Source organism: Pan paniscus, chromosome 19, assembly GCF_029289425.2.
Source record: "Pan paniscus chromosome 19, NHGRI_mPanPan1-v2.0_pri, whole genome shotgun sequence".
Lineage (NCBI taxonomy): Eukaryota > Metazoa > Chordata > Mammalia > Primates > Hominidae > Pan > Pan paniscus.
This window is the reverse complement of record NC_073268.2, coordinates 49811791-49883879: the sequence shown is the minus strand read 5'-3', so window position 1 is coordinate 49883879 and position 72089 is coordinate 49811791. Positions and strand designations below refer to the sequence as shown.

General features: G+C 44.0%; 1 protein-coding gene, 1 long non-coding RNA gene and 1 pseudogene across 2 annotated transcripts; 1 reads left to right on the top strand and 2 right to left on the bottom strand.

Annotated features, from left to right (window-relative positions):
• The window catches only part of LOC129394480 (large ribosomal subunit protein eL21-like), a 4515-nt pseudogene extending 3234 nt beyond the window's left edge, over positions 1-1281 (top strand).
• Positions 1282-20366: 19085 nt separating this feature from the next.
• On the bottom strand, positions 20367-47600 carry LOC117976523 (putative uncharacterized protein LINC02693). The gene is made up of 4 exons (XM_055102023.2): positions 46706-47600; positions 31158-31268; positions 24790-24878; positions 20367-20758 (listed from the first exon to the last, which is right to left on the bottom strand). Exons 1-3 carry the CDS (start codon positions 47598-47600, stop codon positions 24805-24807), a joined length of 1080 nt encoding a protein of 359 aa, XP_054957998.2. The 3' UTR covers positions 20367-20758; positions 24790-24804.
• Positions 47601-49046: 1446 nt separating this feature from the next.
• Positions 49047-70232, bottom strand: LOC117976525 (uncharacterized). Its single transcript, XR_004667217.3, has 3 exons — positions 69941-70232; positions 68911-69420; positions 49047-64383 (listed from the first exon to the last, which is right to left on the bottom strand). It is a non-coding gene; the product is annotated as an uncharacterized LOC117976525 (long non-coding RNA).
• Positions 70233-72089: the final 1857 nt, after the last annotated feature.

Below are 72089 nucleotides of genomic sequence, written 5' to 3'. Positions count from 1 at the left end.
TGCACTCCGAGTGGAGGCTGTTGGCTTGGGGAAGCTGGGGTGGCTGACCAGAAACGGGGCCTCCTGTGTGGTCAGTTAGGGCAGCAGATTTTCTGGTTGGTTCTAAGTTGGAAGCTGGGACAAAAATTAGGGAAGCTGTTATTAGTCAAGTTCTGGCTGTTTTGGGCTGGTTGTTACAGGGCGGTGTTAGGCTCCCTGGATTGACTGGAGATAGCGGGCTGGCTTCCTGCAGGTCTGACTTCTAGTGGGCTGGCTTCCTGGGCTGTTGCTGCAGATCCCAGGCTGGCTTTGGGGCTGGTTGCTGCAGATTATGGCTCAGAGTTTGATTTTTGTATGTAGTCTTGCCACTGTCATTGTATATTCAGTCTCTCACAGGTCAGCTTATCAGCACCTGCTGGGCCACTCCAGGGCTTGCTACTTCAACCAAGGGATGGGTCTTGCAGATCTACCTTGCTAGCCCCCATTTCAGATGTGACGCTCGAGTCCTAACAAATGAAGGGCACATGTGTGGAGGCAGCTAATAGCACAGAGCCAACTTCTAGGAGAATAGGACGAGAGAACATAAAGATGTATTGAAAACCATAACTCTTGAAAACCGTAAAATCTCAATCCTCAGGCAGTGTCTGAAATAATCACAACAAAAAATTCTTTATAAGTACAGAAAACCCACCTTTTGGCCGGAACCGCCATCTTCCAGTAATTCGCCAAAATGACGAACACAAAGGGAAAGAGGAGAGGCACCCGATATATGTTCTCTAGGCCTTTTAGAAAACATGGAGTTGTTCCTTTGGCCACGTATATGCGAATCTATAAGAAAGGTGATATTGTAGACATCAAGGGAATGGGTACTGTTCAAAAAGGAATGCTCCGCAAGTGTTACCATGGCAAAACTGGAAGAGTCTACAGTGTTACCTAGCATGCTGTTGGCATTGTTGTAAACAAACAAGTTAAGGGCAAGATTCTTGCCAAGAGAATTAAGGTGCGTATTGAGCACATTACACACTCTAAGAGCCGAGACAGCTTCCTGAAACACGTGAAGGAAAATGATCAGAAAAAGAAAGAAGCCAAAGAGAAAGGTACCTGGGTTCAACTGAAGCGCCAGCCTGCTCCACCCAGAGAAGCAATGGGAGAACCAATGGCAGAACCAATGTAGAACCAATGGGAAGGAACCTGAGCTGCTGGAACCTCTTCCCTATGAATTCACGGCTATTATGCCGTGTTAAAAAAAAAAAAAAAAAGGCCTCTGGGCTGTAAAAAAAAAAAAAAAAAAAGTAGAGAAAACCCAAAAGGAAATAATCTGTAAAGAGGCAAAACCAGCAAAATCAAGGGAGACTGAGAAATTTGAACCACAGCAACGGGACCCCACGGGATCCTAGCGTTGAGACCTTAAAGGGACCCTCGAGGACCTATCTCTAACCACAGCCTCCAGGCTGAACCTTTCTCACTGCCTTGGGGCCCTGACTGCACCAGGACCCGTGCACGGCTTAGCCCCTGCAGGAAGCCCAGGGCGTCCTGCTGGCCTTTGGTGCAGAGTCCTTGGATGGAGCAGTGGCTGTGGCTGACTGCAGACGGCATGGCCTCATGCACTTTCTGTGTTAAATGCATAGGCGGTGGAGTGGAGAAGAAAGTGACTGGCAGAGAATGACAGATGCCCTCTCCCTGGTCTGCTGCTTCTCAGAGGAAGGTCTGCTGGGGTGACTAGGGGAGGAGGAGGCATGGCCCTGAGGCCTCCCTGCCGGCCACTCCAGGTGCTCCCAGCCCCCTAGCCTCCGGGCCCCACAGGTCCCTGAGCACCTTGCTGGGAGATCCCTGTGTCCTGGCAGTGGTGACAAAGCTCCTAAAGCCTACCTGTCAAAACTCCCAGCTCTGTGTTCAAGTATGTTTTTCAAAAAACATTGGAATGAAACTGGTAGGGTTTGCATGATCCTCGCAGTGGAGAAAAACGTTAATGACGTTGCTGGTTGGAGCCTGTGAGTGCAGCACCCCCTGCTCAGGACACACAGGCATTGGTGCTGCTGTTGCCAGTCCTGTCCCAGCCTAGCTGCCTTAGAGAGGTGCTGGAGGGTCAAACTCTGCAAAACTGCAGTTTGCCGCTGGTGGGTGGCTCAGGACTCAAGGCTAGCCCCCAGCCCCAGTCCTACAAACCTTCCCCGTGGACCTGGCCTGATGCCACCCGTCACACCCCCACCCCCTGGGAGCGCTGAGGCCCAGTCCTGGCTGCCACACTCGCCATCTCCTTGCTCCCCCTAGCCAGAGGGAGGCCCAGCACCTCGTGGTCACTTTGGGGGTTGGGGGTCCCAAGTGCCTGGGGGACGTGAGTTCAAGCAGAAATGGTGCACCCGAGGCCCCAGCCGGTCAGCCGGTCCCAGCAGCGCCCCCATTTCTCACGAAGGCTGGCAGCTACAATTCGGGCGAAGTCAACCGGCCCATTTGCACCTGAGCAGCGATACTGGCCCAACAGACTCCAAATGCCTGGATTTGCGGTGCTAAACCTGAAGGCCTTACCCTGCAGATGCAGAGGCCGCCGCGGTAGATCACAGCAGGCAGAACTCCAGGTCAGCGCTCTTCCCTGGCACCACACCAGATGGGGCTGCCGACCACCTGGGTTTCTGCTGTGCCACACTGAAGAACATTTCTCCAGGGGACACAAACACTTAGCATTCTCTACTGAAGTTTTCTCTTTTACGTTTAACATTGAGGTGTGCGATTCATCCGGAGTGCATACTTCTGTGCACCGTGAGCTGGTGCCCGCGGTTTGCTGGCCGGGGGCCAGGTAGGCAGGCATGGACAAGGAGTCCAGCACTTGTGGAGGAAGCTTTGGCAGCTCACTGACCAGGCAGCGGGTGCCCGACCTGGGTCCCTCTCCCTGTGCGCCCCTCCCCCATTTCCCCTCCCACGGTCCTCACTGGTCTGCCACACCGTCTTAGGGCAATTTCCCTTTCCTCCTGCTGCTCACCCCTTGCCTTCACAGAGCATGTTGCATGTGCAAACCTGGGTCTCTGACTGCAGCCCACCCTGGGACCCAGCAGGAGTAGGTGGTCATTCTCCAGGAGCATGTGCGGAGGTCTGTACCCTACCCTTTCATCCTCCGAGGTTAACAATAATAATAGTTATTGTTGCTGTTGTTCAACATTATTGTAATGATTACCATTATTATTTGTTATTGTTATAAAAACACTGAATGAGATTTTTCCATCCAAAAAGGGTGTCTGGTTGACTGAAGGTAAGGAAGGAGGAGTTTCAGGCTAGGAAATATTCTAATTCCTGCTGTAGCCCAGGGTCAGAGGTCAGGGGGAGTCCTCGGCCCCAGAGGTGCTGAATCAACCCTTCACTCACAGCAAGTTCCCGTGTCTCTGGGGCGAATGCCCAGGGGTTTGGTTGCTGGGTTACATGGTCCTTAGGCAGGGGAAGCAAAACTTTACCTCTACTTTACCTCTCCGGCTGGGCCTAAACTTTACCTCTCTGGCTGGGCCTAAGAGGTAAGTGGACATAAAACACATTAACAGGAGAAAAGCACACAGATTTGCACATGTAAGTGGAACCCTGTAGGAAAAAGAGATCTGAAGAAGTAGTTAGGCCTGAACGCTTATATACTAGGTTGGACAAAGAGTAAGCTGTGAAAACGTGCAAGACAATGGGGTCTGGGATAGGGCAGTTCACTGTGGAGAAGTGACGAGGCAGATGAGGGTTAGTTTAACGAGATTTGTTCATACAGATTCCCCTCGGCCCCAACTCCCTGCCTCTGGTGGTAAGAATGGCTTCCTTCCTCCTGGTACAGGGAGGGCGCCTTTCCCATGGGAGATTCACCTCCTACTTTCAGGAAGAAAAAGGGGAGGTCAGGGCATCTTCCTTGTGTCTGCTGTTTTTCAAGTGCCTTCAGCTCAAAATAACCCTTATGCTAAAGTGGCATATTTTGGGGTGGCATATTCTGCCACGCTTCACTTGCACGTTTTTGTTGTTGCTGTTTTCTTTTTTGAAACTGCCACACTGTTTTCCAGAGTGGCAGTACAATATTACCTTACCACCAGCAATGTGTGAGAAAGCCCGTTCCTCCACAGCCTCGCCCGCATTTGATGCTGTTCCTATATTTTGTTGAAGGCATTTGATGGATGTGTCATGACGTCTCACCGTCATTTTAATTTACACTCCCACAAAAGGCTAACGTCTTCTCATGTGCCGACTTGCCATCTGTACATCCTGCTCAGTGAAATGCTAGTTCATGTCTGTGAGCTAAGTTTTCTGAAAAGGAATGTGGAAAGTGACTCTATTTCAGTGAACAGTTTGTAAATGGGGAAGTTGCAGCCTTCAGTGTAAAAGGAAAGTAAGTTCCAGAAAACTAAGAAAGGGTTTGGGTTCTATGGTAAAAGTTTCTGTCCAGGTTTCCAACTACTTTCATTTATGTAAATGAAGGACTGAAACTCATGCTGTCCTGATCGGTGGATGTAGCTGAATCCTGATTAGTCAATACAGGTGAACCCTGATTGATGCAGTTGAGTCCTGATTGGCCAGGGCAGGGGAGTTCTGACTTGTTGTTCTTTAAGCCTTAAGCAGAAGACTGTCAGAAATTTCTTATAAATGGCTGTCAGGGGTCCAGGGAAGTGGTGCTCAGGATACAGTTATCTTGGCATTGACAACAGGAACTGGTTTGGTTGTGGAAGGGAGGTCTTGTGATACTTTTACAACATCTTTCTGAGAACACAGAGTACATGAAGGCTCTGTCACCCAGCTACGGCTCCCTGGTTCCATTTTAACTTTGAGCACCTCAGTTAGTCTCCTGGGAGTCATTTTGTCTTTCTGCAGGGGGCATACTTTAACATGTCTTTCGTCAATTTTGTAATTGGATTTTGAAGAAAAATACCGTTGCATTTTGAGGTTTTTTTTTTACACATTCCTGTAGAATATATGGTTTGTAAATATATTCTTCTGATCTTTAATTTGTTTTCCTCCTCTTAAAAGGACCTTTCAGCTGGGTGTGGTGGCTCACGCCTGTAATCCCAGCACTTTGGGAGGCCAACGCAGGCAGATCACGAGGTCAGGAGTTCAAGACCAGCCTGACCAATATGGTGAAACCCCGTCTATACCAAAAATACAAAAATTAGCTGGGAGTGGTGGTGCGCACCTGTAGTCCCAACTACTTGGGAGGCTGAGGCAGGAGAATCGCTTGAACCCAGGAGGAGGAGGTTGCACTGAGCCGAGATTTCATCACTGCACTCCAGCCTGGGCGACAGAGCCAGACTCCATCTCAAGAAAAAAAAAAAAAAAAGAGGACCTTTCACAGAACCTGGGGTTTTAATTTTGATGCCTTCCAATTTATCCATCTCTCTTTATGAATCATGCTTTTGATGTCAAGTATAAAATCTCCTTTTTTAGCCTAGATCCCAATTTTCTCTAAGAATTTTTTTTCCTAAAATTTTATAGTTTTACATTTTACATTGAAATGTGTGATCCATTTGGAGTTAATGTTTGTATGAGGTGTGAGGGTAGAACCCCCACAATTTATCCATTAAGAAAGGTGAGGAGACTTTATTTCCCATAAGGATTACAGCCTTCAAGGTGGCCATCCCAGCCAAGGGACCAGAAACAGGCACTTCGAAGGAGGAGGGGTTAGGGTAGCAGCTTTATGCTGGGCATATAGGCTAAACATACATATTCAACAGGTTATAGGAGGTGCTATGAATATTCATGAAGGTGGTTCTGACACATGCATATTGAACAGACATGCATGTAGCATATGACCCATGTTCACTTTGGGGTGGAGACTTAACATTTAAATGTATTACAGTTAGGTCCTATATGTCAACAGGTCTTTTCAGGGCATGAAGGCACACAAGTGTGCAGCCTCTGTAAACCAGCCAAACACAATCCATGGTTGGTGATCTTATCAGGAAGTTATGGCTGGTAGAGCAGGGGTTTAGTAAGTCAGTGGGTGGTGGAGCTGGAAATTGTTTTAATCTTGTCTATCTTGAGGCCAGTGGTTGTTTAGCTGCTAGAGAAAAAGAAAAGCCTTGTGGTCCTTAGAACACAGTTTATTCTTTAAGCATAGGGTTAGTGACTTAACCCTTGCCTGGCATGGCCTTAGGTCCTGTTTATAATTTGGTATTTTATTGCCACAGAGTCTGTTCTGTCAGTCTTCTGATCTCTGTGTTAACATTAATGCTGGTCTAAACCCCAAAAGGCAGGGGGTATAATGAGGCATGTTTGACCTCCCACCCCATCATGACTAGAACTAAACTTTTAAGATTTTCCTGAGGTCTCCTTGGCCAAGAGGGGGTCCATTCATTTGGTGGGGGCTTGGGATTCTAAAGTTGACAGTGTCTAGGTCTAGGGTTTTGGTTTGCCTGCTTGTTTGCTGTGCCTGTGATGTGCAATTGCCCTACTCCCATTTGATGGAAAGGCTACCTTTCCTCCCACGAGGTGCTTTTGCATGCTTGTCAAAAACCAGCTGGGTGCATTTGTTTTGGTCTCTTTTCTGTTCTGTAGATCATCTCCCTCTGTCCATACCACACTGTCTTTACTAGCTATTTAATGTGTTGAAATAGGGGTAACTTTATACTTGTTTTAAATTCTTCATTTAACATTTCATCATCAATATTTATCTCATCTAAAACAAAACAAATTCACACAGTGTACGGTGTGGATGTACTGGAGTTTATTTAACCTGACCCCTCTTAATCAATGGCTATTATCCCCCACCCCAGTTTTTTTTGTTATTATAGTAAATAATGCTGAAATATTTTTAAAAGATTTTTTAAAGTTTAACAAATCATAATTGTATATATTCATGGGATACAATGTGATGTTTTGATATATGTATACATTGGTGGAACAATTACTTTAAGCTAATTAAGATATCCATCACCAACACATCTATTTTTTTGTGGTGAGATTATTTAAAATCTACTATTTAAGGAATTTTGACATATAAAATGCATTAACTACAGTCACCGTGCCATGTGGATCACTAAAACATATTCCTCTTGTCTAACTGAATCCTTGTACCCTTTGACTAACATCTTCCCCCTCCTGCCCTTCCCCCGGCCTCAAGTAGCCACCGTTCTACTCTCCGTTTCTATGAGTTCAACTATTTTCAGATTCCACATACAGGAGAGACCAGGTGGTATTTGTTTCTGTGCCTGGCTTACTTTTCTTAGTACAATGACCTCCACGTTCATCCATGTTGTCGCCAATGGCAGGATTTCCTTTTATTCAAAGCCGGGACAGTACCCCGTGGTGTACATACACCACATTTTCTTTATCCGTTCAGCCACTGGTAGACGCTTCCATATCTTGGCTAGGTTGCTTCCGTATCTTGGCTACTGTGAATGAAATCAATATTCTTATCTTATGCATAAGCGATCCCCACATTCATTTGTTATCTTTTGACTTTGCTTGTGTATTTTGTTCAAACTGTATGTTGTCAAGCCGATCAATCATTTCCTTGATGGCTTCTGGGTTTATTTAATGCTTTAGAAAGGCTTCCCCATTCCGAAAAGACAGAATAAAAGCGATTCACCCATGTTCTCCCTTTCACGGTTTCAACTTCACTGTCTCTCCCGCCGCCAGAGCCCAGCAAAACTTTCTAATCCGCGAGGAGCCCGGGACCCCGCTGCGCTGGGAAGCCGAGGCAGGGCGCCGGCCTGCGGGGGTCTCCGGAAACGTTCCCGGTTCCCGCGGAAGATCGCCCGGCCCGGAGCCGCGTGGGCTGTCTGTCCTCGCAGGTAGCAGTCCCTCGGAGCAGAACGGTAGTTAGGAAAAATTTTCAAGTCTCCTTCGGCTGCGGGGTCGCGCCATTCCAGGCGGTGCCAACTGGGAGCTCCTCCAACAGCCCCAGGCCGAGAAACGCGATCCCAGTTGGTCAGGGACTAGGAGAGGCCTCGCCCGCCGGAGATGCGGATCTGATCCGCGGCCACTGGCGCCGGCTGTCGGGCGCCACCTGGCTGCACTGTTAAGGTTTTCTCTCCGGCGCTCTGGCGAAGCCGGCAAGAAAGGGGATTTGGCCACAGGGCGCGGTGCAGAGTTCCAGGGGACTGGCAGCGCTGGCAGGGTGAGCCCGGCTTTGCTGGGTGTACTCTTCGTCCTTTCGTCGGAGATTAAACCTGAGGGTCAGCGTTGGAGGCGCGCTCTTGAGCTCGGAGTGCTGTGGCCTGAAAGGGTCAATTAGTACACGCGGGAATCGCTGGGCCTCCGAGAGTGTGAACGGGGGATGGGGTACCCCGCCCGGACGCTGACTGGCGTGGGGCCCGGTCCTCAGGCCTTCCATTACACCCATTATCTCCAAGCCCCGACCCGGAGGTGAGGACCGGCCCGGCTGTTCCAGGAGGACTGCGAAGGGTAGCATGGGCCCGTCCGTGGCCACGCGTGGGTCATGGTCATCCGACTTGAGCTTCACACCTTTTTCTGAGTCTTGTTTTGGAGGTGGAGACTGGCTTGGGCAGTACGAGAAAAACGGGGAAGGCGCAGTGGATTTAGCCGTGGCCCGCATAATGGGATCTTGTGGTTGGACTTTGGGGCCCCCCCTCCCCACCGGGGAAGAGCGTACAGCCTCTGGCTCCGAGATAGAGGGGCGACCAGATGTCCCATGGATGATCTTTGTTAGAGTTGCTGGGTCGATCAGCCTCATTTCTGCAGTTTTGATGTGGCCTCAGAAAATTGATCAGATCGACCAGCAGCCCAACCCAGCAGATGGGCAACTAGAATTTGGGAGAGGAGAAGGGGGCAAGGCGAGGGGAGAAGGGCGTCGGGGGAGGCCTGTGGGGAGGTGAGGAGGGGAGGGTAAGGGTAGGGGGATGGGGGAACCTGAGATTTATATAGCAATAGTAATTGTTATAAGCAAGTATTATAAACAAATAATAATTTATTTACATTTAAAAACTATGTCAATATAAATAATATACATTTATAGAATTATAAGTATAAATTATACTTTATAAATAATCTACATAAATAGTGATTAGACATAAACAGTTATACTTCTGAAGAGGACGCAGGAGGGGCTTTCGGTCTGCAGAAACTTCTAAATGCCCCTGGGGAGGCTGAGGTAGGTCGACCCCGGTGAATTTTGAAGTCCACTCTGGGTGGGGAGCTGGCCCGGGAGGCGCTGGGGAGTCTGTCCCCTGCCCGGCAGCTGTCCCTGGCCTAGGGCGCTCCTCCCCAAATTTTCCAAGGCTTCTTTTGGCTGCCAGGGATCTCACGGTTCCACTCACGCCTGCCAGGGAGCCCCGAGGTGGGAACGCGACCCGAGGTGGACCCTGACGAGGCCTGGCGTCCTACCCGCCCGCCCGCGATCCGGATCCGTCCGGCTGGCTTTCACGCTGGTTGTCTAGCGACACCTGGCGGCCACCTTTATATATAGCAAGCTCTACCAGCGGGGGCGACGTGGGATTGGGTGGCCGGATGGTTAAAGGGGATATTAGGTTATGGTGGGGGGTGGGGGGGCGTCCTGAGGTTTATAGTAGTAGTAGTAATAATATTCTTTTTATTATGTAATTTATAAAGATAAATTGTCATAAATACACAAATAATATATACTTATGTAGATACTATAAATGTCATAGTATAAATATGTGTAATATATAGATTATATATTTTAGTAAATATTTATGTATAAACATTAAATCAGTAATTATAATTATTTGGTCCTTGCTGGGATTCATCATTATTGTAATTATTACCATTATTATAAATAGTAATTGTAGTAGTAGTAGTAATAGTAGCAGCTTTTTTTTTTTTTTTATAAATAGCAACACTGAATAAACTGTCTCTGTCAAAGAAAGGTGTCCAAGTGACTGGAGATAATAAAGAAGGGTTTCAGTCCGTGGGATTTAAAAAATCCACCCAAGAGCCTGGTGACGCTCTGACCCACAGTCTGTGAAGCAGCCAGCTGGAAACTGCATACAGCAACCCTAATGGTCAGGACTGCACTGACGGCTTCCCTCCTTTTTGCCCTTGCTTCCAACTTAGGACCAACAGGGAGAACCAAATAGGCACCCTCTTACCAGTCAGGTAGGATCCCCTGACTGGATACAGGAGATGGAAATAAATTGTTTAGGCAGATAGGGCAAAAGAGTCCTTGGCAGAACTCTAACAAAAAACATCCCAAGAAATCATTTCTTTCTAACAAAGAGCAGCCTGAAAGATGGAGCTGCAAACATAGATGAGGAAGCTGGAAGCTTGCCGGTGGGGAGGCCTGCAGCTGCACTGATAAAAGGGACTACCTGGGGCCAGGCATGTCCACCATGGGGGGTTCACCTTCCCTAATTATTTTTTGTTGTTGTTAACACATGCACAGTAAGAAAGAAATAAGCAACATGGAGTAGCTACCCATGTGCGTAATAAAAGATTGGTGTGGGGGCATCCAGAGATTCGTGCCCTATGCAGATGGCACACCTGGTCCTAACTTTTTTCGCACCCGATGTAGATCAGACACTGCTCCCCACTAGCTCATCTATAAAAATCTTTGCATTTCACTGTGCATCAGCAACCTATTTTTCCGGGACCCCTCTCTGTAGCAGAGAGCTATTCTCTTTCTTTCACCTATTAAATTTCCACTCTTAACCTCACCCTTTGTGTGTCCTCGCCCTTGATCTCTGTGGCTGTGAGACAATGAACCTTGGGTGTTCACCCCAGACAATGAGGCCACTTCACTAGCAGCCGCCTCTGGCTTCCTCAAGCAGCTGGCAATCCCATCAGGGCTCCTCTTCCCCTTTTCCACCACACAGATTTCCCATTCCTCTCCCTGCCTTTGAGTCTCTGCCAAACACTATTGAGCTGCATGAAAGAACCTTAAATGCATATTACTGACTAAAAGAAACTGATCTGAAAAGGCTGCATACTGTAAGATTCCCACTCTGTCACATTCTGGAAAAGGCACAACCATGGAGACAGTAAAAAGAACAGTGGTTGGCAGTGGTTGGGGGAGAGAGGGATGAACAGGCAGAGCACAGGGGATTTGCAGGACTGTGAAACTACTCTATATGATATGATAGTGGTGGACATGGCATTAGACATCTGTTCAAACCCACAGAATGTACTGAGGACTAAACTGACATTTTTTCCTCTCTTGCCCAAATTCCTATCTAAGGGGCCTGGGGAGTCAGACCCTAGAAACTAACATCTCAACAGATGGGCTTTATTTAACCTTATATATAACACACCTTTCTTTCCCACCTGACTCTCGTATAACATCATATGACAGATAAAGAAGGAAATAAAAATATTTTACCCCAAAATAGGATTTTTTTTGCGTATTTTGAAATGGCCCTGCAAAGCCGTCTCTTGTGGGGAAAATTTGCATCCGTAAAGAATCTCTATTACCATAACTAGCTCTTTTCCCTTCCAGGCCCTCCCAATCCTCTAGAGATTAGCTGAAAGTCTAGCACCGTTTAAAAGTCTGAATAGGAAATATTGGCCATCTATTGTCTCTAAGGGCGACCTCCATGAGACTTCATCTACATGGTAAGAACCTTGGTCTCCACAACCCCTTATCTTGACCCAGATACTCCTTTGTATTGATTGCAGGTTTTTAGATAATAACTGTTTCAATCAATTGCCAATCAGAAAATCTTTGAATCCACCTATGACCTGGAAGCCTTCCTCCCACCGACCCCCTTCGAGCTGTCCCACCTTTCTGGACTGAAGCAATGTACATCTCACATGTACTGATTAATGTCTCATGTCTCCTTAAAATGTATAAAACCAAACTGTAAAACAACTGCTTTGGGCACATGTTCTCAGGGCCTCTTGAGACTAACTGTACCTTGGGTCACTCACATTTGGCTCAGAATAAATCTCTTCAAATATTTTACAGAGTTTGGCTCTTTTCACTGACAATACAACACCAAGAGTGACCCTAATGTGAACCACAGACTTTGGGTGATAATGATGTGTTGGTGTGGGTTTAGCAGTAGTAACAAATGCGCCCTGCTGATGCGGGACACGGACAGTAGGGCAGGCTATGCATGTGTGTATGTGTGTGTGTGTGTGCGCGCACGCGTGAGCACGTGCGGGCCGGTGAGGGGTGCATATGAGAGTTCTCTGCACGCTCAGCTCAATTTTGCTGTGTAAGTATAGAAAAAATCTTTCCTCCACCCATCTAAGGTTTATTGCCTTGGCCCCACAAATTTAGACCAATGAAAGCCAGGTTAACAAGAGAAAACAACGCATTTATTAATTCATGCATCGCAAATACACATGGGAGAGCTCAGTGATAAGTAATAACTCAAAAAGGTGGTTAGAACTTGGGCTTATTAGCACCTTAATGAGAGAGCAATGTATTTGTAGAGAAGTGGAAAGACAAAGGAAGGGGACCTTGAGCTTCTTTGGATAACAAGTTGTGGGAAGGTAGATCTATGGGGGAAGCTGACAGATAAGGTTGATTTGGTGTGCTTGTGATGTTGATTTTTCTGGTGCCACCTCTGGGCTGGTAAGAGCCATCCTGCCCTTCTGGTAGATGGGGACAGGGCAGAGAGTTTGTCCTGTGTCTACTTGGTCTCAGTTGTCTTCAGCTCAAAATAATCTTTGTATCAGAGTGGCATATTTTGGGATGGCATACTCTAAGCCCCTTCAGCTGTGAATTCAAAACAACTCTAAAAAGTCAATTAAAAATTGTATTCCTATAACATGGCCCTTGCTGGTGGGGCTCAGGACACACCACCCCAAAATATGACGGTACAAAACCAGATATGTGAACACAAAATATACTTCTTAGGCAAATTTTGATCTTGTTATTCTAAGAAATTGCAGACACAGGAGTAGCTCTGAAAAACTGCCCTTTTGTAAAAGAAATTTATAACTATAAAAGAAATCTACATTAGTGAAGTATCTGTATCAGGAAGAGGGCTGGTTGCAGACAACTTCTATCACCCCAGAGACTTTTCTCTGCAGAACAAGACACCTTTTATTCACCAGACATTGCCTCCCCTCACCCTCCCAGAACTTGTGCCCATTCCCAACAAGGCCCAAGCCCCTGTTCCTTTCTGTAACTCAGGACACTATCTAAGCTTCATTCATCTGGCCCTTCTCCTAGTCTATAGTTTGGGGGACTCCTGTGCATATAGATGTAATTAAAGTGGTGTTTCTCCTATTAGCCTTTCTTATGTCAATTTAATTCCTAGCCCAGCCAAAGAACCTAGAAGGGGAAGGGGAAGGGGAAGCCATTTTTCCCTCCACTACCTGCTTTTCAAGATCCCAGTTTGTTGGAACCACTTCAGAGTTAACCCTCTGTAAATACTTGTCAGTCCTCATCTTTTCAATGTTTTCACCTGACTTTCACTCTTTATTTCACTCTTAGGTCTCCCAGCAGGTTGCTCAAGAAACTCTCCCTTGCTGTGGACACTGCTGACTTCTGTAAAATACATTTACAGGAGGCCATTGGTTTGGACTGAGCTTCTGCACTAGGCCCAACAGACTGAGATGGAGCAGGGACCCCTATTAGAGGCCTGCTAGGCCTTCTCCAGCATGGAGACAAGGGAAAATCTTGATTTCCTTCAAGGGAAATTCCAGGTACCTAGCTGGCCTTGAGAAGTAAATGAGCCACCTGATAAGCAAGAAGGGAATAATAGCTTCAAGTAACAGCCACTCAAGTAAGTCAGAGCCACAAGGTGTTTGGTCCCCTATTGAAACTAAAGATTACATCTTAGCATATGTCCATGAACGGTTTTTCAGAAACCCGGACCCTCCTCAGATGGAAAACACTGACCATCATCACAGAGACCTCAGATGTCGGGGAGCTGAGGGCTGCACTCTGACGGCTGCTCTTTGTTGTAAATTTCTTTCTCAGGGGCCTGGAGAGAGTCATGCCCACAGGCCAGACCTTAACATTCCTTTCTGCTGACCCCAAGTTTTAGACAAAGCCTGGCTTCCTTAACCAATTGCAATCAAAGAATCCTGAAGCCGCCTATGACCTGTAAGCCCCTTGCTTCAAGAGCTTCCGCCTTTTTGGGCCAAACCAATGTATACCCTCTGCATTGATTTATGGTTTCCCTGTAACTTCTGCTTTCCTGAATTGTTCCCCTGCCTTTAAAATCCCTTGCTTGTAAGCCATCCAGGAGGTTGGGTCTGAAGCGTAAGCTGCCCCATTCTCCTTGCTTGGTGTCCTGCAAGTTAACACCCTCCTTTCTCCTGCTGCAAACCTCGGTGTGGGTGTTTGGTTTTACCACACGGGGCAAGCAGACCCAGGTTCAGTTCAGTAACAAGACCAGACTGGAATGGAGTTCCTTGCGCTAAAGTTCCACTTTTCCAAACCAAAACTAAGTTGTTTATCTGACCTTCTGAGAAGTCAGGACACAGAGAGATAAAAGGCAAATCTCCAACAGGCCAGGTTTAGCCAGAGTGATAAGCAGTCCCTCCCCTCTGCTTTAATGTTTACAAGGAAAGTAACTTTGCAACCAATCTATGCTTTGTTCTTTGCTTCCATTTCAGCCTTTTCTATCCATAAAGCCCATCTCCCCCACTCTGCTTGGAGGAATGCTCAGTCTGTTTTATGGAATGAAGTGTTGCCTGATTCTAGAATAGCAAATAAAGCCAATTAGGATCTTTAAACTAAATCTGTTGTACTTTTGTCTTTTGACAGTTCCATGATGGAAAATCTAATGGCCACTTTCCATTTACCACATCCAAGGAGCAGTCCAGGTAAGTGGCTCCTTTTGTTTCTGGGGTCCATCTCGCTCCTGGCTCTTGACGCCGATGCTTCTCCTTCTCCTCCTGCATTTCTTGTGCTCCTCCCCAAGGTTTGCCAGCGCGCTCACAACCCCTGCTTGGGATTTAAAATCTGAAGTGCGTCATAACTCACCCCTGGACTCTGTTATTCCTTTATTGGTATGCCAGACAAAAAGAACCCCAAGCTCTCTGGGTGACCAAATTGATATTTAAAGCATTAATTATTAACTCTATTCTTACAACCTCCAGATTTTATCTCCACTCAGAATTATATGTACAGCTGCCTAGCTGATTTCCAGACTGAAATGCCTCTTTGACATTACAGATTAAAACTGATCCCACTCTATTGTCCAGGTCATCTTCCTTGACTTGGCTGTGACCCAGACTTACTGTCTAAATAAATGGTGTGACGGCTCACCTAGGGACCCCAATCCAGACTCTAGGAGAGTTTCTTCAGCCTGTATCCCCCCATGTCATGAACAATCCATTACCGAGTCCTGTTCGTTCTTCCTATACATCTCTCCAAAGGCTTCCCTCCATTTCCACAATGACCCCAACTGTTTCACCACTCGCTCCTCAAAGAACCTCTGGATTTGTTTCTAGCTTTTGGCTATGAGGAATAAGCCTGCTGAGAACATTCAGCTCCAGGATTTTGTGTGAATGTAAGTGCTTTAGTGGTGGGGCGGGACCCTGCAAGCCATCCCTGGGTTGGATGATTCTCTAGAGGGACCCAGAGAACTCCACCAAGCTGACCTAAGGATTCATGATGGGTCCTCCAAGATCAACTAAATATAAAACAAGCTCCCAGGTAACGGAACCATTTCAGCTGTTAAATAAAATCATCTGTATTAACCTAGTTTAATTATGAGGGACTTCTCTCCCAACATTATATATATATATATAAAATAAATATATACATATATAATATATAATAAATAAATATATGTAATAAATATATATTTTATATATATATATTTTTTTTGAGACAGGGTCTCACTCTGTCACCCAGGCTGGAGTGCAGTGGTGCCATCACAGCTCACTGCAGCCTCAACCTCCTGGGCTCAAGCAATCCTCCCACCTCAGCTTCCTGAGTAGCTGGGACTGTAGATGAATGCCATTATGCCCGGCTAATTTTTTAAAAACTTTTTGTAGAGGCAGGGTTTCGCCATGTTTCCCAGGCTGGTCTCCAACACTAGGGCTCAAGCAATTTGCCTGCCTTGGCCTCCCAAAGTATTGAAATTACAGCATGAGCCACTGTGCCTCCAACATACTCATAATTTTTTTAAAAGAATAGTTGGTATTTGGGGGCTGGGTACGGTGGCTCACACCTGTAATCCCAGCACTTTGGGAGGCAGAGGCAGGTGGATCACTTCAGGTCAGGGTAGTTCGAGACCAGCCTGGGCAACATGGTGAAACCCATCTCTACTAAAAGTACAAAAATTAGCCAGGCGTGGCACACACCTGTAGTCCCAGCTACTTGGGAGGCTGAGGCGAGTGGATTGCTTGAACCCGGGAGTCAGAAGTTGCAGTGAGTGGAGATCGTGCCACTGCACTCCAGCCTGGGTGACAGAGCAAGACTCCATAAAAAATAAATAGTTGGTATTTGAGCCTTTCTTTCTGAAAATGATTGATAATGGCCCCATTCATCTGTTGAGGTTTTATATGAAAACAAAACCTTATACCGTTGTGTGGAGAAAGGTGCTGACTGTCCTCTTTGTGGTGGGGTGAATATGGCTTCAGCACACCCAGCAGCTGTTTTGGGTTCTCAAGAAGGGAGGCCCAAAGTAGTCCAATCGTAATAGGGTCTCTCAGAAACCCAGCCCAGCTACTCCCCTCCCTCAAGGGAGTTTGTGACCTTGCTACTCACAGCGTGGTCCATGCATCAGCAGCACTGGGGTCACCTGAAGCTTGTGTGAAATGCGGCATCCCAGGCCTGCTGCACCACGTGCATCAAAAGCACACACGTTCTTCCTATTGCTGAGAGGAAGGAGGGACGGCAGCACAGGAGCAAAGCCATCACTGTGATTGCCGTTAGGGACAGTGCCAGAGCACCCAGCCCCGAGCCCCACCACCACCACCCCTTGTCCTTAATTACAGAATTCACTTGAAATTAAAAATCCCCGCTCCCTAAATACCCACCCTCTCCTCTGGCTTTCTTTTTAGCTGAGGCAGCTGCTCTCGCCTCTTCTTTCACTCGCTCCTGGCAGCACAGCAATCCCTGCAAGTTACTCAGACCCTCAGGACTCCTTGTTCAAGTGCAATGGAGGACCATGCAGATGGCAGGGAAAACCAAAGAAAGCTCAGGTGGCCCATCATGGCTGTCATCGGTGGAAGAATGTCTCTGTTTAACACTGAACCTTAGTAATGACATGCTCTCCCCTTGTCCTGGACCTTCATTTTGAAATAGAGCATTCGGGTGGGAGGGGAACCACGGGGGCATTTCAATCCTGAACCTGCTCTGGGCGGTGGCTCTAGCCTTTGGGATTTTGTGCTCATTTACAGTTTTTTGAGATGGAATCTTGCTCTGTCTCCCAGGCTGGAGTGCAGTGGTATAATCTTGGCTCACTGCAACCTCCATCTCCTGGGTTCAAGCAATTCTCCTGCCTCAGCTTCCTGAGTAGCTGGGATTACAGGTTCATGCCACCATGTCCAGCTAATTTTTGTATTTTTAGTAGAGATGGGGTTTCGCCATGTTGGCCGGGCTGGTCTCAAACTCTTGACCTCAAGTGATCCACCTGTCTCGGCCTCCCGAAGTGTTGGGATTACAGGCGTGAGCCACCATGCCTGGCCTGTCCTCATTTACTTAAAGAGCCATTACTCACCCCCAATTCCCCATAGATAGTGGCCAACTTCTTTGAAATCCGGAGATATTTTCAAATGCTCAACCCTTTTTTCACCAATTCTATCTGTTTCTAAAATAAGTGTCAATCAGGATGGATATGCTTTTAGAGAAACACTGTGACAAAGACTCTTTGCTCCAGAGGAAGGACCTGCAGTGGACCCAGGCTGTGGCTCCAGCATCACTTGAGACAGTGTGAACATTTGGACACAATTAAAATGAGGACACTTAATCAAAGAACACACTTACAAAGGAAAGGGGCAGGAAAGCTGGGAGGCAGGAGGTGTGGGACCCCACGTGGGACAGGCAGCTGTGTGTCGTTGGTACCGCCTTCCTGCCATGGCTTTCCTACACCAGCAGAGAGAAAGCCCATTTCTGCTCTCTGCTGCAAGACTCTCTGGATGGAAGGCCCAGTTCCACAGGAAGGAAATCCTGGTGGCTGAGGCGTGCCTGTGCATAGCCTGGATGGCTCAGCCTGTGGCCGGCAGGCACCCAGGGCCCCTGGTGTGGGTCTCACCCGCTTGGGATGGCCTCAGCTCCCAGGCTGCAGCCACCACTGCCATTTCAAAGGTGAGAAGGAACTGTCTGTGTGGGCCTCTCATCCCGCACAGTGAGGGAGGCGGGAGCTGGGTGGTGCAGGGAATTAGGAAAGGCAAACCTGGGATGTGCTGTGCCCTGCAGTGCAGTTTCCAGAGGGGAGCACCCGGGGTGGCAGACGTTTGCATTTGGATGTTAGAAATGCTCTTCCTGGCTGGGCATGGTGGCTCATGCCTGTAATCCCAGCACTTTGGGAGGCCGAGGCAGGCAGATCATGAGGTCAGGAGAGCGAGACAATCCTGGCTAACATGGTGAAACCCCATCTCTACTAAAAACAAAAAAAATTAGCCAGGCGTGGTGGCGGGTGCCTGTAGTCCCAGCTACTCGGGAGGCTGAGGCAGGAGAATGGCGTGAACCCGGGAGGCGGAGCTTGCAGTGAGCTGAGATTGCGCCACTGCACTCCAGCCTGGGTGACAGAGCGAGACTCCGTCTCAAAAAAAAAAAAAAAAAAAAAAGAGAAATGCTCTTCCTGACTTTTCAGAGCTGACTGAAGCCCCCGGTTCTTGGCCTGTGTCTTTTCCTTGCCTTGGGGTCCACATTAACCAACTATATTCAATCAACAAGCTTAACATTGAGAATCAAGAGAAGCCCAGGATCTGGGGAGCCCGGGACCCACTTCATCATCCACTGTGCTTGGGATGGGGCTCCTCTTGTTCTCCTGCCCCAAAGGAGCTGGCACACCAAGCGATGCTTCCAACTGTCCACTGCCTTTATGGGAAGGGACAGCGGTCTCTCCTTGGTGCCAGTGTTAGAAGGAAGAATTGATGCTCTCTCGGTCCTGCTGTGTGTGGGAGTCTCCTCTGCACCCCACCCTATCTTGTCACTCATCACCACTGGGTTGAGCAATACCAGACTTTGTTTCCAGACTTTGTTTCCTGGCCCTTGACAATAAACAGAACAGTCTACCTCAGCCTTTCACACCACATAGACCCCTCAGGATGAGGGGCTGCTCAAGCAGCTCCCACTGATGCTGGGCCTTGGGAAGAGGGGGCCAGTGGGGAGGGCCCTCCCCTGAGCTGAGAGGTCCCTTTATAAAGGCAAGTCCAAGCCCCAGAGATTTGGGGGTCAGCAGGGGAGAGAGCAGGGCTGAAGGTGTAGAGGGGGCACCCTGCACTTTATACCTGGGGCAATGCAACAACAAAGGTGCCAGGTATGTGGACACACACCTAGAGGAAGAGTGCTGTGCACCCTCAAAGCCTGGTCTGAGGATCAGCAAACCAGCCCCTCTGGGAAGGTTGTGGGAAAGGCCAACTCTCAAGCCCCTCCCCACCCCTGATGCACCAGAACCTTCAGTCTGACCTAGCCCTGGGTGACTCCCCTGCTCCCGAGGTCTGGGATGAGCTGCCTGCAGCACTGGCTCTCAATCTGCCTGATTGTCAGCACCACCTGGAGAGCCAGAGAAGTTCTGAAAAGACAGATCTCTGGGCGCTTCCATCCCTGGGATTGTGACTCAGTAAGTAAGGGGTGAAGCACAATAATTCATATCTATGTTTTTAAAGCTCCTCCAGCGTTCTGGATGCTTAGCCAGCCTGGGGACCCTCTCTCTGCTCTTCGGGTATCTTACAGGTAAGAAAGATGTCATTGTAAGCTTTTATCCTTGGAAACACATTCATTACAAACATATCAAAAGAACTTATTAGGCCGTGTGTGGTGGCTTATGCCTGTAATCCCAGAGCTTTGGGAGGCCCAGGTGGGCGGATCGCTTGAGCCCAGGAATTTGAGAACAGCCTGGACCTCCTTGACTTCTGGGGAGTTTATGAGGGATCTGGACACTGTCAGAGTGGTTTTTTGTTTCCCTTTGTGTACAGTTTTGAGTTCATTGTTTATGTATTAGGGTTTGGAATAGGATCATATAAATATTTCAGGTCCTAAAATAGCTGTGACAGTGTCACTAATCTGCCCCTGAGCTGCACATCCACCCCTCCGCCGCCATTTAATCCTCCAGTCATGTGAGGGAGGATGGGAGTCTGTGTGAACGTCATTCTCACGCGCCTTCAGAGATCATATCTGCCTGTCTCATCTGTCAAGAGTGTAGAGTTTGTTGTGATGGTGGATTCAAAATAGACGAAACGTGTGGTCATTGTACTTGGCAAACAGCTTTTCACGTCAGGATGTTTCTGCCCCCGGCTCAGGGCTGGTCTGACTGTGTGACGAATGCGGCTCAGTGCAGATGCCCAGTCTGCCACCCTCAGTCCCGCAGCTGCAGTGTTAGAAAAACTGTGCTGTGGGCACCCAGCGTTGGTGACATGGGGAATGTGGAATAATGAATACTTAATTCACATGTGCTTATAGAAAAAACTTTATACAATAAAAATAACCAATTGTTAGATTTACATCTTTTTCTGTCACTATATATAAAAGGAATCAAGAATTTTCATGCAGCTTCCGGGTTTTCTTGAGACTGGTATATCATTTCTTTTTGAAAAGTGCATTATTGCATAACAACACCTAGATAAATATATTTTTATGTATTTGTAAGTATATTTTAGCTCAAAAATATCAATAGTATACATAGCTTATAGCACAGTTTGGGAAATGCTGATGTATATGGTAATAATGCGTTGTTTGGGATGATTTAAAATTATATCAGGGTATTAGGAGCCCAATACAGTGATCCAAATTGAGATCCTCTTGTCTAGTATTCTTTAAAATGGCAAAACATCAAATCTAGAAAATAGATAAGAAATGAATTTTAAGATAAAAGTACAACAGATTTTCTATTTTTACAAAAATCATTATTGATTTTCAAAAATATATTTTAGAATTCAAGCTGTTAATTTAAAAAGTGCTTATTTCATCATATAACGAACAAAACTGGATATAAGAAAAAACGCCTTGTCTTGCTGTCTCCAAATCTTGCAGCTTTTCAAAGTTTCAGAATTTTGTAAAATATTTTGAATAGCCCAGACTTTCTGAAAATCGGTGTAGCCTTTCAAAGTATTAGAATTGAGAAGCTTTTAAATGCTAATCTTATTTTATAAAGTGTTGACTTTTCACTATAGACTAATAGCGAACAGTTTGTAAAGAAATGTAAATAAAAATGTAAATAAATAAAATAGGCTTACTAGTTTTCAAAAAATTTATTTAAAAGGAAGGGGCAATGTTGATTGGAGTGAGGAAGTATTTGAAAATGTATTTTGTGAAAGAAATCAACACACACGCACAAACACACGCCTCACACACACACACACGCCTCAAAAGCGAAACTCCAACAATGCAGCTGCTGTTCCTTTGCAGCAATATTTATCTCACCTTGAGTGAGTGAGGGCCATGCTGCTTGGAAGCGTAATAACTTAAATACCTTGCCTATGTCTAGTGATGAAAAACTAAGCTCTACTCAGCTCATGTAATGCCCCTGACCTCCACCAGAGAGAGATTCTTGGTTATTCCTTGTGGGCAAATATGTCCATGGATCAGTGGATCAGGGACTGTTGAATCAGATATGTCTCCCTCTCTACATATCATGGTTTGTAGAGATCAAAAATTTCCCTGAAAACACCCAGGTTTATGAAGCCAGGTGATCAGCCAGTTCTGAGGCCTAACTAGGGGGGCCAGAATCCTGCTTGCAGGACAGGGCTGGATTGGGGATGTCTGTGGTGATGTCATCTCCAGCTGTGAGCTCCAGGGCAATGCTGTCTGGGATGAAGGTCTGGGGCACCCTGAGCTCCTGGAGAAAGCTGGGTGCAGTTAAGAGCTCTATGAAGATTGTATGTGGTGGCAACGCTGCTGGGATACCCCATGGGTAGCCTAGAGAAGAAGTACTGTGTCCCATTGCAGGTGAAGGTGAATTAAGGCAGAGAGGCTATTGAAATAGGCACTGAACAGAACATGATAGCCGAATCTATAACAGCAAAATATTTACCAATTGTTGATTGGATGGGGTCAGTAAGTTCCATAATACTGGGTGTTGGGTATGGGGTCTTAATGAAAGGATTACAATGTTAAGGTTGTAGTAATCCACTGTGAAGCACCATTTATTTTTTTCCAGGCTTAAGCACAGGCAAGACTGAGCTGTCAAATGGAGAAGCAGTAGAGAGAATCACCCTTTTATTAATTAGGTTTTATATATTAAGTTTTAAACTTGAAGGTCCTGTACATCTGAATTGTGTCTCTCCCAAAATTACATACTGAAGCCCTTACCCCAGTACCTCAGAATGTGCCTGAATTTACAGATACAGCCTTTAAAGGGTGTGGTTAAGTTAAAGTGAGACCATTAAGGTGGGCCCTAATCCAACATGACAGGTGTCGCTATAAAAGAAGAAATCTGGAGACATAAAGAGACCTCAGTGCTGGGTGTGCTCATAGGAAAGGTCATCCCAGGTCGGGAGAGAGGCCTCAGAGAAACCAAATACCCCGCACCTTGGTCTTGGAATTCCAGCCTCCAGAAGAGTGAGAAAATAAATTTCTATTGTTAAAGTCACCCAGTGTCTGGTAGCCCTAGCAGACTAACACATCTTGCTATAACTTACGTAGAGTCATATTAACTATTTTAACTGGGGACCTGCAAGGTCCAATTTGTCTCATAATTATAGCAATATTAACTATTTTTACTGGGGACCTCCAAGGTTCAAGCCAATTTGTAGGTGCCAAAGACTTAATTGAATCATATATATTATTCATTGTGTTAGAGCATGTTTTAGGGCAATGAGTATTATGCTTATGCGAAATTTAGGCAAAGCTACAGTTAAAATAAAGCATGGCTATTTTTCCTCTATAGTTATTTTGCCAGGATTACAGGCATTGCAGTGTTTAAATTTAGTGAGATTCCCAGGTATAACTGTAATTTGAGTCCCAGCATTGACTAAGTTCATGAAGCTTTGTCAATTGGTGCATTTGTTAATCTGGAGCTCATGCTGCACAGGCACAAAAGCCAACCACGGCCCCTTTTATCTCTTTGTTATATAAATCCTCACAGTAAATTTTGTGTTTCCAATTGGGTCAAGTTATGGACCTTTGTTTTATTACATATTTATGTTACTGGGAAGGGGCACTGTTCCAGACCCCAAGAGAGAATTCTTGGATCTCGTGCAAGAAAGAATTCGAGGCAAATCCATAAAGTGAAAGCAAGTTTATTAGAGAAAGTAAAGGAATAAAACAATGGCGACTCCAGTGGCCAAGCACGGTGGCTCATACCTGTAATCCCAGCACTTTGGGAGGCCGAGGAGGCGGGCGGATCACCTGAAGTCGGGAGTTTGAGACCAGCCTGATCAACATGGAGAAACCCCGTCTCTACCAAAAATATTAAAATTAGCTGGGTGTGGTGGCGGGCACCTGTATTCCCAGCTACTCAGGAGTCTGAGGCAGGAGAAGCGCTTGAACCCAGGAGACGGAGGTTGCAGTGAGCTGAGATTGCACCATTGCACTCCAGCCTGGGCAACAAGAGTGAAACTCTGTCTCAATAATAATAATAATAAAAGAATGGCCACTCCATAGGCAGAGCAGTGGAATGGGGTGCTTAACTGCTTGTACTTATTGTTACTTTTTGATTATATACCAAACAAGGGGTGGATTATCCATGAGTTTTCCAGGAAAGGTGTGGGCAATTCCTGGAATTGAGTGTTCCTCCCCCTTTTAGACGGTATAGGATAACTTCCTGATGTTGCCATGGCATTCATAAACTCTCACGGTGCTGGTGAGGGTGTCTTTTAGCATGCTAATGCATCATAATTAGCGTGTAATGAGCAATGAGGACAACCAGATGCCACTTTCATCACCATCTTGGTTGTGGCTGGCTTCTTTACCGCAACCTGTTTTATCAGCAAGGTCTTTGTGACCTGTATCTTGTGCTGACCTCCTATCTCATCCTGTGACTTAGAATGCCTACTTTCCTGGGAATGCAGCCCAGTAGGCCTCAGCCTTATTCAAGATTCTCCAGGCTTGAGGGTGGAGCCTTATTTACCCAGCCCCTATTCAAGATGGAGTTGCTCTGGTTCAGAAACCTCTGGCATTTATATTAAAATATATAGAATATATGAAACATTACATGTAGGTAATTTTTAATATTCATTTTATTTTCATCCCTGGTGTCTAGGCCTGCCCTCTCCCCCATTTCTGGGCTTCTGGCTGCCCAAAGCCGAGGTTTTGAGTTACTGTCTCTGGCTGACGACTCAAAGTGTGGACCTTCTGGGGCTTGTAGGAGGCAGGGTGTGGGGTGGGGATCACAGGCAGCCCAGCCTCTTTCCCAGGCTCTCCAATCCCCTCTAAGGGGGTGGGATTTGCCCTTGGAACCTAGACGCCCCCTTTCCGGCTGCACACACCCTGCCTGCTGTTTCCTCTAGAAATGCAAAACTCCATCCCTGCACATTCCTAGATCCCTGCCGCGGAAGAAATCTTTGAAAAATGAAGTGGCTTCCTTTCAGGACAATATCACCATTTAGTTTCCTGCTATTTACATCATATACAATTTTATCTGAGTTGGGCAGAGTGCAAATGACACTAAAAACCAATGCAAAAGAGAATCAGTCACAAGATTTTTTATCACAGTATCAACCAAAATGCTCAATCTTACATGAAAAAGATATTTTCCCACTTCGTTCTTTCATAACTGTGACTTCTTTCCTCTGGGTGTATATGTCACACATTTGTATGCATTTTCAAATGGGCTACAATTTGTAATTCCAACTTGGCTTGAAAATGCAATTCCATATCTAGACATGTAGTTAGGTAATATTTTTCAGGAAATAGAATGTATTTACTACCTGTATCCGACGATTTCACCCATGTTCATTCATGGGCACTCCTGCTGCCTTGTGGGGGAAACCAAGATGGATCAGGGGCGAGTGGTGCCCTTAAAGCAGAGACAAGCTCCAATTATTACAATATTTCAAGTCCTCAGGTCTTTGTATACAAAATAATTTAGGACATAATTACTTTTTAAATAGCCAAACTTTTTACATATGCTATTTTTTAAAACTAAATTTTATTGAGGTATTGATATAGAAAAGAGACAGGGAAATACTGCATAGAAGAGGGCGGCTCCCCAGCAAAGGCCCCGCCCTCAAGCCTGGAGACCCATGGCCCTAACTGGGAACAGGCATTTCTGTTTTCGTACCCAAAAAGTTGCCCTTTGGCCTACCACACCCCCGTATCCTGTACCCATATAAACCCCAAACCCCAGGCTCCAGGAGCAGATGAAGAGATGAAGAGAAAAGCAGTCAAACAGCAGAACGGCATGGCAGAGACAGTGAGAAGATGAGGAACACCTGAACGCTGAGAGGAGTTCAGCTGGGGGTGGTAACAGAGGAGTTTGGCCATCCAGTGGCCAAACTCCAGGGGAAGATCGTCTTCGCACTCCCTCCCCACTTCCAGCTCCCCATCCATCCCACTGAGAGCCACTTCTACCCCTCAGTGAAACCCCTGCATTTATCCTTCAAGTCTGTGTGTGACCGGATTCTTCCAGGATCCTGGACAAGAGCTTGGGATACAGAAAGCTGTCACGAAGACCCTCTGCCTTTGCAGAAAGGCTGAGGGTCCACTGAGCTGGTTAACACTCAAGCTATCCACAGATGCCAAGACTAAAAGAGCACACTGTAGCACACACCCACTTGGGCTCCTGCACCTGTCCCTCTGCGTGATCCCCCTCCTGTAAGGGGTTTGAACAGGCAGCGAGCCGCACCCTTGTCACACGTCCTGTGAGAGGGGCCAGGGAACACTCCCGTTTCAGTGTAATTTGTGTTTACTAAAATTAAAATGCAGTTTGATGAGTTATAAGTTGTTTTTAACATTATAGCAAAATTTGTTAAATATACAAAAAAATAGGTTTAAGAGGCAGTTTGACTATAAGCATCTTAGTACATGGAATGGTTAACAGTTGTTAAAATATCAGTTTCATCAAATTGGGAAAATATCCAGTGTGACTGGAATAGGAGCAATTCCAAATTCTAGAGTATTTATTAAATATTCTATTACTCATTAGAAATCGAGGTATCCCAATGTGAAATCACTGTGACCTAAAGCAAACAACTCATGTCACCTTGGAATCATGATTTCTTCTTCAGGATAGATAAGGGGATTAGACTAAAAGATGTCTTAGGTCCCCACAGTTCAAAAGTGCTACGACTTCCAGTCCATGCCGGCAGAACACCGACTCCTGCCCCTCCCTCTTGGAAACCCTCCTCCTGCACCTCCCATCCCTCCACACCCTCCTGCTTTTCCTGCTGCTCTTTTCTGATCTCCAGTGGCCTCTTCCTAAATGCTGGCATTCCCCAGGCTTTACCCTCGGGCCTCTGATCCTGCACTGCCTGCTCTTCACAGCTGCAGCAGCTGCCTGCCTGCTTGTAACTTCCAGGTCTGTATGTTGCTGCCCCACATCCTGGCCCCAGCATCCTGGAAGCACATCGGATGGCTGCTGGACATTAGTTCATCGCTGTCCACAGGCACATCCAACTCCCCATGCCCAGATTCCCCTCCCTCACACCTCAAATGCTGCTTCTTTTCCCATTTTCTTTATTTCAATAAAAAGCACCAGCACTCATTTTAACCTCAAAATCACTGAGTGATTTAATATTCCTATGGCATAGTGATCTATGTATTGGACATGAGAAAATGGACGCTTAGGGAAGTGAAGGAACATGTCTAAGGCTACACAGCCAGTCAGTGGTGGAGTCTGGATTTGAACTCAGGTGTGTCTGACTTGAAGGCTAGGGCCCTGAACCCTGTCATCCACCCTCATGTGCCTCAGGCGGGAACGTGGGTGCTGTCCTGGATGCCTCCTCCCTGTCACCATGCACGGCCACTCCGCCAGGACTCACAGGCACACAGGGCTCGCAGATCAGCTCCTCGCACCTCTGGCCCAGCTTGGTCAATCCACCCCCATCCTTGCTTCACCCCTAACACAGCCATCTTCCAGCCAGTCTTCCATCTTCCTCTCTTCAAGCCATACTTCACATTGAGAAAAGGTGCTTTTGCTACAGTACAGGTGACACCACTCCCTGGCTTACAAGGTGCTGGTGGCAACCAGAAGCTCCCGGGATAGGAGCAAGCCTCGCACTCGCAACAGCCTCTGTCTGCAGCTCCAGCATGGGGGTGGTCCTCTCTAGCCACTATTTCATATTTGTGAACTTTTCTGCTTGTTAAAATGTATTTTTAACCCCCAAATCAATACTCGTGTTGCTTTCACAGTCACAGGAAAACATGTGCAGAGCAGGGCAACAATTTGAGCCATCGGCCTCCCAGTGGAGGCCATGCAGGGCCCCATGCTGCCTTCTTGTTCCTACTCTCAACCTGCAAACCAGTCTTCTCATGGTCTCTATAGTACCACTTCTTTTGCAGTTTTGAGCTTGTTGTTGTTGATTTCACTGTTTGAAATGGCCTCCAAGCATAATGCTGAAGCGCTGTCTAGTGTCCTTATGAGCAAGAAGGCTGTGATGTGCCTTACAGAGAAAACGCTTGTTAGCCAAGCTTGGTTCAGGTGTGGGTTCTAGTGCTGCGACCTGTGAGTTCAACGCTAATGACAAACACTACAGTGCATCCAGAAAGAGGAAGGGGAGCTTCACCAACCTGTACACGAGGCTGCTCGGGAAAGTGCAAAACTAACACCCCCTGGAGCGTGGCAAAACCATGGAAACCACGGAAAAGCAGCTACATTTGTGACTTCATGAGATGATGACCAATGAAAGCACAGCGGGCAGCACTGTTGTGAGGAGAGCCAAAAAGAGGCCTTAGCTAATGCTGCCTGGCTGGCACCTTTCAAAAGGCAGCATGGCATGGAAAGTGTTAGCTTTTCAGGAGTGGCAGCTCTGTAGATCAGGAAGTACTCTATGGGAAAAGGGTATGTGGAGAGCAGTTTTCAACACTGATGGGACTGCCTTGTTTTACAGGGATGTTGGAAAATGAACCCATGGAACATGAATGGTGCCTTGGCAGTTGAAAATATTGCAACCAGAGGCTTGCAGGAACCTTACCCTGTGTTTCCCCAGAAGCAATACTTCAGGACCCGAGGCGAGTTTACAGAATATAACCACAGCAAATCACCAGATAGGCCGCGCTCCTCACTCTCCTGCCGCGACGGCTGCAGCTCACTGAACCACGATTGCCTGAAGACGCTTTTCCTCGGTGCCCTCTCCCATCTGTCTCATCACCGAGGCTCATCCCTTAAACCTCAGCCCCAGTCATCCACAGGATATGTCTCTGGACCCTGCCTCCAGGGCACTGAGAAGTTTCTTATATAGCACTTATATTTTAAAATTTGACATACAGTACCCACACCATATTGGATTGATGCTATGTTTCTATGTTATGGTATCTAGCAAAGTGCCTGACTCATAGAGACGAGCAGAAAATATTTGCTGAAAGAAGCATAAAGTTTAACAGTATTTATTCAATTTGTTCATTCTTCCTAACTGAAGTTTCTTGGGCCTTACATTTTTAATTGATAAAATAGTCTTAAATTAACATTCAAATAATAGCTCATTCCCTGAAATAATCTAGAGAAGCCCTGTTCCCTCTCTTTTTGAGCTACCTATAACAACATTCTGCTGAGCCAACATGGAGCAGTTCTCCTGGCACATCCTGCCTGGGGAAACCGTGGCAGTGACTGTCATTAATGGGAGTCACAGAGCCCCTCCAGCCTCTAGACTATGCTGTCAAGTCTGTATGGTGAAGGCCCTGAGTCACCACAACACTGAAATTGTTTGAGGTGCTCTGGACCCAGGAAACACTGCCTGGCCATGGAACACTCTAGCGGAGGAGAGGTGAGGATTACCCCTGGCCATGGAGCACTCTAGCGGAGGAGAGGTGACGGATTACCTCCTGGATCATGGCCATATGAAAGAGAAAGGTGTGGGGCTCTAGTAAACCACTAAGTTAACTGAAACTGGGAAAGAGCCAGGTTGGCGGAACAGGGACCTAACCCAGTCTGCAACCCTTTTGTGTGAAAAACCACAGCCGTTATCTTGCAACTTCAGAAGTGAAAAGGCGTGTGGGTTACAAGACAGCTAAAAGCAGCAGGGCGTTTCCCTCGGGCACCAGAAGAGGAAAGGTCTGGTAGTTAAAATTATTCCAACATATCTTAGCGTATAGCACAAGCTCACCTGCACATAGCCCCGTCCAGCACAACCTTAGAAAACTTCCCTCCAGTCCTTTATCTTTGCAGACAGCCCCTTCTCTGCTGTGCTGCATGCTGCATTCTTGCAATGTATTTTCATAGTTTCTGTAATAAATTTGCCTTTCTTTACTCACAGTTGTCTTGGTAAATACCTTTACTACCCACGACAACCCTGGCCCAGCAGTCGCACCCACGACAAAAGGGGCCCATGAGGAATTCTGCCAGGTGACGTCTGCAATACAGAGCCCAGGCTCTAACCGGAGGCAGCCAAGCTCCAGCCATTCCATCTTGAGCTTCCACCATAAGAGGAGCAACCCAGGACATCAGTAGCCTGGGAAGGAGAGAATGGCATTGTCCACAGGGACCTAAAGCCAGAACACCTGTTTCTGGCTGCTTGACCTGAACATCAAGGTTGCAGACTTTGGCTTCAGCAACTGTTGGCAACAAGCTGAACACCCTCTGGGGCAGCCCCCTTGTGTGAGCTGGGAACTCTCCTAAGTCCATAGGCACACTGGTCCACAGTGGTGGTGTGGAACCTGGAGTCACCCTCTGTAGCCTGGACACCGGGTCCCTGCCTTTTAACGGACACAACTTCAGGAAGCTGCAGCAATGGATCCTGATAGGAATGAAACACAACACCTCTTACATATGTGTGGAGGGTGCAAACCCACTGAAAACATTTCTCATCCTCAACTCCAGCAAGAGGTGCATCTCAGAAAAACCCACAAGGGCCCCATGGAGGAACACCAGCAGAGTTTCAGCATGAGAAGGAACCAGAGCCACCCGGACGCTGAGCTCTCCCTAACCCCAAGAGTCCTGGCAAACTGAGCTCATGTTGTCCATGGCTTGCGAGTGAGACCAGATCCAGGACTCGCTGATGGACCACCGAACTGAACCTGGGCTATATGCAAACATCCCAGCATGGAGGGCTCCAGCATCACAGTGAAGGCCCTGCCTTTGGCTGATCCCACCACCATCTGCAATCCTTTCCCTTTCTGCATGACACAGCCTAGGGTCTCTGTGAATCCAAAGCTGAGGTTTCAGCCATTCCCACCTTTAATTCCTCCTGGAAGAGCAGCAGCCCAGAAAATCAGCCACCTGGGGAGGACCAGGGTCAAGACAGAAGCCACAAGGACAGCCAAGGTGCCTGCCAGTCCCTACCTAAGCTGGAAATGAAAACCACCAATTCCAGAACAGCCCCCAGTGTGGCCCTGTGGTGCCCCCATGGCAGCAGCAGCAGTGCAGGCACCATAAGAAGCCAGTGGCTGCCAGGGCGCATCCTCCAAGGAAACATCCTCCCTAGGCAGCTCCATCAGGTGTGACACTAGCAGAATTTGCCTGAAGGTGTGACATCAGCCACTCTCCTCTACCAACACCCATGCTTCAGGCCAGTCCGAAAGACCCGGCATGAGCTCAAAGGAGAGTGGGGGTGAAGAAGCCTCACAGGGTGGACAGGTGAGGGCCAGGAATAAAATGAAGGATGTATGTATGGGTGTGGGGGGTCAAGTGCATCCTGGTGCTTTCCATGGAGCATGCAGACCCCGAGTTCCACAGAGCACGCAGACCCCGAGTACCACAGAGCACAAGGATTCTGAGTTCCATGAATCACACAGACCCCAAGTTCCATGGAGCACAAAGGCCCTGAGACTCCAAGTTCCACAGAGCAAGAAGACTTTGAGTTCCACGGAAAATGAAGACCCTGAGTTCCATGCAAAATGAAGACCCTGAGTTCCACAGAGCATGCAGACTGCGGGGTTCAATGAAGCTCAACGAGATGATGCAGGAGATCGGCCAGGAGTGGGACACAAAGAGCTGCTGTGTGTGCACAGCATGTTTGGTCTTGGGGGCCTTTGGCTGTGGAGGTTGAAGGTGCATAAAATGCGGAGGCATTTGCTCAACAGGTTTTCAAAGAAGAGGGCATGCAGCACTTCTGCACACTCAAAAGCATGCTGGGCGGAAGGTTAAATGACAACCTGCAGCCAGCTGGGCAACCAGAGGAGAGGCTGGCTGGCCTGTGCCCACCTGGGCAAAGCTTCAGAGACTGGATGATTTTTTCTGGGGCACTTCTCCCCTCCTCTTCTGGGGTGCTTCTCTTGTCTTTTCTTTCATGTTTGTGGGGCAGGGGAGATGATTCTGTAGAAATAAACAAAGATAAGAAAACTTAATGGCCAGGCATTTAACATTTTAGTTTCTGAGCTTCTGCTAATGATGGGTTGTGACTACTGACTTGAGTGGTTCTCATAAGGTTCATCTTAGAGAACACAGGATCGTCATTTCCTAGAGCAGGTTGCATAACAATGATATTAACACCAACAGGCACCACCACACGTGGTTCATTTTTAAATTTATTTTGTAGAGATGAGGTCTCATTATATTGCCCAGGCTGGTCATGATCTCCTGGGCTCAAGCAATCCTTCCACCTCAACCTCCCATAGTGCTGGGATTACAGGCGTGAGTCACTGTGTCTGGCCTGGCAGTTCCTTACAAAGCTAAGTATACACTTATCATATGTAAGCTGACAACTTATATCCACACAAAAACTTCCATGTAAATGTTTATGACAGCTTTATTCATAACTGCTAAAACTTGGAGGCAATCAAGATGCCTTTCAATAGGTGAATGGATAAACTGTTGTGGATTCACACAATGAACTATTATTCCTTGATTTAAAACTGAGCTAACAAGCCATGAAAAGACACACAGGAAACTTAAATGCATATTGGTAAGTGAAAGGAGCCCACTTGAATGCTATGTACCATAGAATTCCAACCACATGATATTCTGTAAAAGGCAAAACTATGGAAACAGTAAAGACAGCAGAAGTTGCCAGGGCTGTGGGATGGGGAGGGTGAAAGAAAGGAACAAGTAGCTGAGGCACCAGGGATATTTTAAGACAGTGAAACTATTCTGTATGCTGCATTAATGATGGATACATGTCATGTCATTACACATTTCTCAAAATTATAGAAGGTACAATACAAAGAGTGACCTCTGATGAATTTTAGTTAATAATAATGTTTCTACATTGTTCATCAACTGTAACAAATGTACCACAAGGCAAGACTGTAAGGGTAACAACAGGGCATGTGGGCAGGAGACTGGATAGATGAGAACTCCCTGTACTTTCCACTCATTTTTCATGTAAATCTAAAACTGCTCTAAAAAAAAGTCCAATAATTTTAAAAAATCCAAAGGACCATCAAGGGTAGAATGGATAAATAAATTACAGTATGTTTGTACAATTGAATAAAATGAATAAACTTGCAAGTTAAATGTAATCCCATGGTGGTACACACACACACACACACACACACACACACACACACTAGAACATATACAAAAGGAAATGAGGAAATTAAAACATTACCAAAAATCAATTAAATACAAAAGAAGACAGTATGCAGGAAATGAAGGACAAAAAAGCTACAAGGCATATAAACAACCAACAGTATATGACAGAAATAAATCCCTCCTTATCAGTAAATAAACAAAACCACAAGTTGGTTTTTGAAAAGGTGAACAAAACTGACAAAACTTTAGCTAGACTGACTAAGAAAAAGAGACTCAAAGCCAAAAATAAAAGTGGGGCATTATTACGAATTCTACAGAAATAAAGAGTTATAAGAGGTGTATTATAAACAACTATTTGCCAACAAATAGGACAGTCTAGATAAAATAGACAAGTTCTTAGGTATACAAAACCTACTAGGACTGAATCATGAAAAACCAGAAAATTAGAATAGACCCCGTAACTACTAAGAAGACTGAATCAGTCATCAAAAACTTTCTGACAAAGAAAGGCCCTGAATCAGATGGCTTCACTGGTGAATCTTATCAAACATTTAAATAACACTAATCCAACTCTTCTAAAAAACTGAAAATCAGAGAGCATTTCTAAACTCATTCTATGAGGTCAGCATTACCCTGATACCAAAGTCAGAAAAAAAAATAGACAAGAAAACTAGAGACACATATCACTTCCCTGATGCATATCAATGTAGAAATCCTCAACAAAATACCAACAAACTAAATTCAGCAGCATATTAAAATAATTATACACTATGACCAAGTAGAATTTATTCCTGGAATGCAAGGATGGTTGAACATTCAAACGTCACTGCATTAGGAGAATGGAGTGGTAAATCACATGATTATCTCAACTGATGTAGAAAAAGCATCTGACAAAATTTAAACACCCTTCCATGAAAAAACACTCAGCAAGTGCAGAGGGGATGGAAGCTACCTCAATATAATAAAGACTATATATGAAAAATGCAGACTAACATCATACTTAATGGTAAAAGACTGACAGGTTTTCTACTAAGATAGGAACAGAGGAAGGAGACCTGCTTTCACCACTTCTATTCAAAATGGCTTAGAAGTTCTGGCCAGAACAATTAGGCAAGAAAAATAAACAAATGGCATCCAAACTGAAAATAAAGAGGTAAAATTATATTTGTTTGCAGATGATATGATCTTAGATGTAGAAAACCCTAAAGATTACACACACACACACACACACACACACACACACACACACGTTAGAATAAACAAATTCAGCTGAATGGTAGGATACAAAATTGGTGCACAAAAATCAGCTGTGTTTCTAAATACTAATAATGAATAATCTGAAAAGGAAATTAAGAAAATTCTATTTACAATAGCATCAAAAAGAATAAAATACTTAGGAATTAACTAAACCAAGAATGTAAAAATCCCAATGATGTGCTGGGCAAAACAGAAAAATTCATCCTAAAATTCACATAAAATTTCAGGATCCAGAATAGCCCAAACAATCCTGAAAAAGAACAATGTTGGAGGACTCATACTTCCTAATTTCAAAACTTAGTACAAAGCTACAGAAATCAAAACAATGTGGTGCTGGCATAAAGACAGACATATAGATGAACAGAATAGACTAGAGAGCCCCAAAATAAACTCTCACATATATTGCCAAGCGATTCTTGACAACTCAACAACAACAAACAACCCAATTGATTCATCTGTGTTGTATATGTCCTATAATCCTATTTATATGATATTTTAGAAAAGGCAGTATTACAGGGATAGAAAATGATTAGTGGTTGCCAAAGAATGCGGTTGGGGAAGGGGTTGACTACAAAGAGGCGTCAACAATAGAGAATTTTAGAGGTGATGAGACAGTTGTGTTACTGTGAACGTGAATGTATAACTCTATACAGTTGTCAAAACTCATGAAACTGTATGTTACAAAGAATGAATTTTATTCTATGTAAATTTAAAAATCAACAAAGATGGTGGGCGGGTCAGATGGAATGCAGTTGGTGACAAATGAATCTTACTGAGTTAAAAATTATGACTAACCCATATTGAAGAGTGTGGGGGAAAGAGTCTTCACCTAAGTAACCTTTGAAAATACTGTTTTGACTGCATACTGTAAGACTCAAGAACTGCACACAAACATACTGTATTCTGGTTGGCAAATTTGTTTCAGGGTATGGGTGAGCAATTCTGAAATGATTTTCCATGTTATCAAATGTATTTTAGAGAATTAGAGCCCAGTTTCTCTCTGTAGGTGAAAGAGTTATAAATAAACAAAGGGAGAATGCTAGAATAAACCCTAAGGTGCTGGACTGGAGTTAGGAATGTCAGTATGAACCCATGTCTATTTTAATATATCTGTTTAGATGGACAGATGTAGATAGGTAGATGCTGAGTTTGTATTCATGCATACATGTTTGGAAACATTCACATTTTTCCAAACTATGCTGAGAGGGCCTGGAAGCATTGATATCCCAGTATTAATGAGCACACCCAGTACCCAGATCCTGGTTTCTAAATACCATTCTCCTATAAAAGAAACCAAGGCTTCTTGGAGAAATGACTAATTCTAGGCCTGCCATGAAAAACACAAGATGAGACTAGAGCAACTTGCAGTGCCAGAAAATAAGAAAGTGCTTTTAAAAAACATAAAAGGGTGGGGACATGTCAAAAGAAGCCAACCTGGAAGAGCTCTCTATGACTCAAGGTGGAACAATGTGAGTGGCAAATAGTTATGACAGCACTAAATTGTAACCAAGAACATAAAATAAATATTCACAAGTCCATACTGATATAAGAAAAGATTAAATAAATCAGGAAGGAAAGACAAATCTTCCTTGCAGAAGAATTCCAAGTAATAAATGTTGAAGGAGCACAAATAGAAAACTACCACTAGAACACCACAGTAATCATTACTGCAGGAAAGAGTCATCAACGAATGCAAAAATTGTGGATGAAGAAACAGTATGTTTCTGTGGCCTCAAAACATCTCCCTCCAAATATTTATTATATATTTTTCTTTTTTTTCCTCTTAATTTCACCTAAAGATCTATGACTAAAGCAAATATAACACTGTGTTGTGGGGTTTATGACATGTGCAGATGTAAAATTTATGGCAACGACAGCACAAAGGATAGGAGATAAATGGTGCTATTCTGTAGCAAGTTTTTCTATTTTACACTCACTGTAACAGTACAATATTAACTCTAGACTGTGATAATGTTAATGATGCACATTGTAATCCTTGGAGGAACTGCTAAAAAATGAAAAAATGTGTCACTTCAATGCTAATAAAGGAATACAACAATACAAAAAAGTACTTGTATAAGAATGTTCATAGATCTTTACTATTATGATAGCCCAAAACAGGAAATAACCCAAATATTCATCAACAGAGAAATTTATGAACAAACCATGGTGCATTCATACAACAGAATACTATTCAGCAATACAAAGGGACAAACTGCTAAAACACACACTATGGAGGTGTTTCACCAATATTATGCTGAGACTGCTGGACATAAAAATGTATATTGTATGATTTCAAGCAAAATGAACTTACAGTTAAAAAACCCCCACAACAGTACTTTCCTCTGGGGGAGTTAAAAATTGCCTAGGAATGAGCATGAGGGTGTTTTCTGGGGATGATGGAAATATTCCATTCTGAAAAGAGGTGAAGGTTATATGGGTGTATTTATTTTTCAAAGCTGTACAATTAAGATTTGTGCCTTTCAATGCATGTGTATCTTACCTCACCAAAAAAGAACTAAAAAAATAAATAAAGTGAGGGGTAGTAGGGAAAGGGCTGAGGTACAGAAGAAACAAAAATGGCACGATTATTAGCTGTTGAAGCTGGGTCACGGCTCTATTATACAATTTTGTTCATTTTTTATATATGTAAATTTTTCTGTAACGAAAAGACTTGCACAGAAAGACAAAACTGATCTGTATTGTCACCTGTTAAGACACTGGTACATTTGAAGAGGAGGGAGGGAGAAAGCGCTTGTGGGCCACATGAGTGAGGCTGCTTCTATTTCTTGGTTACCCACGTGTATTAATTTTGTCATAATATATATTGAGCTTAAGTAAATGCTTTATGCACGTATTTCTATATGCATGTTATATATCAACAAAATATTTAAATACCACATATTTGCACACATAACTTAGTATCTCAGAGTAACAGCAGTGTTTTTTGTTTCAAAGTGGGACACTTCCACTCACAGCATCATCAGATGAACTGTAATATTCTGATGTATCTATTAGTGTCCTAACCCTTGGGTGAGACCCCCTAGGTCTTCCCATTTCTGCCTCAATTTGGTAAGTAGTAAGACTCTTATTTCTGACGATGTGATTTTATTTCCCAGCAAAGTCCTCCCCAAACCAAGGCCACAATAACTAGCACGGTGCTCTGCACATCATATGCACTCAGCACTTGTGAAAGTGAGTTGAATCAGAAACAAAACGAGGAGCAGAGGTCAAGTCCTGCAAAAGATAGTACGTAAATAATGTAAATAACGCAAGTAAGATTGAAAGGCTACAGCTCGGCAGCAAAGACTTCACATTCGTTTAAGAAACCATTTGCTACTAGTTCATCAAAAGACGTTGGTTTCATGCTGTGGTTCTCAATTCTGGCCACACATTGTAACCAGTTGGAGAGCTTTAAACAGCAAGGATGTCTGGATCCTACCCCAGGGATTCTGATTTCACTGGTCTGTTGCAACTTGGGTTTTGGGAATTTTAAAAGCCCCCTGCCACCCAGGTGATTGTAAGGTGCATCAGGGGTGAGAACCTTAGCTGTGCCTGATTTCCTTGTGTGCTGTGGGGATTTGCCTCATCGCAGCATCTCAGCTTTGCGGGGAGGGGTGGCGGGCAGTCTTAGAAAACAGCTCTGCCCTGTTAAAATCAAAGGACAGCTTCAAGATGTGCTCAGCTGCTTGACTAAATTGCAGCAGGAGGAAATGTCTTTTCAGCAGATCTATCTTTACATCACTTGCTTTCAGAGTAAGAGGTTGTTTTGGGCACAGCATTTTGATTTAGTCTGTGTTGAAGACCAGTAATAGCCTACAAATACCAAAATGGGATGAAAAGAATTTCCAAACATGTGGAGTGCTTTATACATGTTTCTTCATCCTTCCCTGTGTCTACACCCTTTGCAATGTGCTTTTACAGCTGCTCCCATCCAGAGTTAGAATCTGTTTCCCAAGACTTGGATCCAGCTGGCAGTTTTGGGCCCAGTCTCAAAAGGTCTTGAATGCTTCTTCCTTTTCTTTCAGAACCGTGCTATCTCCGTGACAACAAGCCCAAGTTAGCCTGCTAGAGGATGAAACACTTTGCGGAAGAGAACCAAAGTTGCCCAGTCCACAGCCAACTCACTCTCAACAGCAGAGCTGTCTGGTCACCAGCAGCTGACCCCCTTCTCCCATACACACACATGAAGATTGCTATACCTTATAAAGGTACGGCAGGTTTTATAGGTATAGCAATTAATTTATGGCAGGAGCCTGCCATAAATTGCTGACTTGCTCAATCATGAGCTAAATAAGTTTTGGGATGGCTCATTACATAGTAACAGCTAACTAACACACCCAGAGCTGACAGGACGCCAGGATTAACAACATGCTGACTACAAGTTAGCTGGCACACTATAGGGACCGTCTAGGTACTGAATTCCTTTTCCCCTTATCAGAAGTTGGGTCCCTTGAATTATAAAGAAATGCATGTAGACATGTATGTGCTTAAAACTCACACAGTATCACACAACACAGGAGGAAACAGATGACAGCCTGACCACTAGGGCAAAGGCCAAATAGCAAGGTAAGGCATTTGTCTGGAATCTATTCCCTCCAAATCTAAACTCTGGAGGTCAAGGCTGTGGACAGGACCCACCTCCTGGGACCCCGCTGTCCTCTGATCTCTGGAGGGGAGAATGGCCCCACCAAGCAGCAGATGGGCAGCAGTGGCCTACCTGTGGCCACCTCCTGCTGGCAGCCCCTGCTCTCTCAGGGCACTCTCTCTTCCTTTGGGACTGAGAAGAGATGTGGGTAGGGAGGGGGAGCTCCCTCCTTCCTGGCAGAGAAGTGGGGTTCAGGCCCTTCACCTTCCTGAGTTCAGGGAGTCAGAGCCCTCAGAACATCTGGAATCTGGCTGCTTTGAACTGAGATATGCTAGAAGTGTAAAATATGGAGTGAGTTTTAAAGATTTAGGACAAAGAAATGTAAAACGTTTCATTAATATTTTTATACTGATCACACATTAAAATGATATTTTGGGTACATCGGGTCAAATAAATTATATTATTACAAATCAATTCCACCTGTTTCTCTTTAGTTTCCTTAACCTGGCTAGTAGAAAATTTAAAACTACAGGCAGGCATAGCTCATATTCTGTTTATATTGGACACGGCTGTCTTAAAGGACTGCCTCCCTTCCGAAGCTCAGGCTGCCTCCAGTCATGGTGGAAGGGGAAGTGGAGCAAGGAAGAAAGGAGGTGGGGTGCCACGCGCTTTCACAACAACCAGCTCTCATGTTCCATAGAGCAAGAACTCACTCACTACCACCAGGACAGCACCAAGCCACTCCTGAAGGATCTGTCCCCAAGACCCAAACACCTCTCACTAGGCCCCCCTTTCAACATTGGGAATCAAATTTCTTTCTTTCTTTTTTTTTTTTTTTGCTAGAGGACAGGAAGGTTATAAAATCTGAAAATTTTAAATAATTTGTCGTTTCGTTGTTTCCATTTGTGAACAAAGGACTTAATAAAAAATTTAAGATTTAACATTACAATAAAATACATTCATTTCAATATCACGCTGGAATTCAACATTGTTTTGCACGGGGGCTGCAGAAACAATGTAGAGCTTCTTCGTCTCCTCCAGACCCTCACAGCCCAGCAAGCCTCTCAAGGGCTGGTTGCTGGCCACTGCGTTTCCAGTTTTTGTAGGTTCTCTTCCTCCCAGGTGATTAAGGAACAAGGCCAAAGGTGTTTGAAGCTTTCAGAAAACACAGGATTTTTCTTTCTGTGGCTCACCAGCATTTTCATTTCTATATCAGCAATACCATATGCAGGCCACAGCTGAGCCAAAACACATAATGAATTGAGTCTGAAATCAAATTGTACCTAATATTTACAGCCATGTGCATTACTAAAAAGGGGCATGTCTTCCAACAATTCCAGTAAGTTCCCAAGACTTAGTTCACACTGGGTACTAGCCTGTGATGGTGCCCCTGTGCTTGTTACTGGGGGCAAAATGGGACAGTGTTTGCTGAGTTCATGGCTGAGGGGCTGCGGTGCGATGCAGAGAGCAAAACTTCCCACTGAATAACACTCCTATGTGAGAGCGGCATGGTGGCCAGGGTCAGCTGGCTCAAGGCAACTGCCTCCTTTTTTCCTAACAAGCAACATTTTCAGGGAAAAACCCCAGCTTCAATGTAGGAAGGTTTTGATGGTGGCTCAGGCCTCGGACTGAATTAAAAAGGAATAAGGAGATAAAATCCATATTTTAATTATAAACAAATGTCTCACTGAAAAAATTCCAGACCCATAAATCCATCTATGTATTAGTTATTGGAGTAATTTAAAATGTGAGGAAATTATAAAGTGTGTGTCCCTTATTATATATTTCTTCCCCCCACCACTTTTTAAACATCTAAAGTTCCTAACACATAGATACTCTTTATGAGGAAAAAAAAACCTGTTGACATTGATACAGTTTGAATATTTGTCCCCTCCAGATCTCATGTTGAAATCTGACCTCCTAGTGAGACCCTGTCTCTACAAAACATTAAAAACTTAGTTGGGCATGGTGGATTGAGCCTGTTATCCCAGCTACTCAGGAGGCCGAGGTGGGAGGACCTCTGGAGCTCCAGGAGTTGGATGCCACAGTAAGCTACGGCTCAGCTCAGCCATGGCTTCTATAGTGAGCTATAACTGCGCTACTTCACTCCACCCTGGGTGACAGGGTCAGATGATCTCTTTAACAAAACAAAACAAAACAAAACAGAAGAAAGAAATTTGATTCCCAATGTTGAAAATGGGGCCTAGGATAGGTGTGGTGGTGCAAGCCTGTAATCCCAGCACTTTGGGAGGCCGGGGCAGGCAGATCACAAGGTCAGGAGATCGAGACCATCCTGGTTAACACAGTGAAACCCCGTCTCTACTAAAAATACAAAAAATTAGCCAGGTGTGGTGGTGGGCACCTGTAGTCCCAGCTACTCGGGAGGCTGAGGCAGAAGAATGGCATGAACCTGGGAGGCAGAGCTTGCAGTGAGCTGAGATCATGCCACTGCACTCCAGCCTGGGCGACAGAGCGAAACACCATCTCAAAAAAAAAAAAAAAAAAAAGAAAGAAAGAAGAAAGAAATTTGATTCCCAATGTTGAAAGCGGGGCCTAGTGAGAGGTGTTTGGGTCTTTGAGGGCAGATCCTTCAGGAATGGCTTGGTGCTGTCCCGGTGGTAGCGAGTTCCTGCTCTATGAAACATGAGAGCTGGTTGTTGGAAGGCACGTGGCACCCCACCTCCTTTCTTCCTTGCTCCACTTCCCCTTCCACCATGACTGGAGGCTTCCTAGGGTCCTCACCAGAAACAGATGGTGGTGCCAGGCTGGTACAGCCTGCAGAATCATAAGCCAAATAAATCTCTTTTCTTCATAAATTACCCAGCCTCGGGTGTTCTTTTATAGCAACACAAAAATAGACTAATACAGACATCAATGTGAATATTTAATATTGGAAATTTTTTTTTCATTTTCTATTTTGTCTGTATAGCTAACATTAAAGAAGCCAAAGATATAGAATGCTACATCTCAGATATTGCATTTTGTAAAAAACATGAAGGTAAAATCTTTGTTTCTTCAATTACTAATCAATGATAGTTGTACTTTGCCCATTCTATGCAGAATACAGTTCCATGAACCGTGGGGAGATGGAAAATAACCATGTCCCAGCCTTCCAGGCAAGTCCCTGGAAGGAATGGCTTGGTGCTGTCCCAGTGATAGTGAGTGAGTTCTTACTCTATGAAACACGAGAGCTGGTTGTTTGAAAGCGCGTGGCACCCCTGGTGCCTGGAAGGCTGGGACAGGTAAGATTGCATCTCTGTGCTCTGCAGTGTCTGTCACACAGCAGGCACTTAATGAGAAGGCTGCTGAATGAAAGAATACTTCCAAGCAGCTTGGAGCCCAAATGCAGGTTCTCCCTGAAGTGCTGACCTCACATTGTGGGCACTGTGGGCTTCCATGCACATGTCCACACCACCCGTGCACCCACTTCCTTCCTGGACCTGAGCAGAGCCCCACTTTCCAGCTCCTGCCTGTGAGGGGATAACCAGGCCCCTGGGACCCACAGCTCCAGGAGCTGGAATTCAGAGTTTATGACCTGCTGTTTTCCACATTCCCCCTCCCTCCCCCTCAGGACCTGCACCCCACTGCACGGCACCTTCTCTTCTGCTGTCATGGCCCAGAGCTCTGCTCATCTGCTTCAAGCAGCTCTCCACCCCGCTTCCTCCCTCCCCTCCTGCTGGATCTCTTTCTTTCATTGGTTCTTGTCCCGTTCCCTCAGTAAAAGAACTCTCCTTCCAATCTGCCTCATTCACATTCACTTGGGAACCAAAAATTCACCCCACAGCTTAGTATTCCCAGTTGTGGAAAAATTCAGGCACCTTCTGGAATGAGACAAATGTGAAGAAGCCAGACATGAAAAAACACTTATATGGATTGATTTATATGAAATGCCCAGGGAAGAAAAATCTATTGAGATGGAAACTAGATTTGTGGTTGCTTACAGCTGGGGTAGGGGGTGGGGGGAACAGGGTGATAGCTAAAAGGTACAGGACTAATAAACATGTTGTAAACTTAACCATGGTTTTGGTTGCACATATCTGTGATTATACTAAACCCTAGCAGATCATAAGGTATGTGAATTTTTCCTCAATAAAGCTGTTTAAAAATAAAAAAAAATTAGGCTGGGCACAGCAACTTACCCTGTAATACCAGCACTTGGGGAGGCTGAGGCAGGAGGATTGTTTGAGGCTAGGAGTTCAAGACCAGCCTGGACAATAGAGTGAGACCCCATCTCTACAAAAGATTTAAAAAATTTAGCCAAGCATGGCGGTGCACACTTGTAGTCCTAGGTACTCAGGAGGCTGATGTGGGAGGATCACTTGAGCCTGAGAGGTGAAGGCTGCAGTGAGCCGTGATCATGCTACTGCAATCCAGCCTGGGAGACAGAGAAACATCCCAACTCAAAAAAAAAAAATTATTACGAACTATTTTATACATACAAAATTACACACACACACACACACATACACAGACTCACATAAAAGTAAAATAAATACATCGTACCCATCACCTACACCACTACATTTGAAGCCGTCTGCATGGTTGGCCCTTCTGAAATGTAACCCCATCTGGGACAATCATTCATCTGAAGCTTTACAAAAAGTATTTCCCTGACTTTCATTATACTTTTATTACATAATAATATCTCTAAATAATATATTGTTTCTCTAAATAATATACTGTTGAACTTCGTAAGTTTTTACACTTTCTATAAATGTGCTGTGTATCTCTGTAACTTGCATTACTCATTCCACATTGTATTTTCGAGAGCCTTCTATGTTTTAAGTAGTTTCTCATTCAATTCTATATATTGCTTACTAATTAGCCTTTAAATTGAATATACTAAGACCTGCTGGAGAGAGAATTCTTGTGGGATAATGAGTATAAAGTGCTTAAAGCAGTGCCCCATTCATTATAGGTATTCAATATATGTAATACTATACACAATATTTTAATACTGAGTAATTATATACATATTATGATTGCTCGTTTCTTTGTGGATGTACATTATTTCATCAACTGCACTATGAACTAATAGTTTTCTTTCTTTTAGGGGAGGGGGCGGGGTCTGGCACTGTTGCCCAGGCTGAAGTACACTGGTGCGATCACGGCTCACTGCAGCCTAGACCTCCCGGGCTCAAGGATCCTCCCACCTCAGCCTCCTGAGTAGCTGTGTCTATCAGCAGTGCCACCACTCCCAGCTAATTTTTAAATTTTTTGTAGAGATGGGGTTTCACCATGTTGCCCAGGCTGGTCTCTAACTCCTAGCTCAAGTGATCTGCCCACCTTAACCTCCCAAAGTGCTGGGATTACCGGTGTAAGCCATTATGCTGGGCAAGAGTTTTCAAACTACGGTAAAATTCAAGTTACAGATACCTTTGGGAAATGCCTCATTCTAAGTATTTGAAGCTTCCAGATAGCTAAGATTAAAAATTTTTACATACTAACTTGTTTCTAAGTGTATGCTTTTACATTTAAACAAACTAAAAACATAAGCTTTATAAAAAAATTTCAGCCATTTCCAAATTCTCTTCCAAACTTGTTTAGAAACATACATGACAGAGCTTTGGTCGGATTGTGCAAACTGTTGTGTGTTCTGTTTTTAAAATATTACTTAACTTGTACACTTCCACACATTGGCATGGCACATCATTGCCATTTCCAATACGTTCCTGTGCTTCACCAATTTCCATAGCTGTCAGAGGGAGAGCAGCCCAGGTGACAGGAAATGAAGTTGTCTGGCTCCGAGTCCTTACCAGGAGGACTTCTGAGATCCAGAGTCTTTGCATGGGGCAGATGACATATTCTTAGAGGCCATTCATTTTTTCCACTGTAGCTGCTAGTGCCAGTTTCCACTCCACTGCCTGAGGGCAGGTTGATCTTGTAAGCCATCACCGATGGATTTGTGGTCACTGCCTGGAACCCTGTGCCAAAGAGGACTGGGAGGTCCCATTCAGGAGGGAATCCTCTGACTTATTACTGGCATCTGAGCATCTCCCAGCATGGCTGTTCCTACTTGTAATAAGGTGATGTCAAATGACTCCAGGGCAGTGCTCCGGTTCCCATGAACACATCTGGTCACTCTGGGAGTTTTGAGTCAGTGAGCTCTCTCCTTACATCCCGATACACTGTTGTTTGCAAAAATATATTTTTATAGGCAAGGTATTTGTGTTTTGGATTTGCACCCTGACGCAGGCATTAATTTGTTTAAAAGGATAATTTAACATTTTCAGGAAGCTGAACATCTTTAAATTCTCTTTTGATTATTTCTAGTTTTATTGCATTATGACCCAGAAATGTGTACAATTTTTGTTCTTGTATACTCACTAAGGATTCTTCTTGTTTTCAGAGTAGGACCAAAGGTATTTCTATTTGTTTGCAAGTCTGTTGGCTCAGTTTCTAAAGAGTTCATTTTGTTACCATGTTCTTTTAAGTATATACATACAGGTTAGTTATGTTTCCAGTTTCCTGTGCTTTTTATTTTTTTTTTTAAACAAGCTTTTCTGGCCCATCATTCTCTCAGACTTTTCCTTCCATGCCTTATGCTGTAGATAGAGTCTATGATCTAACGTCTGTCAGTTAAGATTGTTTTCAGCTCTGGAGACCAGAAAATCTGACCCACATAGCAAGAACAAGCAAGGGTAGGAGATGAGGCTGAAGAGGCAGGCACCAGGTTGTCTGAGCTTTTATTCTACTGCAATGAGTAGATAGTGGCAGGGTTTACACAGGGGTGGGGGTATGCCTATATCATGTTTTAACATTTTCAAGAGATCACTCTGGATGCTTGAGTGGAGGCTGGACTGTAGCAGGGCAAGACAAGATGCAGGGAGGTTGGAGGATTCTTGGCAGTAGCCCAGTAGGAGAGGAAGGTGACTGAAACTGGTTGTGGAAATGGAGATGGTGAATCAGGATGCTGGTTGCACTCAAGAGCCACAGGACTTGCTGTGTGGTTGCATGGGGGTTGGGGGAGAAGGGAAAAGAGTCAGGGAAGACTCTTGGTGCTCCCCTCAGGGAAGAGGCCCCAAGCCTAGTGGTTATCAACAGATGGATGGTATTTAAAGCTATGAGACTGTGTGGGATCATTCTGAGAGGATCACTAGAGATCTGGTGGAGGAGGAGCAGGAGGATGAGGATAAAGGTGAGAGGGAATCCAGGAGGGAAGGTCCCTAAAATCCAGAAGAAAGGGTGGAACTCCTCAATTGTATCGTCTGTGTCAAATGCAGCTAAATGACTGAGATGAAAGTCGTTTCAGCAAAGTACCTGGGAGGAAAGCTGGAAAGGAGTGGGTGGCAAGAGAGGACATGAGGTGAGGTAGTTGCATGGAGCAGAGAAACAGAATGGTAAATGGAGAGAAACCTGGGGTTAAAAAAGGTCTATTTGTTTAACGCACAGCATTAAGGAATGCTTGTGTGTGGACACTAGCAAAAAATCAGTACAGAGAATCCCGAATTCTGGGGTCATAGCCCGAAAGGACTCCTCAGCTCCAAATTTACTTGAAGTTACAGCTTCCATCTTTAAATTAAATGGGATTTTTTTTTGCCATCTATTTCATCATACAGGATGTGACACAGAATATATCTGAAAGTATTACTTTCCTGGAAGAACACATCTTAGTTTTTAATATCTAAACTGTATAGCAGCTATTTATCTCACAAAACATTTTTCAGGCTGAGTGCGGTTGGTGACTCACGCCTGTAATTCCAGCACTTTGGGAGGCCAAGGCAGGAAAATTGCTTGAGTCTAGAAGTTCGAGGCCAGCCTGGGCAATGTGGGGAGATGTAGTTTCTACAGAAAATTTAGAAATTAACAGGCATGGTGGCACAAACCTGTGGTCTCAGCTACTGGGGAGGCTGAAGCAGGTGGATCACTGGAACCCCTTTCGTGGTGCAGTTTGGGCAAAAGAGCAAGAACCTGTCTCAAATTTTTTGGCTGATGGTTGTAGACATAATGTTTGAGCTTTCAAAAATTACAACATTTTAAACTAAATAGTTTGCTGGAAAAAAACCACATGTTCCTTCCAGAAACAACTGGTAGACCATCAGGATCATGACAGTCACTTCAAAAAGCTTTGGTGTGTTGACAAAGGGGAGGTTCACGTGTGATGTTGCTGGTCTCAAGCCACAGCTACTGCATCCAAGGCAAATGCATGTTAACAACCATATCAAATGTGGGTGACCAAGTGGCAACATTTAAGCATTTTACATCCTAACTTATGTGCAACTTCAACCTACTGCCACACTGTGAGTTAGGAAATTGGTAGGTTTTTTTCTATTGACTTGTTGTGCCCTATAATTTTTCCTATTTAAAATAATGGGAAACAAGTTTTCAGTTTTTTTCTCAGAAAAAGTCTGACATTTCAGGCACAGATATGTCTGACAGTTATTACCAGCAGAAGAGTTTCTAGCCTTTTCATCGTAAAATTTTAATTACTTACCCTGGAAATTACTTAACTTCGTTCCTTCCAAATCTGGTAGTAAAATGGGTGCTCCAGAAAGCTGTGGCACGGATATTCTGCTGCTTTGCTCGTCTCTGCACAGACCTGGGGCTTGAGGAGCCTGCAGCCACGAAGTACAGGACGTCATCAGAATGGAAAAGTGATCCAGATGGTCCCGCAGGCGCAGTGCTGGGGCGTAAAGTGCAGCCTGTGCACGGCGGGTGGGAGGCGCGCGGGCTCGCCGGGGCTCGGGACTGTGTTCTTGCAGCCGAGAGGCCCACACAGGACAAGGAGGCCTGACCCAGGCTGTTGGAGCCCGCGAAGAGGGGGTGAAACTCCAAGGGGCGTAAGGGTGATCACACGTGCGGCCAAGCTTCCCGTCTGCATGGCGAGGGGCTGGGCCTTTCCGTCGTGATTTTTCTCCCATTATGCCGGGCGCGTAGCGGGCCCTGGGGCGGCGGGACCGGTGCGGGCGTTCAGTCAGCCCGGGGTCCTGGAGGCCGGCGGGGGGATTCGCAGCAGCCCGAGGGACGGAGGGACGGCAGAAAGGAGTCTCTACTTCCAGGTTCCCAGTGATCGCTATGTTCTTTACAAGCAGTAAACTGACGACTTCAGACACCGGCCACGGAGCTCTGCGCGCAGTCCTCAAACAGCCAGCCCCGCCGGCCGGGCGCACAGCGCATGCCCCGGGGGCGGAGCGGGGCGGAGGGCACGGGGCGGGGCGGAGGGCACGGGGCGGGGCGGAGGGCACGGGGCGGGGCGGAGGGGACGGGGCGGGGCGGAGGGGACGGGGCGGAGCCGGGCGGGGTTGAGGGGACGGGGCGGGGCTTGGCGGGGGCGGAGCCGCCCAGCGCTGAATCCAAATCGTATCTAAGCTATTTTCTAGCTCTGACATCGTATACGTCACTGCATACGTGAATAGCATGCCAAATACTGTATAAACCAATACTGTTTTTTTTTCTTCTCGGGAGGTACTATATAAATAAAGCACGTACACCGTATCTAATATCAGAACATTCAAATCCCATATTGAAAAGACTATAAATTGACCATAATCCTATAATTCTGTTTAGCAACAGTGCGTTCCTTCTCAGTCTTCACTTTTAAAATATCTAAGAGGCTCGATGTCTTGAGGCTTTTTCTTTTTAAACCCAACATCCTTTTTCACATTTATTAGTTTAGTACTTTGGTTTTACTCAATAAAAAGGTGGGGTTAAAAAAATCTGAATTATTCTGCAATGTTTCAGGCAACGGAGGCTGAAAACAACACTGTTAAGGCGGGGGGACAATTCTTATGCTCTGTGAGTCTTCTTGTTTAATTTTCATTAAATTTCCAGAATAATAAGCGTATGATAGCTAACGTTTGTCTTTGCGTCATAGATTAGTTAACCTTTACTGAATTCACAATATGGCATCAGAGATTTAATCTGCATTTCCTAATTCTTATAAATTAAAGCTGAAGTTTAAGCTTCATTCGCACGTCACAAATACCACTTGCCCTGAATAAATAATGTTTTTAGAAGTGAGCATTCCTGATCTCCCTGTTTGTTAAGAATTGTCTTCTGTTTTCAGCTGCTACTCTGCTAAGACAAGAGTTAGCCCCTGAGCTATGTTATCAGTTCAAGGCTTTGCAGATAGTGCTGTATCGTGGGGGAAAAATGAACATGGTTTTCAAAAAGGAGGAGAACATTTCTATAACGTTGAGACTTTTAGTAATCAGGGCTATTGATGTCAGATGGCTGTTGGGACGAATGACATCATAAAAAATACAAAATTTAAAATTATGTTTATGTTTGTTTGTTTTCAGATTTCTTAGTAGTAAAGGGGCTGTGTTTTCACTCAGGCTTATATGATGATGACATTTCTCAGACCAGCAGCTATCTGCTAGCATTCTGTCCTGGACTTGGGGTGCACCTGTGACAGTAGCTGGGCCTGTCATCCAGTGAATAGCTCATAGTTGACTCCTCTCCATCAGTATAAGCATGGGTGTGGGTGACTGCATGGTAGAGGGGGCCGGGGTAGCCAGGGACCAGAGGTTAGTGAACCATTGGGTAAGATGTATAACTGTTACTCAGGCTCATAATTTTTCAACTTTTTCAGATAGTAATAACAAGAAAGTCCATCCTTACCAGTGTCAGTCTCTGTTTTAAGTGTTGTTCATATATTACCTCATTTAATTATCACACCAACCCTATGAGAAACTGAGGCTCAGAATGTAAATAGGCTACTGAGGTCACATTGCTGGTGGATCTTAATCTCAGGCAAGCTTGGCTCCTAAGTGTGTGTTCTCACTCTATTGCCTCTAGAACAGGAAGGAATATATGGATACTGTAAATTGTTAAAGAACAAGTTGAAAGAATTTTATTTCCGGCAACATGGGCTGACAAGAACCAGAAAACAACAAAAACTTCTGGAATACATATCAAGAACCATTTTAAAAAATGTATCAATGAGCTGCAAAATAATTAAGAGTTCGCAAAGGCAAAAAAATTAAAATTAAAAAGTGAAATTAGAAACCCAAAGAAGTAATTAGATGCCATTTTTCACCCTTAAGATAGTTGCCAAGTGTCATACTGAAACTCTCTTTTCATAGTCTGGGAAGAAGATGGGGCAGCAGAATAGCAGACAAAGTTTAGATCCTGTCCAAGGTAGGAGGGTTAGCAGAAGACATCAAAAGGAGGACACCAGCCGGGCGCGGTGGCTCCAGCCTGTAATCGCAGCACTTTGGGAGGCTGAGGCGGGCGGATGACGAGTTCAGGAGATCGAGACCATCCTGGCTAACACGGTGAAACCCCATCTCTACTAAAAATACAACAATTAGCCGGGCGTAGTGGCGGGTGCCTGTAGTCCCAGCTACTCGGGAGGCTGAGGCAGGAGAATGGCGTGAACCCGGGAGGTGGAGGTTGCAGTGAGCCGAGAGTGCGCCACTGCACTCCAGCCTGGGCGACAGAGCCAGACTCTGTCTCAAAAAAAAGTAGGACACCAAAAAGATAGGTTTAGTGTAGGAGGGAACTATGAATCAACCTGTCTGCCTCCCCTGTCTCCTGCCCCCTCAATCCCTGCAGCCCCTGGAGCAGCAGACAAGATTGTCCATCCTGAGGGAAAACATCCCTCCTGAGAGTGAGGATACATTAATATATAACCATGGGCAGCCCTTCCACTGGTGGCTTCACACACAAACTGTATAATCTAAAAAGTCTCAAGCTGCAAATTTAAAGTGACATCAGGTTTTTAATGCCTTCCAGGTGCCTGGCAAAAGCAAAATGGAAGACAGCTTCATGGAATGTAAGTTTTTAATCAAAAATCACAAACATTTATAATGGGCAAGAGCCAGCAGAAACAATGTACAGAGGAAACAACCTACAGAGACTTAAGATATTAGAGTCACCAAACATCACATAAAGTGTGTCTTACATGTAAAGAAACAAGGGGATTAAAGAGCATGAATATGAAAATAACCAAGTAGATTGGGAAACATTACCAAATAGAAATCTGGATTTGAAAAATACCATAATTGAAATGGAAAGTTTAATGGATTAGTGTCACAGCCAACTAGATACTACCAAAAAGAGAATAATGGATATGAAGAAATAAATACATTTTTAGACTTGTAAAGACTTAAGACTTTCTTACCTGGAGACCTGCACCACAAGAAAAATTAAAGGATGTCTTTTAGGCCTTAAGAAGGATACCATATTGAAATCTAGATCTGCACAAAGGAATGAAGAACACTGGAAATAGTAACAACATGGACAAATATATGATTTGTTATTATTACTTAAGCCTCTTTAAAATATAATTGTTTAAACAAAAATAATAAAGTACTATGGAATTTACAACATGTAAAATAAAATGGATGACAGTCATAGCTTAAAGACTAGGAGGGAAGAAGTATACTGATGTGAGTTTCTTATACTAAAATGATATATTATCAACTGAAGGTAGACTGTGATCAGTTGAAGACATGCACTATAAACACTAAAGCAACCACATTAAAATAACAAGCCAAAGAATTGTAGCTGTTCAGGATAAAACAAACAATCTCATCAAAAAGTGGACTAAGGACATGAATAGACAATTCTCAAAAGAAGATATACTAATGGCCAGCAAACATTTGAAAAAAATACTCAACCTCACTAATTATCAGAGAAATGCAAATCAAAACCACAACACGATACCACCTTAATCCTGCAAGAATGACCATAATAAAAAAATCAAAAAATTAAAATAGATGTTGGTGTGGATGTGGTGAGAAGGGAACACTTTTACACTGTTGGTGGGAATGTAAACTAATACAACCACTATGGAAAACAGTGTGGCGATTCCTTAAAGAACTAAAAGTAGATCTACCACTTGATCCAGCAATCCCACTTCTGGTTATCTACCCAGAGGAAAAGAAATCATTACATGAAAAAGATACTTGCACATGCATGTTTATAGCAGCACCATTCACAATTGCAAAAATAAGGAACCAGCCCAAATGCTCATCGATCAACGAGTGAATAAAGAAAATGTGGTATATATGTGTATATGTATGCATGTGTGTATATGTATGTATGTGTGTATATATATGTGTGTGTGTATATACATATACACACACACACGCATACATGCCATGGAATACTACTGAGCCATAAAAAGGAACGAAATAATGGCATTTGCAACAACCTGGATGGAATTGGAGACCATTATTCCAAGTGAAGTAACTCGGAAATGGAAAACCAAACATTGTATATTGTTACTTGTAAGTGGGAGCTAAGCTATGAGTATGCAAAGGCGTAAGAATGATACAATGGACTTTGGGGACTTGGGGGAAAGGGTGGGAGGGGGTCGAGGGATAAAAGACTACACATTGGGTACAGTGTACACTGCTCTGGTGATGGATGCACAAAAATCTCAGACATTGCCACTAAAAAACTTATTCATGTACAAAACACTGCCTGTTCCCCGCAAAAACCTATTGAAATAAAAATAAAGAAGGGTAAAGAGGAAGCAGAAAAAAAAAACTGAAAAGCAACCAGTAAAGGAGAGTATGATGTTCACAAAGCCAAAGGAAAACATTATTTCAAGAAAATGGTGGCCAACTTTATCAAGTGCTGCTGAAAGTTGACATAAAATGAGACTTGATAATCAGCCATTGGATTTAGTAAAGTGGCTAGCCCTGATGACCTCACAAGAGTCCTTTGGGTGAAGTGATAAGGAGAAAGCTTGACTGAAAGGGATTTCTGAGAGAACAAAGTAGAGGGGTTCAATGCAGTAAGCACAGGCAACAATTTCAAAAAGCTTCACTCAAAAAAGGAATGGAGAAAAGGCAAGTAATTATAGAGGAAGTAGAGTCAAGATCACTGTGTTTAATGTTCTATAAGATGAGAAAAAATAATAGCATGTTTGCATGCCAATGGAAATCATCCACAGAGAGGGCAAAATTGATAATGTAGGAAATACAAGGAAGTATTTCTGGAATAATGTCCTTGGATTGGAAGTTAGGAAAAAGGAATATTGACTTTAGATGATAGATCATTCCATTCATCCATAGTAAGTGGCATATGAGTATATGAGCACAAATACAAGTGGATGGATAGATGTGTTCATGCCAACTCTTAAGGTTGCTTTCATGAAATAAAGGCAACATAGTACTTTTTCTCCACTTAAAAATTTACAATAGTTAATAATGTCATATAGAATTACGTGGAATTCTTGAAATATTCAGTGATTAAAAGATTATTTACTGAAGCATGCGTTCTGCCACGTATTTTTCTAGGCATTGGAGGTAAACCAGAGACAAGGTTCATACTTTTGTGAAGTGGGGACAAACAGATATATATCACAGGGCACAGAGCAAAGCCAGCTTTCATAGGGAAGTGAGGAGTCAAGTTCAGAGAGAGTGGGCCCGGGTCCACCATTCTTTCAATATCTACAGAACTGGGGTTGTAGAGGGGATGGTTTGAGGTCTTCTAGTGACTAATTTGAACTTGCCATTCCAGATTCATCTCTCATTCAGTCTTTGCCTACATACTTAGCTTCAGCGACTGCCAAATCTAACCACCCCAGTACAAAACTACACCAACATTTCCATGTGTACTGGTCTGTTTTTTTTTTTTATACTAACTCCTTAGCCTCAATGCCCTTTTCCCCTTCTCATAGCTTACCATTATTTTAACACCCTACACAAATAACACCTCTTCAGCACCTTTCTTCAAATAAAATGTATTATCTTAAGGTTTACAATTTAAAAAAAAAGAATTGTAGGCCAGGCGCAGTGGCTCACGCCTGTTATCCCAGCACTTTGGGAGGCTGAGGAGGGTGGATCATGAGGTCAGGAGATCGAGACCATCCTGGCTAATACGGTGAAACCCTGTCTCTACTAAAAATACAAAAAATTAGCCCGGTGTGGTGGTGGGCGCCTGTAGTCTCAGCTACTCAGGAGGCTGAGGCAGGAGAATGGCGTGAACCCAGGAAGCGGAGCTTGCAGTGAGCAGAGATCGCACCACTGCACTCTGGCCTGGGTGACAGAGTGAGACTCCATCTCAAAAAAAAAAAAAAAAAAAGAATTGTGGCCGTTTAACAAGAGAGATAAAATGAGATAAAATGGTACGATAAAAATACTTGATTAATTCAAAGGAAAATGGAAAAAGGAAATAAAAAACAGATGACATGAATAGAGAACATATGCAAGGTGAGTGGCTCAACCTAATCATATCAGTAATCATATTAAATGTAAATAGTCTAAATACCCCAACTAAAAGGCAGAGAATGTCAAATTACATTGAAAAACTAAGACCCAACTATATTCTGCCTATAAGAAAGGCACTATAAATATAAAGACACAAATAGGTTCAAAGTATAAAGATGGAAAAAGACATACCATGCTAAAACTAGTCAAAAGAAATTTAGAGTGGCTATATTAATATCAAAATAGATTTCAGAGCAAAGAATTATTTCTAGGAATTAAAGGTTATTTCATACTGACAATGTGGTCAGTGAAGAAGATATAACAATCCTAAATGTTTTTGTACCTAATAAGGCTTCAAAATGAATAAAAGAAAAACTAATAAAACATCAAAGAGAAATAGGAAAATGCATAACTATCAGATATTTTAATAGCCCTCTCTCAATATACTAGGAATACTTTTATGCCAATTAAATTCAACACCATGGATAAAATTGACAAATTTCTTCAAAGACAAATTACCAAAGGTCACCCAAGAAGAAATAGATAACCTGAATAGCCCTGTATCTATTAAAGAAACTCAAAATCGTTTTTTACACTTGATCTTAGGTAAAAGGCCTAGAAATGATGAAAAGTGTTGTTTTAAAACCTCCCTATAGGCTAGGCACAGTGGCTTATGCCTTTAATCCCAGCACCAGCACCTTGGGAGGTTGATGCAGGCAGATCACCTGAGGTCAGGAGTTCAAGACCAGCTTGGCCAACATGATGAAACCTCATCTCTACTAAAAATACAAAAATTCGCTGGGTATGGTGGCAGGCACCTGTAACCTCAGATACTTGTGAGGCTGAGGCAGGAAAATTGCTTGAACCTGGGATGGGGGGTGTTGTGGGAAGTCAGGGACCCCGAATGGAGGGACTGGCTGAAGCCATGGCAGAAGAACATAAATTGTGAAGATTTCATGGACATTTATTAGTTCCCCAAATTAATACTTTTATAATTTCTTACATCTGTCTTTACTGCAATCTCTGAACATAAATTGTGATTTCATGGACATTTATCACTTCCCCAGTCAATACTCTTGTGATTTCCTATGCCTGTCTTTACTTTAATCTCTTAATCCTGTCATCTTCATAAGCTGAGGATGTATGTCGCCTCAGGACCCTGTGATGATTGCGTTAACTGCACAAATTGTTTAAACAATATGAAATCTGGGCACCTTGAAAAAAGAACAGGATAACAGTGATGTTCAGGGAACAAGAGAGATATCCATTAGGTCTGGCTGCCTGAGAGCCGGGCGGAACAGAGCCATATTTCTCTTCTTTCAAAAGCAAATAGGAGAAATATCACTGAATTCTTTTTCTCAGCAAGGAAGAGCCCTGAGAAAGAGAATGTGTTCTTAAGGGGAGGTCTCTGAAATGGCCGCTCTGTGAACGTCTGCCTTTTATGGTCGCCAATAAGGGATGAAATAAGCCCCAGTCTCCCGTGGCACTCCCAGGCTTATTAGGATAAGGCAATCCCCACCTAATAAATTTTGGTTAGACCTGGTTATCTGCTCTCAAACACTGTCTCCTGATAATATGTTATCAATGACAATGCGTGCCCAAAACTTCAACAATTTTAATTTCGCCCCAGTCCTGTGATCTCACCCTGCCTCCATTTGCCTTGTGATATTTTATTACCTTGTGAAGCATGTGATCTCTGTGACCCACAACCTGTTCATACACTCCCTCCCCTTTTGAAAATCACTAATAAAAACTTGCTACTTTTGTGGCTTGGGGGGCATCATGGAACCTGCCGACATATGATGTCTCCCCTGGAAACCCAGCTTTGAAATTTCTCTCTTTTGTACTCTTTCCCTTTATTTCTCAGACTGGCCGACACTTAGGGAAAATAGAAAAGGACCCACATTGAATTATCAGGGGTTGCTTCCCCCAAGGTTGCAGTGAGCTGAGGTCACACCTCTGCACTCCAGCCTGGGCGACAGAGCGAGACTCTCCCTCAAAAAAAAAAAAAAAAAAAAAAGACCTGGCTCTGTGGCTCATCCCTGTAATCCCAGCAGTTTGGGAGGCTGAGGTGGGCGGATCATGAGGTCAGGATGAGGTCAGGAGATGGAGACCATCCTGGCTAACACAGTGAAACCCCTTGTCTAACAAAAATACAAAAAATTAGCCAGGCATGGTGGCATGAGCCTGTAATACCAGCTACTTGGGAGGCTGAGGCAAGAGAATCACTTGAACCCAGGAGGTGGAGGCTGCAGTGAGCCAAGATTGCACCACTACACTCCAGCCTGGGTGACAGAGGGAGACTCTGTCTCAAAAAAAAAAAAAAAAAAAGAATAACATAAAACCTCCCTATAAAGAAATTCCAGCCCAGATGGTGATAGTAGTGAATTTTACCAAACATTTAAGGGAGAAGTAATAACAATACTTCACAAACTCTTCCAAAAACTGAAGAGGAGGAAATACTTCCCAACTCAATCTATGAAGTCAGCATTACCCTGATACCAAAATTATCCTTGTACCCTGGCCAGACAAGGATATTAGAAGAAAACAAAACTACAGACCAATATTCCTCATGAACATAGGGCAAGAATTCTGTGCAAAAGTTTAGCAAATGGAATCCTAAATATAATAGAAAGGTAATACATCATAATTAAGTGGTATTTATCCTAGAAATGCAAGGTTGATTTAAGAATAAAAAAACAAATCAATGTAATTTACCACATAAACAAACTAAAAAATTATATGATCACCGTAATCAATACAGAAAAAACATTTGGCAAAATCCAACATCCATTATTGATAAAAACTGAGGCTAAATAGGAACAGAGGGAACTTCCTCAAGCTGATAAAGGGCAATTCCAAAAGTCCTTCAGCTAGCATCACACTTGATTGTGGAAGACTGAATACCTTCCCCTTCACATCAGGAACACACTAGGGCTGCCTGCCCTCACCACCTCTATCCAGCACTGTATTGGAGGCTGTAGACTGTGCAATCAGCCAAGAAACAGAAATAAAGGACATTCAGTTTGGAAAGAAAGACATAAATGGTCGTTATTCACAGATGACATGATTGTCTGTGTAGAAAATTCAGTGGAATGTACAAGAAATTAATAAGTGTGTTTATCAAGGTCTCAGGACAAATTAGTGTACAAAAATTGTTTAATGAGAGCTTTGTAACTTAATTCAAAATTAAAATGTAAAGCATGTATTATTGGTTGGATTAACCATCCCAAAATGTATACATATTGCAAAATATCATATTGTACACTATGAATAGATAAAATTTGTATTTGTCAAGTAAAAAAGAAAGAAATTAAAAAATTAACAACATTTACAATAGCATGAAAAATGTAAAGTACTTAGGAACAAATCTGACAAAAAATGTAAAAGGCCTGTACACAGAAAACTGTAAAACATTGCTATGATAAATTAAAGAAGCCATAAATAAATGGGGAGATATATGTTGTTTATGAGTGAGAAGACTCAATATTGTTAAGAGGTTATACTCTTAAAACACAGATTCAATATAGATTGACTACAATCCCAATCAAAATCCCAGCAGGCTATTTATTCGTGTCTAGATCCATTCCATCAAAGACCTGGCACCCAAAACAATCTGCCAACCCATTTGGGAAATAAGAGTCACCCCTGGTGTGCCTGAAAAGCACCGTCAGCTCCCCAGGTCGCCAGAAACAAAAGTCTTAACTGGCTCTGAGTGTTGGACATCAGATTACCCTGGTTTCAGCATAACGTACAGTCAAGTTCAGCTGAAACTGAAGCTGTCCATAACCGCTGCTTTACGTTGGCTTTGGGACCTGGCAACCACCATTCTACTTTCTGTCTGTATGAACTTGACTGTTCTAGGTATCCATGTAATCGCAATCTTGTAGCATTTGTCTTTTTGTGACTGGTTTATTTCACTGAACGCAATGTCCTGAAGATTCATTCATGTTGTTGCATGTATCAAATTTCCTTCCTTTTAAAAGCTGAATAATATTTCATTGTATGGATATACCACATTTTGCTTATGCATTCATCTGTCAATGAACACTTAACATGGCTTCCATCTTTTAGTTATTCTGAATAATACTGCTATGAACATGTCTCTTTATGTGTTTCATGCTATTGTTTTGGTTATATACCTGAAAGTGGCAATGCTGGATCATATGTTAATTCTGTGTATGGTTTTCTGAGGAGCCATCAAACTGTTTTCCACAGCGGCTGCACCATTTTATATTCCCACCAACAATGCATGGGGGTTTCAATTTCTCCACATCCTTGCCAATGCTTGTTATTTTCTGTTTGTTTTATTTTTGGATAATAGTCATTCTAACATGTGTGAAGTAGTATCCCACCTTGGTTTACATTTGCATTCCCTGATGACTAATGATGTCAAGGGTCTTTCCATGTGCTTTTTGTATATCTTCTTTGGAGAAATGTCTCCTCAAGTCCTTTGCCCATATTTAAATCAAGTTTTTAAAGTTATTTTAAGGATCAAATAAAATAGTGTATTTAGTACGCTGACTGGATCATAATAAACACTCCACAAAATGGTAAAAAATCGAGTTTTTTTGTTGTTGTCATCGAGTTAAATGATTTTTTTAATTGAGGTATATCTGTACAGATAAGCCACAAATCCCAAGAAAACAGATTGATGAATTATCACAAAGTGAACACATCTGGGACACCAGCCCTTAGATCAAGAAATAAAACATTACCAGAGCTCCCATGCAAACACTAAGATAATCACTATGCTGACTTATAACGCTATAGGTTCGTTTTGATTGTTTTGGAGCTTCACGGAAATGAAATAGTGTAGCACACATTCATTTGTATCAGGTTTCTTTCACTCAACATTATGTTGGTGAGATTCACCAACTGTGCATGGCAGTTATTAATCTATTTTCATTACCATAAAAATTCCATGATATAATATATATTTGTCCATTCTTCCGTGATTAACATTGGCTACTATGAAGAGTGCCTCTATCAGGATGCATTTCTTTTGGGTTTTCACATCGGAGTGGGATTTCAGGATCGTAGGGGTGCTCACCTTTAGCAGTATTCCCAAATAATTTTCCAAAGTAGTTGTGCTATTTCACATTTCCACCAGCAGTGTATAAATGTTTCAGTTACTTCACATTCTCACCAACACTTGGTATTAACAGTCTTCTTAATTTTAGCCATGCTGGTCGGTGTGTATTGGCTTCTCATTGTGGATCACATTTGTCTGACGTTTTATGAGGTTGGACATTTTTATATGCTTTCTGGCCATTTGGATGTTCATTTGTCTTTCCTTACTTCCTTTTTCTTTTTTTAAAAAATGAAGTTCCTATTCCTTTCTCTTGTTCATTTTTCTGTTGGATTCTTTATTTTATTTGTAGAAATTCTTCATGCACTCTGGACATGAGTCCTTTGCCTGTTATATTGTGACAAATATATTTCCCATTGGTGACTAATCTTTTCCCTCTCTTATTGAATTTCTTGAAGGATTCTTAATTTTAGTATCATCCAATGTATTGATCTTCTCCTTTTGGGGTAGTTTTTTTTTTCTATTGAAGAAATCATTCCCTGCCTTCTGAGGAGCTTTTAAATCTACATATGCCTACTAAACCCCACTGCTTTGATATATATTTTATGCTAGAAAATGAACTAGGCACTTTCATGATGTTATTGTCTATTTTGTAGGAAAATATCATCATCATCACTTTCCCAGGCCAGGACATGATATGTGTGCAGGATAATGCCATAGCTCCCTGACATCTGGAACTCTTCCTGCATTGGGGAGGGTGGGCCTGATGCCACAATGGGGTCAGGTGGGTGCTAATTCCCAACTCCACAGGTGCAGGGCTTGGAAAACAGAGGACAGCCAGGTCAGAGCTGTGGTCCTGCAATGGACTGAGGATATAGAAGAGTCTGTATTGCCATGGGGGTCCAGGGACTGCAGGAGGTGGGAGAGGAACAATCAGAAGATATATCCTGTGTGAGGAAGAGCAGAGCACAAGGGATGAGGCCCCAAGAAAAGGGCAAGAAGGGAGGGACCTCTTGCTTAGCAGCTCAGTATTACAGGCATCTAGAGGTGAGGGCACAGCCACTGGCTCCAAATGTACTATCTCTGACATTTGTTATTTTGGTGCAAGGACTGGGAGAAAGTTCTGCACGGTACAGAGCCTGCCCAGGAATGGTAGAGGATACCACAAAGCTTGTGGATGAGCAGTCAAGGCTGTCCTGTGGGCAGGGACTCCAGGGCATGTGAGCCACCCTGGAGCTGTGGATAGGGCCAGGCCTCCCAGGAGGGGCCCACACCAGCCTTTCTCTCTCACTCTTTCTGAATCAAGAATGTTGAACACACAATGAAAAGTCCAACTTACAAAAAGAAAGTATTTGCCTGATGAGGTTAGAACTGGTATTATAATTAGTTTGCCGATCTATATATTGTGACAGAAAGCAGATCAGTTGTTGCTTGGGGTGGAGCATGGCAGGAGAGGCAGGAGGAAGAGATCACAAAGGAGCACAAGAAAACCTATGGGGGATGGACATGCTCGCTGTCTTGATAACAGTGATGGTTTCACGGGTGCACAAGTCCTCCTATTATATGTCAGTCACCCCTCAGTGAGGCTGTTATGCATCCTCCCGACACACAGACACACAGACACACACACACACACACGTAGTTGCAATGAAATGGTTTAAGATATACTTGACTTCCAAAAGTACACGCTCTCCAAGCCTGCCAATTTGGCTCTTCCAAGTGTCCCAGTCACTAGGGAGCGAGACCAACATTTGGCCTGACTCCAGCTGCAACATGGCTGCTGACACTACTTCAGGTTCAAAGTTCTGAGACTCCATGAAGCCCCAACAGAGAAGGAAAGACTACCAACCACACATCTGTCTTGCCCCTGACTACTACACACAGGAAATCACTGGAGCTTCTGACTTGAATTTTAAAATCTGTGGGCCCAAGACAGGAGATGTCCCTCCCAACCCCTCTCCCCCCATTCATGGGAAAAGTGGCAATTGAGAGTGGAGGAGAGGATTAAAATACTAAGGGAATGAAACACATCTGAGGGTCCTCGGTTCATTGCTGAGAATGGCTGTTGGAATGATAACCACACACCTTAGAGAACAAGAATTGTGGGTAATTTTCCTTCCTGCAAACAGTATGTTTCTTTACTAGTTTCTTACTGCAGGAGGCTTTAAAGCTCCATAGAATATCTTCAGTAATAAGGAACAAAATGAAAAATAAAAAATAATGGTAATTGTCACAGCTAACAGATTGCTATTAGCAAAGATTTTCAGAAAGGTGTAAAAATCAGCAGGCTATATTTTTACCTAAATGATCCCTGCAGTCTATGAAGAGGTGCCTCCAAGGTAGCTAAGACACTGACCTGCCATCACGGGACATTCCCGCCCTGGTCCGGGAGGCCTGAGCTGACCCCGTCCACTTCAGCTCCTCTGTGAAGTGATCGACTCTGGTGCTGATCACTTGTTCCCTCTGGTAATTGACAGCTGTTGCCAGGAAGCTGACCAAGGACATTGCTGAGGACCAGGCAGGGGCAAACAGGCTCCCACCCTGGGACCATTAGCACAGGGCTCTCACCATCTGAGCACCAGCTCCAGAGAAAAAGGAGAAAGAGTTGGTAATGTTACCGGGAGGTGTGGGGTCTTCAGTTCTTGTCTTCTTGGAGGAAAGAATTCAGCCAAGAAGTAAGCAGTGACAGTGAAGCAGCTGCAGAGTTTATTTAAAGAGAGAGTACCCTCTAAAAGCCAAGTCACAGCGGGCTGCTTGGAAAAAGAGACAGCGTTGATCTGCACTGGGAAAGTTCCCTTATGATGGTCTTATATGATTATTCATGAAAGTGGCTGTGAAGGGGTGTTACTAGCAAACATGTTTTGGGTGGTCTCCTGGGTGCACATGCTGTATGGTCATACACGCTAGTACATATATCACACGTCTTAGTAATGTCTGAAATCTCCACCCAGGGGCATGTTTTTTTTTACCATTATAATGAGTAAATGTTACCTTCAGGGCAAGCCAAGTCGAAGTGTGCATGCTTGCTATTAGGGAAAGCCCCTACTGAAGTTATCTCCTGTCAGGGTCAGATAAGTCCCAGTTAGGACCAGAGAAGCCAAACCTCAAGTCCAGATGTGGACTTGGGTGACTGAGGGTCTGAGGAGTGAATTGTTTGCTTCACAGTAAAATCTAAAACATTTATGCAGTACGTGAGTCGATGCATCTTCAACACAGGAGTGTCCAGCCTGGAAAACCAGGGGCCACCCTAGGGAAAGACCCAATGACATCACAATCTTTAAATAGGAATAAGAGGAACAAGGCTGGTGGACATCTCCCTGAGGGCATTAGTTTCCAAATATTTGAGCAAGGCCTCCTTTGCAAATCTGGGTGATGGTTATCAAGATAGGGACAAGAGGTATCCAGCAACAGGTGTATTTTATAAAAATTAGTTATGTAAACATTAAACATTTAGCTTGTAAAAATTAAAACACCACAGCAGTGTATTTGAAAACTAAACATTTCTCATTATTACACCTACTAGAGATAACTAGCAATGGCTAAACAAAAAGTTCGGTGCATGTTCTGTGTACACTGACTGCCTGAACCTTTCAAGTCTATTTGGCTTCTGATTTGGATAGGGAGAGTCAAGCACCAAGCTTGACTCGGGAGGGAGAACACTATCCAAATGAATGTAGCTCCAGTATGAATAGCAAGAGTTTATATAGAAAGGGACTCACCTAAAAAGTTATCTGATTTTATTCAATTATTGAGCTTGACAGTAAAAGGTTGGATAACAAGGGATAGCTGTAATCACACACACGATGAGAACACAAACTGCTTCTAATATTCATAAACGAGTAAGTATCTGAGACAGGTCTCAATCAATTTAGAAGTTTATTTTGCCAAGATTAAGGACAAGTTGGAAGGAAAAAACACAGAATCATATAAACAATCTGTGGTCTGTGCCCTTCTCCAAAGACGATGCTGAGGCTTCAATATTTAAAGGGGAAGAGTATGCTGGAGGGGAAAGAGGAAGGGTATGGCCACATTACTGAATCCACACATTGCAAAAGAAAAGGATAAGGCAGGGGAATAGTCAATTTTGTATTCATCTTATGCTCAGTAAATCAGCACTTCACATAAGGTAAGATGAGGACAGAGCACCTACCTGTGGGGATATTTAACCTTCTATCTGGAGCTGTGTGCTTAGGAGCAAAAAGAAAGTCAGCTTCTTGCATGACTCAGCTTTCAGCTTAACTTTCTCCTTTTGGCAGAGTGAATTGGGGTCCCAAGTTTCTATTTTCCTTTCACACATTTGAAACTAGACTTGATTTTGCTTAGAAATGTGACATTTATTTATACTTCTAAACAAAATCAAGGCTAGTTATCAATTGCCCATTTTCAGAGAATGAGAAAGCCCAAGAGCTCATGACTCCTTCCCATTTCCTTGGGTTATGGATACCAGGACCCTGGGTTCTGCAGAGCCTGGGGACAGTGGATGAGAGAATGCTGTTTCTGAGCATGATATGGCTGCTGTCAGATCCCTGCTCCTAAACTTACTAGGAAGTGACTGGTCAACAAAAAGAGTCAAACTCTAAAATATTTGAAGAGATTTATTCTGAGCCAAATGTAAGTGACCAATGGGCCATGACACAGCCCTCAGGAGACCCTGAGAACATGTGCACAAGATGGTCAGGGCACAGCCTAGTTTTACACATTTTAGGGAGACATGAGACATCAGTCAATACATGTAAGGTATATATTGTTTCATTCTGGAAGGGCAGGACAACTTGAAGTGGGGACTTCCAGGTTATAGGTAGATTTTAAAATTTTCTGATTGGCAATTGGTTGAAAGAGTTATTATCAGTAGAAAGGAATGTCTGTGTTAAGATAAGGCGTTGGAGAAACCTAGATATTATCAGGAAGATAAAGCCTCCAGGTAGCAGGCTTCAGAGAAAATAGATGTTAAATATTTCTGATCAGAATCTTAGGTTTGATGTTGATGTCTTAAGGTCTGTGTTGATGTTAATGCTGGAGAAATATAATGAGGCATGTCCAATGCTCTCTTCCATCATGGCCTGAACAAGATTATCAGTTTCACTCTGGAATCCCTATGGCTGAGAGGAGGGGTACATTCAGATGGTTGAAGGGCTTAGAATTTTATTTTTGGTTTCCATTCTTCCCTTTATGGCCAATATTTGCCAGCATCAGCATCAATGGCTATTAATTTTTTTCCCCCTAGCACTGCTTGGGTGGCATATCTGCCTGCCCTGTGTCCATCCTGTCCTTCAGTGAGACTCCCTGTGGTGGAGGGACTTGAAGTCAAAATACTTACAGACAAGTAAGTGTTCTAGGAAAGATAGGAATGGACTCGGACAGGCATTCATTACCCCTTAAAAGATTTATTTAAAGTAAAGAGCCAAAAACAAAAAGCCAATGGCGAGTTTACAAAAATTGACTTTTCTTTCATTTCTATGCGTTGAGCTACTATAATCTTGGTTTTAATTACAGACTTACAGTGATTAACTATACAAAACATATACATTTTTCTAAAAAATAATTTTATATATCTAAATACATATATCTGCAAAACTTATAACTGGGAGTATTATGCCCAGGAGGCTTGGTCATGAGGTATCTTTATCCTCTTATTTTCTTTTAATTCCAGGAAGCAGGACATTTTTCATGGTTGGGGTGGATAAAAAGGTGCCACGTAATAGCTGAGAAAGCAAAGTTCTTTGTTTTACAAGCTGTTTAGGCACTTGTGTACCCTCCTTGATTTGCAGTGTCTGAGCTAACTGTATCCCTCAAAACCAGCCCTTACAATCTCATGCACCCATCTCTTCTGCAACAGTCTCTGGGCCTAGAGGGAGGGTGCTTGCATAGTCTTAGCAGTAGGACATTTGCAATGAAAAACAGATCGGGTCCAGGGGGATGCCAAATAATGGAGATTTGCATCTCTAATCTTCAGAATGCCATGATTCTGGTTTCCTTTGAAGTGAAACAAGGAGAGATAAATAAGATTAATATTTTGACCATCAGAAGAGTACTTGTGTGTCAAAACAGAAAAAATACCCTATTTCATTAGGTCACCAACTGAAAATATGAAGAAAAATGATAATCTTGTACTCATTAGAAGATTATTATAACTATGAAAACTTTCAGGATTCTCAGGATCATCTTGGCTATACGGGGTCTTCTTTGGTTCTGTATGAAATTTAAAGTAGATTTTTCTAATTCTGTGAAGAATGTCAGTGGTAGTTTGATGGGAATAGCATTGAATCTATAAATTACTTTGGGCAATATGGCCATTTTTATAGTATTGATTTTTCCTATCCATGGGGATGGAATGTTTTTCCATTTGTTTATGTCTTCTTATTTCCTTGAGCAGTGGTTTGTAGTTCTCCTTGAAGAGGTCTTTCACATCCCTTGTTAGCTGTATTTCTAGGTATTTTATTCATTTTTTTAGCAATTGTGAATGGGAGTTCATTCATTATTTGTCTCTCTGCTTGTTTATTGTTGGTGTAAAGGAATGCTTGTGATTTTTGGACATTGATTTTATATCATGGGACTTTGCTGAAGTTGCTTATCAGTTTAAGGGGTTTTGGGGCTGAGATTATGGAGTTTTCTAAATATAACAGCATATCATCTGCAATCAGAGGCAACTTGACTTCCTTTCTTCCTATATGAATACCCTTTATTTCTTCCTCTTGCCTGATTGCCCTTGCCAGAACTTCCAATACTATGTTGAATAGAAGTGGTGAGAGAGGGCTTCCTTGTCTTGTACCACTTTTCAAAGGCAATGCTTCCAGCTTTTGCCCATTGACTGTGATATTGGCTGTAGGGTTGTCATAAATAGCTCTTATTATTTTGAGACATGTTCCATGAATACTTAGTTTATTGAGAGTTTTTAACATGAAGTTGTGTCGAATTTTATCAAAGGCCTTTTCTGCACCTATTGAGATAATCACGTGGTTTTTGTCTTTGGTTCTGTTTATGTTGATGGATTATGTTTATTTATTTGTGCATGGTGGAACAGTCTTGTATCCCAGGGATGAAGCTGACTTGATTGTGGTGGATAAGTGTTTTGATGTGCTGCTGAATTCGGTTTGCTAGTATTTTATTGAGGATTTGTGCATCGATGTTCATCAGGGATATTGGCCTGAAGTGTGTGTGTGTGTGTGTGTGTGTGTGTGTGTGTATGTATGTGTCTTCCTGATTTTGGTATCAGGATGATGCTGGCTTCATAAAATGAGTTAGGGGGAAGTCACTCCTTTTCAATTTTTCGGAATAGCAAAAAGAACAAAGTTGGAGGCATCACACTACTTCAAACTATACTACAAGGCTACACTAACCAACACAGCATGGTACTGGTACCAAAACAGACATATAGACTAATGAAACAGAACAGAGACCTCAGAAATAACACCATACATCTACATCCATATGATCTTCAACAAACCTGACAAAAACAAGCAATGAAGAAAGAATCTCCTATTCAACAAATAGTGCTGGGAAAATTCACTAGCCATATGCAGAAAATTGAAACTGGAACCCTTCCTTAAATCTTAAACTTAAGACTTTAAACCTTAAACGTAAGACTTAAATGTCAAGCCCCAAACCATAAAAACCCTAGAAGAAAACCTAGGCAATACCATTCACGACATAGGCATGAGCAAAGACTTCACGACAAAAATGCCAAAAGCAACTGCAACAGAAGCCAAGATTGACAAATGAGATCTAAGTAAACTAAAGAGCTTCTGCACAGCAAAAGAAACTATCATCACAGTGAATAGGCAAACACCAGAATGGGAGAAAAATTTTGCAATCTACCCATCTGACAAAGGTCTAATAGCCAGAATTTACAAGGAAATTAAACAAATTCACAAGAAAAAAACAAACAACCCAATCAAAAAATGGGCAAAGAACATGAACAGACACTTCTCCAAAGAAGATATTTACATGGCCAACAAACATATAAAAAAAGCTCAACATCACTGATTATTTGAGAAATGCAAATCAAAACTACAATGAGATACCATCTCACACCAGTCAGGATGGCGATTATTAAAAAATCAAGAAACAGTAGAAGCTGACCAGGCTGTGGAGAAATAGGAATGCTTTTACACTGTTGGTGGGCATGTAAATTAGTTCAACCATTGTGGAAGACAGTATGACGATTCCTCAAGGATCTAAAACCAGAAATACCATTTGACCCAGCAATCCCATTACTGGATATATACCCAAAATAATATAAATTATTCTACTATAACGACACATGCACACATATGTTTATTGCAGCACTATTTACAATAGCAAAGTCATGGAACTAGTCCAAATGCCCAACAATGATAGACTGGATAAACAAAATGTAGTCCATATACATCATGGAATACTATGCAGCCATAAAAGGAATGAGATCATGTCCTTTGCAGGGACATGGATGAAGCTGGAAGCCATCATCCTTAGCAAACTAAAACAGGAACAGAAAACCAAACACCACATGTTCTCACTCATAAGTGGGAGTTGAACAATGAGAACACATGGACACAGGAGTGGAAAAGCACACACCAGGGCCTGTTGGGGGGTGAGGGGTGAGGGGAGGGAACTTAAAGGATGGGTCAATAGGTATTAGCAAACCACCATGGCACGTGTATACCTACTTAACAAACCTGCACATTCTGCACATGTATCCTGGAACTTAAAGGAAAATAAAATAAAATAGAAAAATTTTATGATTCAATTTGTACTCAATAAAATAAAAGCCAGAGCTGACATTTATTAACAAGCATTACCCTTTTCCCTTGAAGCAATCTCTCTGTCTCTCTCTAGTTCTCCTTTTTTATTAAAGAGAAGTCATAGTGAGAACAATTTGTGTGAAAAATAAGTTTTAGGCTTATTATGGTTGGCTTGTGATATGGCTTGACTCTGTGTCCTCACCCAAATCTCATTTCAAATTGTCATCCCTCCTGGTGGGAGGTGATTGTATCATGGGAGTTGTTTCACCCATGCTGTTTTCATGATAGTGAGTTATGAAATCTGATGATTGTATAAGTGTTTGACATTTTATCCTTTACACACACACACACACACACACAGTCTCTCCTGTCACCTTTTGAAGAAGGTGCCTACTTTCCTTTCTATCATAACTGTAAGTTTTCTGAGGCCTCCCCGGCTATGCAGAACTGTCAGTTAAACCTCTTTTGTTTATAAATTACCCAGTCTCAGGGATATCTTTATAGCAGTGTGAGAAGGGACTAGTACAGCCTGAGTATTCACTTAAAGTGCAGAAAGAATTAATTGGTCATATAGGCTCCTCTTAAGTTGGGTTTGTTGGAATTTACCTAAAATTAAGTTATTCTAGTCAAAGCCTGGGTAAAATAACCAGTGTCTCCATTTGTCCCATTTTACAATAAAAGATGTACTTAAGCAAATAACTATATTGTCACCTAATCAGAATACTCACAGCTTTCAAATTATGGATAACCTAGAGAAAAATAAACTTGCTCACAAAAACACACTTCACCCAATTTTTCTCAACTATAAATAACTCAAAATAAAAACATTTGCTTGACTCTTCTTTAATAAGAGCAGTGGCTTTCAAACACAATGTTTGGAACTGCTATCCACAAGCCAAACAGCTCCTGTTAGATGGGAACCGCCTATCAAGCACTGTAGAATATGTAGCAGTTCTTCACATAGTTAGAGTCAGTCCTATGGGAAAACAGAGGCTCTTTGCTTATGAGTATTATTCTCCTTGCATTCCTCAGGTAGCAAGATGCTATATCAAAAGTATTTGGGTCCCCAGCAGGGATTTGGGCCAAAGGACTCAGGGCATTTGGTTGATCTTCATCTTATTTGTCTCAACATTGCCCCAGGCAATATTATCTTCCTCATTATAACTTTTGCCTTTTGATTAAAAAACATTTTCTATCTGGGGCAAATAACGACTAAGTATTCAAAGCTATCTGTGATTCTTCTGGGGCAGGTCCTTGGACTTCCTTTTCCTTTCAATTTTTTTTATTTCCCTAATCATTTATCAAGCATCTTTAAGAGCCCTGAGGGACAGCAAATTTGATAAGGCTTTTCTATCATATGATTGTGCTGAAGCAATGCTAACCAGAGTGCCAACGAAAAAGAGGCCCTTTCAACTCCTAAATTTCTTATTGCATGAGTCCAAGCCACATTTTGAAAAGCCTGCTGGAGGAGTAAAGAAGTTTCTGCAAAGTTCAATCCACCCCCAATCCTCCAATGCCCAGGTAGCTCTGACGGAACCTCCCCTGCATCCAGCTCCAGCCCCAGCCCAGTCCCATGGGATCCCAGACATTCCTTACAGCCAAAAGATTCAAGGAGTCAGTCCACCCACGAGCAGAGGGGAGGATGTTTCTCAAGAATGAGACAGGAAGTGCAGAGGAAATGCACTCGTCCTAGAAGACAAGGCCAGTCACGGTGGCGTAGCGCTCATCCTAGGCAATCCACCCACCCATGAAGTGAAACATGGAGACCGAGGAAGCTTACCTGTCTGAGACACGTATGGTAGCCAAGAGCTCCAGGGTCATCAGACCTGCCCAACCCAGCAGAAACAGGTTTGGAGAGAGAAACAGTCATGACACGAATCTCCAGGAATTGTCTCCCTGATGGACGGGGAAGTGATCTTCATAGAAGATATTCAGCCAGACCAAGAGGCATCTAGGCCGCTGAGAAACAGGGGAGACAGAGGAAGAGGGAGGACAGAGCAGAGGCCAGAGCCCAGGCAGGATACGGCGCCGTGCCACCGCCACGGGCATAAGGGGAGGGGTGCGAAGCGGGTGGCTTGTCCATAGAGGCCAGCGTTCCAGGGACAAGGATTGTTGCCGTCTCCCATTCCCGGCTTCCTCTTCAAGATTGTGTCGTGGTGTGGCTTCATTTCGCAGAGAAGAGGCGTGGAAAGGTACAACCATCTTCTTGGACGTGGGTCTGCTCCTCTCCTGCCGGACAATGTGCTACCGTGGGGCTTTTGTCCTGGGCTGGACTGTGGTCCTCTTGATCCTAGAAAAGAGGCCGCTCAGGATGGGGATGAGACTTCCATTGCTCCGGCCCGACGCATCCCCTCACGTGATCGAGGCCTTCACAGACCCAAAGCGGAGCCACCGCGAAAACGATGGACAGCCGGCCACAGGACCCAGGGAGAGACGCAGAAAGAGGCTCACGAAAGACCGACTGACATGCAAGAAATCGCTTTCTGACGCACAGGGCACATTCATCCAAACACACACGCACAAGGGCACACACACACACACACACACAGAAACCGACACAGAGAGGGAAAGAAATAGTGATAGCGAGAGAGAAGAGAATGGCACACACACACACACACACACACACACACACACGCACACAGTCATACAGCGGTGTCATGGAAGCACCCCCACCTCAGGCGGCAGGCAATCCTTGAGGCTGCAGGGTTCTGCTCTCCACGCGAACGACCCTCGGGTGAGAGAGAAGCCCACGGACACACAGGCAGACCTGTCCTCCAGATCACGGGGGCACGACTTTTGGGGAGACTCACCCGAACACCGTCCGGGCAGGCCTGAGGATGGGATGCCGCGCTGCTTCCCCGGCCTCCGTCTGTGGTTTCGTCATCCTGGTCGGCCCATTTCAGGTCCTGGCATCCAGAGACGCTCCTGTGGACCCCATGGAGAAGTCAGGCCAGAGCCTCGGAGCCCCGACACCGAAGCCCTGCCACGGAGGGCTCCTGCTTTGCCAAGCCTCAGGGAGTGGTTTCTACGACAACCCTGGGAATCGCTGTGATGGGGAGAAGCGGCTCGCTCCTCGCGCATGCGCATTGACTTGGCCAAGTCCTGCGTAGCTCCTGGAAGTCAGGCTGAGGTCCCTTTAAACAATGGCAGCTGCGCGGAGGCAGTGGGGCGGTTCTTGCTGCAGCAGCGGTGGCGGCTGGATACGGGGCCCAGTATGGGGCGGCGTGGGCGAGGGGACCGCGGACGTCCAGTACCAAACCGTGTCACCTGGAGTGACTGGCTCTCCAAGGGCCAGCTGGCCATCGTATCCTGGAGATGGTCAACAAAGCTTTGACCCTGACCAGAAAGGAAAATGCTGGCAGTGCCCTGGACTGAGGACAGCCAGGACATATCACGCTTACCTGCGAAGGGCCCATACACAAAGGCTCCTGGAGAAGCACAGGGCCTGTCACCAAGATGAACATCTGGGGATTGTGACCCTGGGGACTGGCTATGTGGGTGTACTGTGTGAGCTGCCCCAAAATGCCACCCAGAAAGTGGAAATGGCCCTGGAAAGCTGTAGCAGGGAAACCCCTCCCTGGTGAGTTATTCTCCACCTGCCTCCCTCTGTTCCTGGCAGCCCTGCCCCATCTCGATTTTCAACTCCAGTTGTGTCTGCCTGGCGGGTGGCATGGCCAGCGTTAGTATTTCCTTCTGCAGCTCAGTGATGGGCTCCAGCAGCCCTCACCATGCCTCAGAACCTGAGACCCTTAGGGAAGGACAGGACATGCTGCAAACACAAACCCGGTGAGAGAGGGTCTTCCGGCCACAGAGGTCACAGGTAGGGGTCTATAGACTCCAGTTCTGAGTTCCTGACCAGGTTTCAACCATAAGCATGCTCTTTAACCTTATTATTTCTTGTCATTCCCATCTGTGACATGGGGAAGGCACCCACCTCAGAGGTTTTGTGAGCAATAAATGAATACGATTAAAGTGCCTTTCCTGGTGCTACACATAAAGCCAGGCATGAGTCCTCCTGCAGCTGCCCCACCATGTCCAGGTCCCACAGGCGAGCCCAGACCCCAACATTGGGCCAGTTCTCAACAGATGCCTGGATGCCAGGCCCCCCTGGAGATACTGGGACCCTGGCCTGGACAGAAGGTGTTGCTGTGCCATTTGGAGATGACCCCATAGGTGAGGACTGGGGACTACGTGGCCCTGTGAAGGGGTGTGCCCTAAGGCGGGGCTTGGGTGCCTCACTGGGAGGGCACAGGATGGAAGGGTAGGCAGGTGAGACCCAAGGCCACTCTATACCACATTTTGAACAAACCCGTCACTCTCCACCTGCAGACTCAGCTATGCATATTTAAGACACTATTGGGCCCTTAGTTAAAAAATGATATTTTGCTTGCACACTCAGCGTTCTCATCCAACATCAATGGGGAATCAAAAATCTTTTATTTGGAAACAACAAGTAAGGGAAGCAATGTTGAAAATTTGTCATGGCTCCATAACCCATATCTCCTCTGGGGATTAATTATTTTCTTAAAATGCAACGTGTACTCTTAGTTTAAATCATCCCAACTGTGATAACACTCTTTAAATCTTCAGTAAACCTTCACATTTAAACCACCTGCAGATGAGAGTAAATCTGTTAGGTGAGAGAAGAGTGAGCACTCAGTGGAGGTGAAATAAAATCAGGTAATAAGAACTTAGATTGTGGTCTCTCGACACCTCCCGCCCTCCCCATCAGAATGTGGCAGCTGAACAAGGAGACATGGCAGGCTTGGCCACAGTGCCCAGTGGGGTTGCCCACCCTAGCTGTTAGGAAACTGGATACTTGGGGCCAGCGGCCACCCAGGGCCTGTTGTCCACCTGGGTCCTAGGGGTAAACCTAAGACCTGTGTCCACCTGTGTCTTAGGAATAAACCTAAGACCTGTATTTCCCCTGGGGCCTGATGTCCACCTGAAGACTGGAGT

Excerpts from the sequence above, each read along its gene's own strand:
- LOC117976523 (XM_055102023.2), bottom strand. The coding sequence starts at position 47,600 with ATGTCAGAGCTAGAAAATAGCTTAGATACGATTTGGATTCAGCGCTGG. Across the intron at positions 31,269-46,705 it reads GAAGTTAAGTAATTTCCAGG|AATCATCTCCCCTGCCCCAC; the intron begins GTAAGTAATTAA and ends TTATTTCTACAG. Across the intron at positions 24,879-31,157 it reads GTCTCTGAAGCTTTGCCCAG|GGCACCACTCGCCCCTGATC; the intron begins GTGGGCACAGGC and ends CTCTGCTTTAAG.